This window comes from Phyllobates terribilis, unplaced genomic scaffold, assembly GCF_046119375.1.
Source record: "Phyllobates terribilis strain yellow unplaced genomic scaffold, ASM4611937v1 Scaffold_17__1_contigs__length_24005725, whole genome shotgun sequence".
NCBI classification, from domain to species: Eukaryota; Metazoa; Chordata; class Amphibia; order Anura; family Dendrobatidae; genus Phyllobates; species Phyllobates terribilis.
The window spans coordinates 18,287,404-18,359,492 of record NW_027362777.1 but is presented as its reverse complement, the minus strand read 5'-3'; the positions used below and the strand labels follow the sequence as shown (position 1 = coordinate 18,359,492).

The 72,089-nt window shown below is 44.7% G+C and overlaps 1 protein-coding gene across 1 annotated transcript; it reads right to left on the bottom strand.

Moving 5' to 3' along the window:
• Positions 1–44,889: 44,889 nt before the first annotated feature.
• On the bottom strand, positions 44,890–65,668 carry LOC141176125 (uncharacterized). Its single transcript, XM_073660119.1, has 7 exons — positions 65,608–65,668; positions 61,040–61,189; positions 60,731–60,910; positions 60,523–60,646; positions 60,342–60,439; positions 60,053–60,143; positions 44,890–49,297 (listed from the first exon to the last, which is right to left on the bottom strand). The coding sequence occupies exons 2-7, from the start codon at positions 61,115–61,117 to the stop codon at positions 47,745–47,747; spliced, it is 2,124 nt and encodes a 707-aa protein (XP_073516220.1). The 5' UTR covers positions 61,118–61,189; positions 65,608–65,668; the 3' UTR covers positions 44,890–47,744.
• Positions 65,669–72,089: the final 6,421 nt, after the last annotated feature.

Genomic DNA, 72,089 nt, shown 5'->3' with positions numbered 1-72,089 from the left:
TCTGCTCTGCTCCTCCTCAGACTGAACTCGACCAAAAAACCCTATTCTAAGATGGTGCCCACTCCCTCTATGTGTGAGCCCAGGTGACTAGCACCCAATGAGCTCCTAGCTTTACCCAGAGTACTCCCCCTATCTGCCCCTACACTACTGGGATGTTCCACCCCCCTCCCACTCCAGCCAGGGACAGACGCTGTCGTACCTGCACATTTACTTGGTGGGAGTACCGTAGTTCTGTCCCCCGGAAATGGGATGTATGTAGTGCATGCAGCCTACTGAGCTCAGTCCCACACTCCATCCTTACCCGGGAGTGAAATACCACACCTCTGGAGTGAGGTGCAATACCCCTGTAGCAGCCGAGCCCTCAGGGTGCTACACTACCGTACCACACAATGTGTCCACTATATGTGTTATCATTATGGTAAATGAAAAGCTCCTCCCACCTACACATCACTATGTTCGCTAGCGAAGGAGAAAATTTACTGCCCATGCTGACTCCTCTTTTCTGTAAAAAAAAAACTTTTATCAAAGCTAAAATAATTACGCTCTAAGAGGAACTGTACTGCTATGACCAGAAATTCTTTTATATCTATAGTGTACAAACTGTATGTGTCAAGGTGGTAGGTTAAACATGCTAAAGCAATATGGTGTGGAATTGAGGGGGTATAATGCCACCACATCACAGGACAATCATCCAAAGTTTTTTGGCCATTCAAATTTATCAAAAATGGTCACTATGAATTATGAATCCCTAATGTAACTCGGAGTTTCCTGAACCAGAGGCTGTAGGTAAAAATCCACCCAGGCACTTAATTTTTCACCATGGGAACCCATCCCCACCACTATGGGTCTTAACCCCTTTACAGCCCAGGGCGTACTAATACGTACAGTACAGACCAAAAGTTTGGACACACCTTCTCATTTAAAGATTTTTCTGTATTTTCATGACTATGAAAATTGTACATTCACACTGAAGGCATCAAAACTATGAATTAACACATGTGGAATTATATACTTAACAAAATAGTGTGAAACAACTGAAAATATGTCTTATAATCTAGGTTCTTCAAAGTAGCCACCTCTTGCTTTGATGACTGCTTTGCACACTCTTGGCATTCTCTTGATGAGCTTCGCTGTAATCGCACCGACCCAAAGAATAAAGTCGTCTAATCACTTATACTGCACAAGGAACGGTGTAAAAAATAAACTCTAGGGTTAGGGTTGTGCTAGGGTGGGGATTTTTTTCAAAAGCAAAAAAAAAAAAAAGATGACGATATGGCGACTAGTGTTGAGCACAAGTGCTCGCTACTTGAGTTTGCATCGGGTGCTCGGGTATGCATTGAGTATCGCGGGTGTTCGATTCGCTGCCCCATATGCTTCACAGTCAAAAAAAACGTGCGGGGATTGCCTGCCATGCACCAGCAATCCCTGCATGTTTGTTTTGGGTGTCTAATAACTGTGAAACATGTGGGCAGGACTCAAGCATGTCACTCGAGCACGTGCGATACATGGTGCATACCCGAGTACACGATGCAAACTCAAGTAGCGAGCACTTGTGCTCAAGACTAATGACAACTTATTCAATATGATGACCTAATGTTATCAAATTATGTGTCGTACCGGGTTCAAAATGTTCATTATACCCCATGATAAAATCCTTGAGGGGTGTAGTTTCCAAAATGGGGTCACTTGTGGGGGGTTTCAACTATTTAGGCACATCAGGGGCTCTTCAAACGTGACATGGCGTCCGCCATCAATTCCAGCCAATTTTGCGTTCAAAAAGTCACACAGTGCTCCTTCCCTTCTGAACTCTGCCATGCGCCCAAACACTGTATTTTCCCCACATATAGGGTATTGGCGTACTCAGGAGAAATTGCAAAAAGTTTTTGGGGTCCATTTTCTCCTCTTACCCTTGTGAAAATAAAAAAATTGGGGCTAGAACATAATTTTTGTGGAAAAAGTTTGATTATTTATTTTCATGGCTCCATGTTTAAACTTCTGTAAAGGTTCTCTGAGGGGTCTAGTTTCCAAAATGGTGTCACTTGTGGGGGGTTTCCACTGTTTAGGCACATCAGGGGCTTCCCAAACACAACATGGCGTCCGCTAATTATTCAAGCAAATTTTACTTTCAAAAAGTCAAATGGCGCTCCTTCCCTTCCGAACCCTGCCGTACGCCTAAACAGTGGTTTTTCCCCACATATGGGGTATCTGTGTGGTCAGGGGAAATTGAACAACAAATTTTGGGGTCCATTTTTTCCTGTTAACCCTGTGAAAATAAAAAAAATTGGGTCTAAAGTAACATTTTTGTGAAAAAAGTTAAATGTTAATTTTTTTCTTCCACATTCCAAAAATTTCTGTGAAGCACTTGAAGGGTTAATAATTTTTTTGAATGTGGTTTTGAGCACCTTGGGGGTGCAGATTTTAGAGTGGTCTTACTTTTGGGTATTTTCTGTCATAAAGACCCCTCAAAGTGACTTCAAATGTGATGTGGTCCCTAAAAAAATGGTTTTGTAAATTTTGTAGGAAAAATGGGAAATCTCTGGTCAACTTTTAACCCTTATAGCTCTCTAATAGAAAAAAAATTTGGTTCCAAAATTGTGCTGATGTAAAGTAGATATGTGGTAAATGTTATTTATTAACTATTTTGTGTGACATATCTCTCTGATTTAACCGGTTCAGGACCGCCCACTGTACATAAACGTCGGCGCTGCCTGGGCTCTGTGCAGCGCCGACGTTTAAAAACGGTGGGTGGTCCCGCAGCGCTCAGGACCCCCAGGGTCCTGCTAGCGCTGCGGTACCGGTTCAGAGCGATAGCTCTGACATGTGGCATCATGGGGACCTGATTGGATCAGGTCCCCATGATGTTAACCTGTTCCCATCTTCTAGATGCCGCGATCCATAGCGATCGCGGCATTTAAAAGATAGGGACAGCCGGTGGTCGGCGATCGGGACCCCCCACATACCTGTCAGCGGCGGGGATCCCGGTGCTGTGACGTCTGACATCATCGAGACCTGGTTGGCTCAGGTCTCGATGATGTTAGCGTCACACCAGCCAATCAGAGAGATCACCAGGGAAGTTTGTTTTAGCAACAAACTTTCCCGGGCGATCTGCCTGATAAATGCAGTTTCTCCTCCGATCTCAGTGAGAGAGCAGAGGAGAAACAGTGTGACAAGAGCTGTCAGCCTTGCCACTGTGAAAGTAAAAAAAAAATAAAATAAAAAAGAAAGTAAGAGTTAGGGTTAGTGAACTTTGGTTCATCTCCATTATCCTGCTGGGGCAGCACCCTAGTGCATACTAGCCCCCCATAGGACAGGAGTGTGTAGTGTTGAGTGATGAGGTGGGGTCCTGACAGGTACTCCATCCTTACCTGGGAGAGGAGATACAAAACCTCTTTCACAAGATGCAGTACCCCCCTGTGGCGACCGAACCTTCAGTGGCGCCACATTCCCCCCTGGTGAAACACTGCACGTCCGCGGGCTGCAAAGAGAGCAAAACATGGTACAGACTTTTTATATGCTTTTTCACAACAATCAACAATCTTCCCATTATGGGAGGCTCTGATTCTTAAACGTTGCAGATAAATAGTACAAAAGTATAAAAACATCAAAGAGACATTATGCATGTATACAGCTTGGTAGGAAAATAGAAAAAGAGGCAGTTCAGCAGCAAGAGGGACCTGTCCCAAACCTTCAACGTAGGCCCTGGGGTGGCTGCAGGGCATGGATATCCTGTGTTGGACCTCCAGGAGAGTCACTCCAAACATGTTTTGCTTCTGAGGTCTGAGGAAGAAATAGAAGTGGGTTTTGTATAAAACCAATAGGGAGTACCTAAATAGATGCATAACTATATACAATAGAGTCTGTCTACAGCCAGTCCACAGGGACAAATGTCTCTCTAAACCGGGAGGAAAACATGGTAATAAACATAAACAATCAACAAGTCAACTCAATGGTACAGCCTCCGGGGCCGCTTAGTCCAGGTACCTCCACCTGGTGAAAGGCTCGTTCTTGCTCACGGAGCCAGACCGGTCCCCTACTGGCAGGTGCGCAGGGGCCTCACCCTGGAATACTCTATGCACATCCAGAGCGTACCACCCACGCTCCCCATGGTGGCGGGTGTACGACACCAAGTCACCCAGGTAGAGATTCCGGCCAGGGTCATCCCTCCTCAGTTGTGGCTCGAAGTCTATGCGGTTCACAAATACGTCCTGAGCAAACTGGGGACTCCTGATGAAGCCCCACTCCGCCTCCTGGTGGAAGCGGATGATCAGCCCTTCCTCCCGGGGGCTTGGATGGGCTGCCTCCTCCTGGCAGGCCTTGGACTTGGCGGCCTTAGAGCACACCTCCAGGCGATCACAGCGTACCCGCCTCTCCCGCCGCTACTTGTCCAGCTGGAGGAGCTCCTTGCGGCAGAAGTCCTTACGCCTCCGCGCTTCCACCCGGGTCTCCTGGGGGAAGCCCATTAGGTTCCCCCCCTGGTTGTCCCAGACCATCTCCTCCGCCGCTGGGCAGGTAACCAGAGGCGCTGGTAGCGGCGACAGCAGGGGTTGCTGCAGGTCCTTCGGTGACGCGGACCAGTCCGGGTTGGGGCAGGTGGTGTCCCCACTAAGCACAGGCTCTTCTAGGCTGGGAGTCGGGAGGCATAGCAGGCCTCCGGCGGAGAACGACACGTGGGCCTCCAGCTCCGGAGCGAAGATCTGCTCCCAAACAACGGCGCTCAGGGACAGGGGTGCCGGCATTAGATCCAATAGGGCCTCCGTGCATCTCTCACCCGGGACAGGGGTTTGTATCTTACCCAGTCCTGGGCTGCACGCGGCCTCTCAGGTTTCTTCCTCCTGGGTTGCTGCTCCGCTTTCTTGGCTTGCAGCACCTTGGCGGCGGGACCGGATTTTCTGCAGCACCTCCTCTCTCCATGTCTCCATGCTGCGGACACCGCACGCTAGGCCTCTGCGACCCTCCGGGTCAGGTCCTGTGACTCCACTCGGAGGAACTCTCCTCCGGGGTCAGGTGAATCCCCCGTATTCCGAGCGAGGCAGCAGTTGGTGGGGCGGCATCGGAGCATCTCTCCTGCGCTGCTTCCATCCTCGCTGCTGGGTGTGGAGTCTCTAGGATTGTTGTGGCCACACCTTGTTGTTGCTTACTCCTCCTTCTCTTGGGGCAGCTCCAGGGCGGCTGGCTGACAGGCACTCCTTGGGACGTCCCATCCGTCTTGATGGACACTACCTCGCGGACAGTCTCTAATGCAAGGGGCGGTCCTAGCTGTTGGCGCCATGGGGGAAGCCAGACCCACGATGGGAGGTGCTGGGTGGTTGTCCTTTTTGCACACAATGGCGTACATTCTTCTTGGGCGGGCGCCATCTTGGGTGTTAAAGACAGTCTGTTGTAAAGGCGCGCAGTACCCGCTGGCAATGGGAATCACTTCTTCCGTTGCTGCGGGCACGCAATCCTGCCAACTACGCCAGTGATGTTTGACCCGCCACTAGCTGTTTCAGTAGCGGCTAGCCCTCCCTGGGAAAGGGGTGTACTCGGACGGCGGGCCCAGTTGGTAGAATGAGGATGCAGTCGCCGCCTCGTCCCGGTCCGTGCCCAGGGCGTACACATTAAAAATAGGGGCTAGTTGATGAGTGGCAATAATGAGTGGATAAACGACTACACCACCTGTGGTGTCTGGTGATGCGCTACCAGCGCTGCTGCAGTCCTCTGAGGCGGGATGTTGTGGCAGCCGACAGTAGTACTACTCCCCACAGGTGGAGCAGGGCCTCAGGGCAGAGGAAACAGAAGGATGAGGGGAGTTGTAGTAGGTGCAGTTGTGCGGTGTGGTGTACCGCTGCAATAATGGACCGGAGGCAATGGATGTAGTCTTCCAAGCTTTACTCACGTTGTTAGAGGTCAGCTGCAAGGCTTCTCCTTGCTCCTCACGTCGTGCTGCGGCCACCAGAGAAGGGGGTTCGGCACACCCCGGTAGTTCAGGTGCGTCTATCAGGACCCCCAGCACCAGCCTGTTATCTCCCCCTTGGGCCTCTCCTGTCCGTGTGCAGTGCGTGTTGCAAGGCTGGGTCTCCCTCTGGCTATACACAGAACAAGGGCACAGGTGGCGACTCTGCCCCGTCTGTTACCCGGTGGGAACCACTTAGCCTTCAGGCTTTTCCGACTGAGACGTGAGGTAACAAAGTGAGATATCGGGGGCCGGTACCCCTCTTGCAGCAGGAGTCCCTCTGACTAGGCCAGAATGGAGAGTACAGGTGGCGTATGCCGATCCGTCCGTATTCCCTGGGATCCTTTTGCCTGCGGAGCTCTCCTCCTCAGATCCCCTCCAGGCCTTCTTTAGCAGGGACCTTGACCGGGTGGAGACCTCCGTTAACTCTATCCTGCTCCTCGTCTCAAGGCCAGAGCACGAGGACCGTGCATCTCCAGCACGCTGCAGGCTCCTACACAAGGCCACTGCCAGCTGTGAAGACCACAATCAAACAACCTTGAACTTAAGAAGGCTGGCTATTAAATATGTATCTACAAGTGAAACCTAAAAGTGCGTCCTCCACGCTCACCCACTACATGGTTCCCCCTATCTTTGGTTCCCCCATCTCCATTATCCTGCTGGGCAGCACCCTAGTGCATACTAGCCCCCCATAGGACAGGAGTGTGTAGTGTTGAGTGATGAGGTGGGGTCCTGACAGGTGCTCCATCCTAACCTGGGAGAGGAGATACCACACCTCTTTCACAAGATGCAGTACCCCCCTGTGGCGACCGAACCCTCAGGAGCGTCACACCCTCTTCCTCCGTTTTTTGTAATCGTTCCACCAGCACTAGATAATTTATTTTTGACAAAATACAATTGTTGCATTTCTCCCATTGAACTCATAGATGAATCTGAGTAATCATCAGAGGTGGCAGCAAAAGAATTATCCGTAACATCATCATGGTCCTTAAAACTCCCTCTTCCAGATCTCTGAAAACGTTTGTGGGAGAGTTTTTTTTAAGATGGATGGTAATTGTTTATTCCAACTATAAATCTTGTTCTGCGCATAGTCCTCACTGTCCCTTTTGAACTTGGATCTTTTTATATCCATAATGGTGTTCTCCAACTTGGCCAAATTAGATTTCAGTTTGTCATTACAAATATTAAATTCTTTTAGTTGCACATATTTCCCCAAAGACGATTGCATATTTTTAATATCCAATTTAATTTAAGTCAGTTCCAGTTCCTCATGTTTGATTATGAGGTGCATAAGATTCAGTGAACATTGACTAAGAATCGCATTCTGATCTTCTTGAAAACCGTCATTGTATATAGTGGTGGCGACTTTTTTTTAAACGCAGACCTCTAGGGATCATTTCCTTTTTTATATATGTGTCCAAGGTTGTGAGATCCCACCAAACTTTAAGTTCTCTGGTCATTTTGTTTTCCATCTGGAACATGAGATCTTTAAATTCATCCGGTTCTGTTGTCACCACTGACGGTTTATTATCAGAAATAGATGCTAGTTTGTTCAGTCTAGCCGAACAATCCTCTGTGTCACTGAAATTCATTATGTCAAATTGAGGGGATGTGAAAATCCACAGGGACTCCCGGTTCAGAAGTGTGCACTTGCAGTCACACAAGCCAATAGCCTGGTAACAGGGGCCAAGCAGAGCCGGGTAAGTGGTAATACAAGTGGGCAGTGGAATGAGTCGAGGTTTTGGTAATCATGGTGTAACAGATCGGGCAGACTGACTGGGCAGGAGAGAATTTCATGTTTTCTTGATTATAGCATCATGCGGAGAATTCCTGCTCCTTAATATTAAAAGGGGTTGTCCGGGACTTTTTTTTTTTTTTATACCATGGACCTAAGAACTAACAGGCAAGTATTTGCTAACTATGTGCCTGTTGTGCCAGGCGCCGATATCTGCTGGTTCAGAGTGGTCACGGAGCGCTCCTGACAGTGATTTTTCAGCTCCCGCTCTGATCTGTTGATGGGGTGTGACTGCCGGTGTCATGCTGATTGACAGCTGGCTCCCTGCTGCCTAACTGCAGGGAGCCGTCTGTCAATCAGCATAAAGTTGGCAGTCACGCCTCTTTGACAGAGCAGTCGGGAAGAGGAAGAGCTGTTCTGTTGACGTGAAGTAGCAGAATCGCTGTTAGGAGCGGTCCAGGAGCAATCTGAGCCACCACAGGGTAGAACAAGCACGTAATAAGCAATTACCTGCCTGATAGTTCTTAGGCCCATTGCATTTTTCTATCTCACCCTGTAGGAGTCACCTTCTCCTCAACCAAAAAGAGAAGGTGCATATCCACCGACATTGTGATACGCCAGCTTCCAGATCCAATTGCAGATAAAATTATGATTTTATTGTTAATCCATTAAAAAGATATACACATTGCAAAAATAAAATAAATAAAGGTGGAGACCTCTGTGAAACCTACACGTTTCGAACGCCAAACGTTCTTCGTCCTGCTATAGAAATACATGTAGGGAGTTACAATTTACATGCTCGACCGCGCCATCATATGGGCGTGTTGATCGTTCCTCACGCCCAATTTTCTAAGTAAAGAAATGATAGGGTGTGGGAATAACAGAATAAAAACAAGTGATCTAATCTTGAAAAGTAGGCAGTGTGTATAAAAAATACACAAAGATGATACAAACAATATGATATATACATTAACATAAAATCAAACAGATAATAAAAGAAAAGTGCTAAACCTGTGTCAGAGAAATAGCTCAGAGCTTAGCGCAAGGAAGCACTCCTTAGAAGAACTCCTTAGGAAAACAGATACAACTACAGCAAGCTGTACCTTCCAGGACTGACCAATGACCAAAATCCAAGCTCTGATTTAATAAGATCACGGTTACACCCACATACCTTCTATTGGTGAGCTCATATGAGGACTTGTCATAGGTGTGCTAGATCTTTTAGAAGTTTATGAGATCCCCAACTTTCAGGATATCTTCGCCCATGGAGGTCTCGGGCGGGAAATATCATGGTCATGTTTTCTATCATGATTTTACCTTTCTATAGAGATGAAACATGGCATGGATAGCATTATCCATCTAAACGATATTAAGTTGGGGGTGTTCGGCTGGCCTTACAATGATGTGAGTGAATGCATTATGATCGCCCCTTTGCTACGATGTCGAAAATACATCTCCCATGAATATTGGATCGATGCAAACCCCAATATTCATCACTGACCACAGTCTTCAGAGTGTCTGAGACAAGTCCTTTGAAAAGAGGAAGCCCTAGCTTCGGAAATGTACTTATCCGCCTCTGAGTATGCAAATTCTAGACTTGTTGGCTGGTTCTCATCAGATTCTTTGTTGAATTTACCTGACCACGGCAGGAGGCCCTATGTCAATAGAGGTTGAAGTGTCAGCTCTTTCTCACTTTTCTAGTTATAATCCTATATGTTCAATGTGAGGGTGATATGTTCAATGTGAGGGTGATATGTCCCCTCTCCAGAGATGTCTTTTTGGATTTTACAATTTTTCTTTACGACAGGGTGCAAAATTACCCTCCCCACCCCCAACCAGGATCAAACTGGGGTGTCTGGGGCCCCAATAGGAATTGATTCTAGGGGCCCACACTACAGCTGTATATGAAAACCTGTTAGCCATTATCCTGATTATAGTGAAGCGTCGGCTGTAAAATACAGGAGGCTCCTGCACCTCTTACTGTGCGATACCATAACTGGGATGTACAATTACGGTAATTTGCAGTAAAGGACTTTGTTGGTGAAAACAAGTTATGACCATAGGATCCACAGGAGAGGTGATAACTCCATAGGATCCACAGGAGAGGTGGTATCTTATTGGTCAGTGATTGATTGGTCTGACCATTTGGGACTGTACCGATTGGAAGAATGGGGAATTTTTATCCCTGACAGGGCACTTTTATTCCTATTGTAAAATGGAGCAGCAGATCGGGTGTGTCATCTTCTTTGCCAGAAAAAGCCAAGTGCAGTGCTCATATAAAATACATATAATACAGACTGTCTTTGATGTGAGCTCAGGAGCAGATGATGGGAGTGTTACAGATTCCCCTTTAAAAAGGACCTTTTGCTGACAGCCGCTTCACATGGAAGCTCTGTGCTTTGCTCCTGCTCTGCATCCTTTCATTTCCACCTATTAGCAGTGAAATATTGATTCCTTCACACCAAAGGCTGGAGGAAAGTACACAGAGAAGCTTTAAAGTGCACTCAGACATGACCAGAAGCAAGCATCAGAAGGAGCAGAGTCCAGATAGTGGGCCTTCCAACATGGCGCCTCCTCCCCCACACCAGCCAGAGTGAGAGATGCTGAGGCTGCTGCAGCAAAGCTGGGGAGATTTGCCAGACTGACCTTAGATTCTGACCCTTCAGATGATTTACAACCTGATCAGGTATGCTCACAGAGGAAGAGAGATACAGAGACTGTGCAGGGGAGGCAATGTGGCACCACTCTCACAGCAACAGTTAAACAGAGAAGTGCAGGAAATGCAGAGCACTAACAACACCTATGGAGAAGTCAATGATTCTGGGCAAGAGCCTACACGACAAGATGTTTTCTCTGCTGGAAAATCCTGTAGCTTGTCATTAGAAATTCTCAACAAACACATGGGAGGGCTTAGAGAGGACATTAATCTCATCAGACAAAACATGAAGAAAATAAACAGCCGAGTCAATAAGTTGGAGGAAAGAGTGAGTTTTGTTGCGGACCAAATGCCTACTATACATAAATATCTCAGGAGAGGTCTTCAGAATATCAATGCCCTTCTCAAGAAGGTTGATGACCTAGAGAATCGGCGAAATAACATACGTTTAGTCGGGGTTCATGAAAAAGCGGAGGGTCGTAATTCAGTTGATTTTTTTTTAATCCTGGCTAACTACAATGTTCGGCAAAGACACTCTCTCTCAATTTTTTGCAATTGAAAGAGCTCACAGAGTTCCTACACGTTCTTTGCCACCGGGTGCTCCACCAAGACCTGTACTCATCAAATTACAAAATTTTAAAGAGAGAGACCTTATCCTACGAAAGGCCAGGGACCACTCTTCACTTACCCTTGATGGAAGGAAAATATCTATTTATCCTGACTTTTCAACAGAAGTTCAGAAGAAGAGGGTCAAGTTCTGGGATAGAAAAAGGAGGCTCTGTGAAAAGCAAATTTCCTATTCTATAATCTACCCTGCTCGGCTCAGGGTGGAGTTCATATGTTTGACTCCCTTCCAGATGCTTTATCATGAATGGATGCCAATAAGAGATCTCTGCGAAATGGAGCTGGATGAGAGACTTCTCATTGAGGCGGTTTTCTCCAAGCACTTTTCATATACCATTATGAAAAAATGCCTATCCCTGAATCTATTCCGTTATTCTATTATGAGCGGGAAATGTTGAGCTATGATGAGTTATGTACCTGCCTTATTGTACATACAAAGTATTCTTATTTTGTGAGTGGAGCATCTGTGGAGAAAATCTCTTTTGACAGAAAACTTCATCCACTATACATTTACTTTCAATTATTTGGGTATTTTTCTTGTTTTTGGTTTCTCTTCATCCAATATAAGTTCATGCTCAAAACTTATAATTCTGCTCTCCATCCGGCTAAACAAGTCTACTTTACCACTCTCATCACATCTCTAGCCAACAATCCTAAACGACTCTTTGAAACCTTCTACTCCCTCCTGAGCTCTAAAGTACAGACCCCCGTCACCAACCTAAGCGCTGACGATCTGGCCACTTATTTCCTACAAAAAATCAATCATATCTGTCAAGACATTTTTACACAATCCCCTCAGAGTCTGGATTCCCTTCCCTCCCGCACCTCAAGTTCACTTTCCATCTTCGAGCTGGTCACAGAAGAAGAAGTGACCAGACTCCTCACTTCTTCCCGCCCTATGTAATAGTGGGGAAGGATGTAGCCTTCCCTAGGCACTGAAGTAGTTAAAGAAAATGTTCCCTTGGTTAATCCTCTCTGAACTGTGGTAGGCCAAGCTAAGGGGTTAGCTTCAGTGGTCCAGTCAGTAGAGTAGAGGGGGAACTTAGTGCCCGGATCAAGCCTTGAGGGATATAGAGCTTGTTTCTGGTATAAATCCTTCTGGGCTGTAGTACCTGAAAACAGCCACAAGATGCCACTGTTCTGGGTGCAGATGTCAGGTTGAGTCTGCCAGCAGAGTTATAGACAGTGATGGGTTAAAGTTCTGTGATGACAGCTCACTGAGGGTGGGCATATTAGGAAAGTCTCTGTTTAGTGTCCAGAATCAGGAAGTGATTCTTCAGTACTAGTTGAGACCGCAAGTTGTTCAGACAGCCTGATTATAGTGGCTGCTAGAGTAGACGGGAGCTCCGTACCCTCAGACAGTGGGATCCCAGTGTGCAAGTCTCCCCACATAAGAGCACGAGTCCTGTCAGCCCGCCGGAGAAACTCATCAAAGCGTGGGACACGGGGCACTTCTAGTGTGCAGGAAGCAGAGGAAGCTAAATAGGACTCCAGGCTAAGACGTGGGGGAGAGATATCGGATCCAGGTCACTGTCAATACAGAGGAGTCTCTTGGGCCAGGGATTATAGCCACAGAGATGCTCCGCTTAAAGAGGGAACCAGGGCTGAAGCAGTTAACAGCGCCTGTGAGAGAGATGATTGCCTGTCGGGCCTTATCCATTATATCTGACTGTAAATATTGTATATATTCCTCTTCCCCAAGTAAAGTCCAAGTTCTGGTTAAGAACCTCGTGTCCTCTGAAATTATTGCTGCCCTGGTCCCAGAAGAAAATTGCCTGGAGACAGCCGCGATCGGATGGCTTGAAGTAAGTGAAGAGCACTACATACACAGCCACACTTCAGAGGGAGGACACGTATTGTCTGTAGGGTGCCATAGCGAGATGGGGCTACAGCTCGCCCACGACTACCTTGCTGGGGCACCTTACACCTACAACCTGCAACAGTGACCCTATTCCCTCACAGCTCATTCAGTTCCTTTCCCCAGCTGTCACTGTGGAGGTTTCACCAATTTAAGATACACTAGGTAACTGCTCTCCTCCTAATTAAAGATGTCCGAGTGAATGCAAATCAACCAAATTTGCTAATATGGTTGAAAAACTTCACTCAGAGACTAAACCACGCAAAATGACATACTTTATTATGTAGACATGGGGTTATATAGTATTCTACTTCTAGGTGGGATTAGTAAAATTCATTGCTCCTTCTGATAACTTGGCACACTGCAATTTGCTCATCCATGTATCTCCTGGCCTCAGTAACACCTTAGGAATTCTGATGGGAGGGGTGAAGTCGTCTCTCAGCGCCATCTTTGCCAACTCGACATTAATCTCTCTGTTATCAGCCATGCACATACATATGTCATTCCCAGGAAATCATTTAGTTGTTCATGTCTACAATAAGGCTGTGTGCCCACGATGCGTTTTTTAAGCGTTTCCGCAGCGGCAATTCCGCTGCAGAAGCGCTTAAAAAACGCTTGGTAGAAGGCCTGCCATGTTCCCCAATGATAATCCGCATGTGCTGTGCACATGCTGCGGAAATTTCCGCTGCGTCTTATCATTGCGGAAAAAAACGCAGCACGACCAATTATTTTGCGGAAGCGCTGCGTTTTCGCCGCCATTGACTTGCATTGGAACGCATGGAATCCGCATCACTGGATCTGTACATGCGCATTCCATGCGTTTCAATGTGCGGATGGTACCCGGGTCTGGAGAAGAGGAGACTCTCCTCCGGACCCAGGTACCATAGTACCTGTAAAAAAATAATAAAATAAAAAATAAATATTATACTTACCTTCTAATGGCCCCCGGTGTGCTTGTCTTGGCTTGCCGGCAGATCGCGGTGGACTCAAGGACCTGCGCTGACGTCATTTAGTCATGTGATGGCAGATCCTTCAGTGTACTGCGAGCTGCCGGCAAGCTGAGACGCATCGGATAAAGACACCGGGGGCCATCAGAAGGTAAGTATGACATTTATTTTTTATTTTTTAACATTCTTTCAGACACACTATATAAATCCATGCCGTTTGCATGGATTTATATAGTGTGACCAAGTTGTCAAGCACTTTCCAAGTGATGTTAAAATCGCTTGGAAAGCGCTTTTCAACTCGCATGCGGAAATGCATGTGAAGAAAGCTTCACATCCGCTTATCCCTGGCAGGAAAAACGCATGTAAAATCCGCATGTACAATCCACATGTAAAATCCGCATGTACAATCCGCATGTAAAATCCGCATGTACAATCCACATGTAAAATCCGCATGTACAATCCACATACATTTTTTCTGCCAGGGAGATGCAGAAATGCTCAGGAAAAATCCGGAGCATTTCTGCATCGTGGGCACATAGCCTGAGAACAGAAACTGTTATATATCATTAACTATTAACATAATCAATGTGCATATACACATTTGCATACATACATACACATAGATTATTCCATCATCTCTATATTAATTCACACTGATTAGGTAATCTATTAAAATAAACTAATTGATTTTCTATAATATATATATTTTACCTTGACATCACTACCCACCTAACTAAAATATTTGACCTCTCTCTTTCTTCAGGTATCTTTCCCTCCTCACTTAAACATGCCATCATAACCCTTTTACTGAAAAAGCCATCCCTGGACCAGAACTGCACTGCTAACTACAGACCGGTCTCTAATCTTCCCTTCATCTCTAAACTCCAGGAACGCCTGGTCCATTCCCGCCTAATCCGCTATCTCTCAGATAACTCTCTTCTCGACCCTTTACAATCCGGTTTCTGCTCCTCACACTCTACTGAAACTGCCCTCACTAAAGTCTCTAATGATCTACTAACAGCTAAATCTAATGGTCACTACTCCCTGCTGTTTTTCCTGGATCTCTCTTTTGACACTGTAGATCATCAGCTCCTCCTCACTATGCTCCGCTGTATAGGCCTCAAGGACACCGCTCCCTCCTGGTTCTTCTCCTACCTCTGACCACTCCTTCACGGTATCTTTTGCCGGCTCTTCTTCCTCTAATCTTCCTCTTACTATCGGGGTTCCACAAGGATCAGTCCTAGGTCCCCTCCTCTTCTCCTTGTACACTGCTCCTATTGGACAAACCATCAGCAGATTTGATTTCCAGTACCATCTCAATGCTGATGACACCCAACTATACACCTCTTCACCTGACATCACCCCCACTCTAATACAAAATACCAGTGATTGTCTGTCTGCTGTCTCTAACATCATGTCTTCCCTCTATCTGAAACTGAATCTCTCCAAAACTGAACTCCTTGTTTTTTCTCTCTCTACTAACCTACCTATACCTGACTTTTCAATTTTCTTGGGTTGCGCCACCATAACCCCCAAGCAGCAAGCTCGATGTCTTGGAGTCATATTTGACACAAAACTTTCCTTTATCCCCCATATACAATCATGTAATGCAGGTATGGGAATGCAACGCACAGAGACACAAGGCGAGAACAGTCTGAGATGAAAATAAACAATTTTATGCAACAGGTATTCTGAACAAGGGATTAGTAACAAGGGTAATGAACAGTAATTCAATATATCAACAAAAGGCAAAATCTCTCAAAATAAGACGCAGTCTCTCAAAGTAAGGTGAAGCCTCTCAAAGTAAGGTGAAGTCTCTTAAGTAAGGTGCAGTCTCATTAGTACAGTGAAGTCTCTTAAGTAAGGTGAAGTCTCTTAAGTAAGGCAAAGTCTCTTAAGTAGGGTGATGCCCTCACTCATGGGAGACACCACGTAAGTTCTTTAACTGTACATTTGGCCCTAGCGGGGGTCACCGGTTATTCCCGCTAGTCCGTGAGTCTCTTCCGCATAAATTCAATTAGATCACGTTGTGCTCCTTTAGTCCCAACCGTTCCCCTCCCAACCTTAGTATCTAAACCCAATTGTCCCCGGTACCGTGGGTGAACAGTGGAAATGACGGTCCTGTTCATGTATGCAGCTCCTCCGCTTCCGCTGGCGTGACTTTCCTGGGGCAACCGTCTCTCAACTCCTCTCTGCTTGGCTGTTGGAGGCAGTCTCTCGAGCCTTGGATAGGGGGGTCCAGGCCTCGTCTGTCGGTGGGCGACGTCGGGTTCCGCGAACTCACTCAGCACCGCAATCAAGTTCCTAGTCTCCTCAGCAGGCACAGCACTCAGGTAACATCCGCGAGATATCCGGAGCTCTTTTATCGGTGCCCGGATGTGGCACCTCACAGGCCTCTGGCTTAGGCCTGTCACGCGGGTTTTCTCAGGATGCAGGGAACACATCTGCTCCTTTCTGCTGCTTGGCGCCAAAGACCCCTCAGGTTTGGCGCGCTGGCCTCTTATTTTCCGGAACTCCTTCCTGGAAGTCACCTGATCAGGTCCAGCGTCTGAACTTACTCTCCCTGCAACTTCCCTTGCATATCTTGGTTCCGCTTGACTGCGTCTGGCCAGTAGATGGCAGTTTCTTTCCATCCTTGAAACATCATGTAGAAGTTCTTTTACAAGCTCTCTTGACTGGACTACAATCACTCACTCACTCATGTCACCTGCACCTTAAAAACATCTCCAGAACCCCACATTTTCTCACCTTTGATACTGCAAAAACTCTTACTGTCGCTCTTATTCACTCTCGTCTGGACTACTGCAACTCTCTTCTAATCGGTCTCCCTCTAAACAAACTCTCTCCTCTCCAATCCATTCTGAATGCAGCAGCCAGGGTCGTATTTCTATCAGGCCGCTCCACCAACACCTCTAACCAGTGCCAGTCATTGCACTGGTTACCCATTCACCACAGAATACAGTACAAACTCATCTCTCTCACCCATAAAGCCCTCCACAGTTCTGCACCACCCTATATCTCATCCCTCATTTCTGTCTATCACCCCTCCCGTGCCCTCCGTTCTGCAACTGATCTAAAACTAACATCCTCCTAAATCCCAACCTCGCAGGGGGAGGGGATTTTACCACCTACCTCCACCCTTTCTGGGATAAATTCCATACTGGAAATATTTTTCAAAATGCACAATATACATCTCTACATTATCTGCTAGAGGAGGTAGGCATAGTGGACCTATGGAGAATACGGCACCCTGATGTCAGACAATATTCCTGTTACTTCGCCTCCCATCATTCTTTGTCAAGAATAGACCAAGCTTTGAATCAATCATACCCTATATTAAATCGGTGAGGTATCTGCCAAGGAGTGTCTCTGACCACTCGCCTATACAGGTACAACTGCAGATGGGTGTTGTGAGGTCTCCGGGGGAATATACATGGCACATCAATCCTTTTTGGCTGCAACTAATTGGTCCTACTCTTAGCTCTAGAATCTTAGAATATTTTCGTTTTAATGATGGGTCGTCATCTACGAGATTTATATGGGATGCTATGAAAGCATATGTATGGGGAATATGCATAGGGGAGATCAATAAGATAAAATCCAAAATAAGGGAGTTAACCCAAAAATTGCAACAGAATGTTTGCGAAAAGGAGGCACAAGTAGAATGAAATGGGAAAATGCACAGAAAATATTGCCTGATCATTTGCTATCATTAGCTTCTCAGAAACAACTGTTTGTTAAGCAAAGATACTTTATAAAGCAAGGGTCTCAAACTCGGCTGGGCAAATGGTCCGCATTCTTTGCATGACAAAATGACATTTTTAGTGATATTATTTTTTTTTCTATACACCTTTTGAATTTGTCCTCATCTTGTATTAACCCCTTTACAGCCCATGACGTACTAATATGCGTCTGTGCCCTGGGCTTTAAGAGCCTGACCCATATTAGTACGTCATGGCGATCGTGCGCGCACACAGGCGGTGCGGGCGCGATCGCCGCCGGGTGTCAGCTGATTGTCACAGCTTACACCCGGTACTATGTGCAGGGAGCGGTCCCGCACCGCTCCCGGCACATTAACCCCCGCAATGCTGCGATCAAAGTCGATCGCAGCATTGCGGTGGCAAGGGGAGGTGATCGCAATACTCACCTCCTCTTCCGGCCTCCAGCGCTGTCTGCCGCGGCTTCCCGGGTGTTGCCATGATGACCCGATGTCGTCATGACAACATCTGAGTCACCAGACAGCAGGAAGATTGTTTGGTCATGCGCAGTGCATGACCGAACAATCTTCTCACTGTGCAACGCTGACTGCCTACATGGCTCAGGGATGGTGCTCCATCCCTATGCTATGCAGGCGATCAGATTAAAAAAGTGAAAGTCCCAGAGTGGGACAAAGTAAAAAAGTGTAAAACCTCTGAGAAAGTGAAAAAAATTTTGAAAAAAAATTGTAAAAATATTTAAAAAAATAAATAAATAAATAATCCACCAAAAATAAAAATATAATGTACCCATCAATAAATATTATTATGAAAAAAAAAAACAATAAAAGTACACATATTTGGTATCGCCGCGTCCGGAACGACCTTACCTATAAAACTGTCCCACTAGTTAACCCCTTCATTAAACACGGTAAAAAAAAAAAAAAAAAAACGACGCAAAAAACAATGCTTTATCATCATACCGCCAAACAAAAAATGGAATAACACGCGATCAAAAAATGAATATAAATAAAAATGGTACCGCTGAAAACGTAATCTTGTCCCGCAAAAAACAAGCTGCCATACAGCTCCATAATCCGAAAATTCAAAAAGTTATAGCTCTCAGAATAAAGCGATGCAAAAAAATAATTTTTTCTATAAAATGTCTTTTATTGTGTAAAAGCGCCAAAACATAGAAAAACTATGTAAATGTTATACCGCTGTAAACGTACTGACCCGAAGAATAAAGCTACCTTATCAATTTTACCACACGCGGAGTAGAATAAAAAAAAAAAAAAAAAAAAAAAACAATTCCTGAATTGTAGGTTTTTGTTTATTCTGCCTCCCAAAAGCTGGAATAGAAAGCGATCAAAATATGTCACGTGCCTGAAAATGGCACCAATAAAAACGTCAACTTGTCCCGCAAAAAAAAATCCATGACATGACTCTGTCGGCCAAAATATGGAAAAATTATAGCTCTCAAAATATGGCGATGCAAAAACTAGATTTTACAAAATATGTGTCTTTTAGTGTGTGACAGCTGTCAATCATAAAAACCCGATATCATTCTGGTATCTCTGTAGTCGCACCGACCCGAAGAATAAGGTCGTCTAATCACTTATACCGCACGAGGAACGGCGTAAAAAATAAACACTAGGGCTGGGGTTGGGGTTAGGGTTGTGCTAATGTTAGGGTTCGGGTCAGGGTTGGGCTAGGGTAGGGTTAGGGTTGGGGGTAAGGGTTGTTTTTTTTTATAAAAAAAAAAGATGACGATATGGCAACTAGTGTTGAACACAAGTGCTCGCTACTTGAGTTTGCATCGGGTACTCGGGTATGCATTGAGTATCGCGGGTGCTCGAGTCTCCGCCCCATATGCTTCGCGGCCAAAATAACCTCGCGGGGATTGCCTGCCATGCTCGAGCGATCCCCGCATGTTTTTTTGGGGGTGTCTAATAACCGTGAAACATGCGGGAGGGGACTCGAGCATTTCACTTGAGCACCTGTGATACATGGTGCATACCTGAGTACCCGATGCAAACTCAAGTAGCGAGCACTTGCGCTCAAGACTAATGACAACTTATTCAATATGATGACCTAATGTCATCAAATTTTGTGTCGTACCTCTGGGTTCAAAATGTTCACTATACCCCTTGATAAAATCCTTGAGGGGTGTAGTTTCCAAAATGGGGTCACTTGTGGGGGGTTTCAACTATTTAGGCACATCAGGGGCTCTTCAAACGCGACATGGCGTCCGCTATCGATTCCAGACAATTTTGCGTTCAAAAAGTCACACAGTGCTCCTTCCCTTCTGAACTCTGCCGTGCGCCCAAACACTGTATTTTCCCGACATATGGGGTATTGGCGTACTCAGGAGAAATTGCACAAAAGTTTTTGGGGTCCATTTTCTCCTCTTACCCTTGTGAAAATAAAAAATTGGGGCTAAAACATCATTGTTGTGGAAAAAGTTTGATTTTTTTATATTCACGGCTCCATGTTATAAACTTCTGTAAAGGACTTGGGGGTTCAAGGTGCTCACCACACATCTAGATAAGTTCCCTGAGGGGTCTAGTTTCCAAAATGGTGTCACTTGTGGGGGATTTCTACTGTTTAGGCACATCAGGGGCACATCCGCTAATTATTCAAGCAAATTTTACAATCAAAAAGTCAAATGGTGCTCCTTCCGTTCCGAACCCTGCCGCGCGCCCAAGCAGTGGTTTTCCCCCACATATGGGGTATATACTAACTCAGGAGAAATTGAACAACAAATTGCATGGTGCAATTTCTTCTGTTACCCTTATGAAAATGCAAAAGTGGGGGCTGAAAAACATTTTTGGGGGAAAAATGTGAAAATTTTATTTTTACGGCTCAATGTTATAAACTTCTGTGAAGCACCTGGGGGTTCAAGGTGCTCACCACACATCTATATAAGTTCCCTGAGGGGTATAGTTTCCAAAATGGGGTCACATGTGGGGGGTTTCCACTGTTTAGGCACATCAGGGGCTCCCCAAATGCAATATGGCGTCCGCTAATTATTCAAGCAAATTTTACATTTAAAAATTCAAATGGCGCTCCTTCCCTTCCGAACCCTGCTGTGCGCCCAAACAGTGGTTTTCCCCCACATATGGGGTATCTGCTTGCTCAGAAGAAATTGGGCAACAAACTGCATGGTGCAATTTCTCCTGTTACCCTTATAAAAATGCAAAAGTGGGGCTGAAAAACATTTTTGTGGGAAAAATGTGAAAATTTTATTTTTACGGCTCAATGTTATAAACTTCTGTGAAGCACCAGGGGGTTAAAGGTGCTCAGCACACATCTAGATAAGTTCCCTGAGGGGTCTAGTTTCCAAAATGGGGTCACTTGTGGGGGGTTTCCACTTTTTAGGCAGATCAGGGGCTCCCCAAATGCAATATGGCGTCCGCTAATTATTCAAGCAAATATTACATTTAAAAAGTCAAATGGTGCTCCTTCCCTTCCGTACCCTGCCGTGTGCCCAAACAGTGGTTTTCCCCCACATATGGGGTATCTGCTTACTCAGGAGAAATTGATCAACAAATTTTGGGGTCTATTTTTTCCTGTTACCCCTGCGAAAATAAAAAAAATTGGGTCTAAAATAACATTTTGTGAAAAAAGTTAAATGTTAATTTTTTTCTTCCATATTCCAAAAATTCCTGTGAAGCACCTGAAGGGTTAATAAAGTTCTTGAATATGGTTTTGAGCACCTTGAGTGGTGCAGTTTTTAGAATGGCATCACTTTTGGGTATTTTCTGTCATAAAGACCCCTCAAAGTGACTTTAAATATGATGTGGTCCCTAAAAAAATGGTTTTCTAAATTTTGTTGGAAAAATGAGAAATCGCTGGTCAACTTTTAACCCTTATAGCTCCCCAGTGAAAAAAAAAATTGGTTCCAAAATTGTGCTGATGTAAAGTAGACATGTGGGAAATGTTATTTATTAACTATATTGTGTGACATATCTCTCTGATTTAAGGGCATAAAAATTCAAATTTTGAAAATTGCAAAATTTTCAAAATTTTTGCCAAATTTCCATTTTTTTCACAAATAAACGCACGTGATATCGAAGAAATTTTACCACAATCATGAAGTACAATATGTCACGAAAAACAGTCTCAGAATCAGGGAGATCCGTTGAAGCGTTCCAGAGTAATTACCTCATAAAGTGACAGTGGTCAGAATTGTAAAAATTGGCCTGGTCATTAATGTGCAAACTGTTATGTTCTGCTACCAGAGCTAAGGAAAGAGAGGAGATCTGTCCCTACGACAGAACTCAGCTTAATCCCTACGATGTAACAGGGGACCTGATCCTGCGATCAGACCTGCTAAAGTCCTAAGCTAGTCTGTACGGAGACCTATAGATGTGGGGAAGGAATCCCTACAAGTACTAAGGACTGGGAGGAAAATGGGACACCTCCAAACAGAAATAGTAGCAGACAGACGAACAAACAAAATATATAGAACATAGAGGTCCGTAGACCAAGCAAACTAACAGAGTTAGATACAGGGCACAAGCTAGCTAGAAAGTAGTTAAACAATGAAGTCCAGCAAAGCCAGAAGGGCGGAGCAGGATTAAATAGGCCAACAAGGTCATGTGACCAGCAAAGGAAAAAACCTAAGAGCAAGGTTCTAACAGTACCCCCCCTTCTAAGAGGATCCTCCGGATCCCCTAGGACCAGGCTTATCAGGAAATCTCCTGTGAAACGCTCTGATAAGTCTGGACGCGGAAACATCATCTGACCTCACCCAAGAGTTATCCTCGGGTCCGAAACCTTTCCAGGCCACAAGATACTGCAAACTACCTCTATACCGTCTAGAGTTAAGGATGCGAGAAATTTCATATTCCCCGTCCTCCACCACCGGAGGAACAGAGGCAGAGGCGTCACCATCCGACACAACAGCTTTTTTTAACAGAGAGACATGAAATACCGGATTAATTCTCCAGGAGGTAGGAACCTCCAACCTAACAGCAGATTGGTTGACAACCTGAAGCACCTTAAAGGGCCCTACAAACTTGGGACCCAATTTCTTAGAAGGAATCCTCAACCGCAGATTCCTAGAGGACAACCAAACCATGTCACCAACAGCGAACAAAACCTCCTGTCGTTTCCTATCAAAGTAGTCTTTAGATTTTCTGTTGGCCTCCTGAAGATTACCACGCACATCCGTCCAAACTCTCTCCAAATCACCGGAAAAATTCTCCTCCTCAGGCACGGCAGATCCCAACTTGGAGAACGACCCAAACGACGGATGTCTCCCAGAACAACAAAAAAAAGGCGAACAACCAGCAGAAGAAGATGTATGATTGTTCAGAGCAAATTCAGCAAGTGGCAGAAACTCAGACCACCCCTCTTGATTGTCTGCCACAAAACAACGCAAGAACTGCTCAACATCCTGGTTTTTCCTTTCTGTCTGGCCATTAGATTCAGGATGATATCCGGACGAGAACGACAAATGAACTCCCAACCTGTCACAAAAGGCACGCCAAAAACGAGCCACGAACTGAGGACCCCTATCAGAAACAATGTCAGTAGGAACGCCATGAAGTCTGACAATTTCCTTGACAAAGGCCTTAGCGAGAGTTTTAGCGCAGGGCAGTTTGACGAAGGGAACCAAGTGACACATCTTGCTAAAACGGTCCACGACCACCCAGATAACAGTAAAACCCCTCAGAGGGGGGAAGGTCAGTTATAAAGTCCATAGCCAAATGTGTCCAAGGAGCACTGGGAACCTCCAAAGGACAAAGCAACCCCGCAGCAGGAGTATGTGAGGACTTAGATCTAGCACATATAGTACATTGACGCACCCACTTAATGACCTCCTTCTGCCATCCAGGCCACCAAAAACTGCGACCTACCAGTCTCTTGGTCTCAGAGATTCCAGGATGACCTGCCAACCGAGACTCGTGACACTCAACAAACAAATCTCTCCTAAAGGTCCCAGGCACAAACAACCTCCCATGAGGAGTGTTAGATGGGGCATTCTCCTGTGCTTTAAGAATCTCATCTTCCAAAACGGAGTCCAAAGCAGCTATCACAACACCTTCTTGTAAAATGTTCTCCTCTTTCTCAGCACCGACTATGGGAGAAAAACTGCGAGACAAGGCATCCGCCTTAACATTCTTAGTACCAGGGATGTAAGTAACGGAGAAATTAAACCGCGAGAAAAACAGTGCCCACCTAGCCTGACGGGCATTCAGGCGCTTGGCAGCATCAAGATATATCAGATTTTTATGATCCGTAAGAACCTGAACGGGAAATTCCGCACCTTCCAAGAAGTGGCGCCAGTGTTCAAATGCGAGTTTAATAGCCAGCAATTCCCGATTACCAATATCGTAATTCAGTTCAGTCTCCGAAAAATTTTTTGAAAAAAAGGCACAGGGATGTAATCCATCCCCGTTATCCTGAGACAATACTGCGCCAACCCCCACAGAGGAAGCATCAACCTCAACCAAAAACGGCTTAGTCACATCAGGCTGCATAAGGATGGGAGCAGAGGTGAACCTCTCCTTGAGATACACAAAAGCTTCAATGGCCTCAGAAGACCACTGAACCGCATCAGCACCTTTCCTGGTGAGATCGGTCAGAGGTTTGACAATACTAGAAAATTTTTTTATGAATTTTCTGTAATAATTGGCGAAACCTAAAAACCTCTGTATCGATTTCAAACCAATAGGCCTAGGCCATTCCTGTACAGCTTGAACTTTCACCGGGTCCATCTCAAAACCATCGCTGGAGATAATGTAACCCAAAAAACTAATTCTCTGTACAGCGAACTCACATTTCTCCAGCTTAGCAAAAAGCGAATTGTCCATTAATAACTGTAATACCTCACGTACGCTCCGCCAATGAGACTCCAGATCCGGCGAATAAATCAAAATGTCATCCAAATACACAACCACATTTTTGCCGATCAAAGGTCTAAGGATGTCATTAATAAGATTCTGAAAAAATGCAGGAGCATTAGTAAGACCAAAAGGCATAACCAGATTCTCAAAATGACCCACAGGAGTGTTAAAAGCAGTCTTCCATTCGTCACCCTCCTTCATGCGCAACAGATTGTATGCCCCCTTAAGGTCAATTTTAGAGAACCACTTGGCCCCCATTAACTGGTTAAACAGATCAGGAATCAATGGCAGTGGGTAAGGATTGCGTACAGTAATTTTGTTAATCTCACGAAAATCCAGACAAGGACGTAAACCGCCGTCCTTTTTTTTTACAAAAAAAAATCCAACCGCCACAGGAGACTTAGAAGGCCTAATGTGACCGGCGGCCAAACTTGTCTGTATGTATTCCTCCAAAGCCTTCCTCTCAGGAATAGTAAGGTTAAATAAACGACTTTTAGGAAGAGTCGCTGCAGGGACAAATTCAATAGAACAATCATAGTCTCTATGGGGAGGCAAAACCTGCGATTCCTTCTCAGAAAAAACTCTCCAAAAATCCTGAATAGGAACAGGCAATTCTCCCCTATCCAAAGCTGCAATACGCCCGTTACAACACTTGTCATAACATTTATGGCTCCAGGATTTAATTTCACTGGTAGACCAATCCAGTACAGGATTGTGAAATTTTAACCAGGGCAATCCCAATATTACTGGAGAAGGCAAGTTATTCAAAACTACCAAATCCAATTTCTCATGGTGAACACCATTAATAGTGAGAGGAAATTCACAGACCTTGAGAGTAATATTCTTCAAAGGGGAACCATCCACAGAAACCACAGCAATGGGGGATGATAAAGGTTCGGGTTTTAAATTGAGTCTTTCCAAGAATCCCCCATCAATTACATTCAGAGTAGACCCGCAATCAACAAACACCCGAAATGCCATTAATTTTTCCTGAGCAATCGTGGAAGCAGCTAAAAATACACCCTTGGAATTTAAACAGGCAATACGGGCATGACTGACCATTTTTTTTTCTTTCTTCATACGAAGCTCACAGCCTTTAATCAAATGACCAGATTTTCCGCAATAGAAACACAAGCCTTCAAAAAATCTACGGTCTTTTTCTTGAGAGCGAGGTGCCACCGATCCAATCTCCATCGGTTCACCACTGTTAGTACACACATTCTCATAACCAGAAACTGACATAGCAGAGGATTTGCTCTCATTAACCCTTGCACGCAGTCTCCTATCCACCCGTATAGCTAATTGCATAGCCTGTTGCAAATCTTCAGGTGTAGGATAAGCAATTAGTAGGTCTTTAACCCTTTCATTGAGCCCAGCAAGAAATAGACTTTTCAGAGCAGAATCGTTCCACCCTGTTTGAGTAGACCAACGACGGAAATGAGTACAATATTTTTCCACATTACCTGATCCCTATTTCAAACGTCTCAACTCAGTCTCAGCTGATGCGACACGGTCAGGATCATCATATAATAGTCCCAAAGCAGAAAAAAACTATCCACTGATCTGAAGCATGTATCACTAGGTTGCAAAGAAAAGGCCCACTCCTGAGGCTCTTTGCGCAAAAGTGACATTATGAACCCTATGCGCTGGGATTCATCCCTAGAGGACTTGGGTCTCAAACGAAAATACAATAAGCAAGCATTTTTAAATGAAAAAAATAGATGTGGGGAAGGAATCCCTACAAGTACTAAGGACTGGGAGGAAAATGGGACACCTCCTAACAGAAATAGTAGCAGACAGACGAACAAACAAAATATATAGAACATAGAGGTCCGTAGACCAAGCAAACTAACAGAGTTAGATACAGGGCACAGGCTAGCTAGAGAGTAGTTATACAATGAAGTCCAGCAAAGCCAGAAGGGCGGAGCAGGATTAAATAGGCCAACAAGGTCATGTGACCAGCAAAGGAAAAAACCTAACCTAAGAGCAAGGTTCTAACACAAACCACCTTGGGTTGTAAAGGGGTTAATGACTCATCCTGGTCCTCATCTTGTAGTAATGCCTCATCTAATGCCTCATCCTGGTCTCCTGGTCCTCATCTTGTAGTAATGTCTCATTCTGGTCCTCATCTTTTAGTAATGACCCATCCTGGTCCTCATCTTGTAGTAATGCACCATCCTGGTCCTCATCTTGTAGTAATGCCCCATCCTGGTCCTCAACTTGTAGTAATGCACCATCCTGGTCCTCATCTTGTAGTAATGCCCCATCCAGGTCCCCATCTTGTCGTAATGTCCCAAATTCAGGTCCCCAACTTGTCGTAATGTCCCCCATCCAGGTCCCCATCTTGTCGTAATGTCCCCCATCTAGGTCCTCATCTTGTTATAATGTCCCCATCTTGTAGGAATGTCCCCCATCCAGGTCCTCACATTGTAGAAATTTTCCTATCCAGGTCCCCACACTGTAGGAATGTTCCTATCCAGGTCCCCACATTGTAGATATGTCCCAATCCAGTTCCCCATATTGTAGATATGTCCCCATCCAGGTCCCCACATTGTAGGAATGTCCCTATCCAGGTCCCCACATTGTAGATATGTCCCCATCCAGGTCCCCATATTGCAGGAATGTCCCCATTCAGGTGCCACATTGTAGGAATGTCCCCATCCAGGTCCCACATTGTAGGAATGTTCCTATCCAGGTCCCCATATTGTAGGAATGTCCCCATTCAGGTCCCACATTGTAGGAATGTCCCCATCCAGGTCCCACATTGTAGGAATGTTCCTATTCTGGTCCCCATATTGTAGGAATGTCCCCATTCAGGTCCCACATAGTAGGAATGTCCCCATCCAGGTCCCACATTGTAGGAATGTTCCTATCCAGGTCCCCATATTGTAGGAATGTCTCCATTCAGGTCCCACATAGTAGGAATGTCCCCATCCAGGTCCCACATTGTAGGAATGTTCTTATCCAGGTTCCCATATTGTAGGAATGTCCCCATTCAGGTCCCTATATTGTAGGAATGTCCGCTGTTCCATTCTTCACATACATATATAAGAAAAAAAAAAGTCTCTTCTCACCTGTCCTCCGTTCCCTCGGTGTCCTTTCTGCATATGCGGGCGCAGGCACCATAGACCCCTTGACGATCGCGGCCTGGTCCCGGAGCTTCCGGCAGCTGCGCTTTAGTGCAGTGTATTGCTGCGCAGAGACCAATGCCTGCCACCGGCCTATCAGAGGCCAGCAGCTGACATCTGCCCATGTTAGTGATGTCATGCACCGCTGCGCTGGGACGCGGATGTCCGCTGCTGGCCTCTGATAAGCCGGTGGCTGGCATTGGTATTGTATCATGCAGAGAGCCGGTCTCTGCACAGCAATACTCTGAACTAAAGTGCAGCTGTCGGCAGCTCCTGGACCGGGCCGCGATCGGGGTCTATGGTGCCTACAGGCCGCATGAACCAGTCTGAAGGGCCACATGCGACCCGCGTGTTTGAGACCCCTGGTTTAGGATGAGTCTGTCTCTCATACTCTGCTGACCTCACCCCTCCTTGGATAAACCCCCTTCCCATTGCCCCCTTTACTTTTTCCCTGCCCCTCTTCAGGGACGCCTGGAGCTGGTGCTCACACACTATCATACAGGTCACCACTCAATAAAGGTAATATGAAGCAATTAAAGTAGTGAAAGAGGTTAAAACTAGTGTTGAGCGAGCACTAAAATGCTCGGGTGCTCGAAGCTCGGGCCGAGCTCGCCGTGATACTCGGGTGCTCGACCCGAGCAACGAGCCCAATGTTAGTCTATGGGAGACTCGAGCATTTTTGCGGCGGCTCCCCCGGCAGTCTTTTAAAAGCCTAACAAGTGCCCAAAACGATAGTGACAGTGCTCAAATGACATGGGGACAGCATGGGGATCGCCCCAGGAAGCATTTCTGACCCCCAGGCACTGCTGTCAACAACGTGGTCAGAGGTATTAATACACTTTTACAGGCTCAAAATAAAACGTTCAAAAACGAAAGTGAAAGTGCTTTCCTGTGAAATATGTTAAGGATAGTGTTGAGCGATACCTTCCGATATCAGGAAATATCGTATCGGATTGGATCGGACCGATACCCAAAAAGTATCGGATATCGCCGATTCCGATACAGGAAACCAATGCAAGTCAATGGGACACAAATATCGGAATGAAAATAAACCCTTTCTTTCCTTGTAGGTTAATTCTACATGAAGTAAAACAACTAAGAATAATGTAGAATGTATTACGCGAAAAGCCGGCAATTCATCAGCGGCATACACCGGTACCCGACAATTTACAGCAGAAAGAATAGAGCTTCACACATAGATTAGATAGATAGAAACATGTCAGTCACATATATATGAAGTACAGTGACAGTGTTGCTTACTGTACTTGTCATTTAGTGTAAAGGATTTATTTAAAAAAATAATTGTGTTTTCATGCACTGTCTCTTTAAAAAAGCGGGCCGGCAATTCAGCTGCGGTACCCGACAATTTATAACAGACAGAATAGAGCTTCACACATAGATTAGATAGATAGAAACATGTCAGTCACATATATATGAAGTACAGTGACAGTGTTGATTACTGTGTCATTTAGTGTTAAAATAAAGGATTTATTTAAAAAAAAATTGGCGTGGGGTTCCCCTTAATTTTAGTCTCTAGCAGAGGTTAAGCAGACGGCTGGGGCAGATGTTTGAAGCCTGGGAAGGGGGTAATACCCACGGAGCTTCCCAGGCTACTAATATCAGCCCCCAGCTGAATACCTAGCCTTTACTAGCTATTAAAATGGGGGACCCCTCAAAAAAATGACATGGGGTCCCCCCTAATTTAATAGCTAGCAAAGGCTAGGCAGACAGCTGGGGGCTGATATTAATAGCCCAGGAAGGGTGCCAAGAATATTGGCCCCCTCCCAGGCTAGAAACACCAGCCGTCAGCTGCCCCAGAAATGGCGCATCCATAGGATGCGCCAATTCTGGCACTTAGCCTCGCTCTTCCCACTGCCCTGTAGCGGTGGCAGTGGGGTAATAGGGTTGGGGTTGATGTCAGCTTATAATGCCAGCTGACATCAAGCCCAGGTTAGTAATGGAGAGGCGTCTATAAGACACCCCCATTACTAACCCCATAGTCAAAGTTAAAAAAAAAACACAAACACCCAGAATAAAGTCCTTTAATTGAAATAAACACACAATTCTTTATTGTTCTAAATTAAACTATACTTACCATCATGCCCATTCCAGCTGAAGCCAACGATCTCCTGCAATAAAAGAAAAATAATAAAGCAACCTCATCCTTACCTTTCCATGGTTCCCAGGACAGCTCCAGCTCTGCTACATCGAGATGACAGGCTGGACCGCAGCAGAACGCTGCCATCCAGCCTGTCATCCCGCAGACACTGAGAAGCGCAGGCTTGCTTGCGCTCCTCAGTGTCTCTCTGTGACGGCATCCAGATGAGCCGAGTTCATGTCCAATGAACTCGGCTCACCTCATGCACGTCACTGACAGCGTGGGAAAATTCTCCTGCACTCAGCGCTTCAGCGTGAGAATTTTCCCACGCTGTCAGTGACATGCATGAGGTGAGCTGAGTTCATTGGACATGACCTCACCTCATTCACGTCACTGACAGCGTGGGAAAATTCTCACGCTGAAGCGCTGAGTGCAGGAGAATTTTCCCACGCTGTCAGTGACGTGCATGAGGTGAGCCGAGTTCATTGGACATGACCTCGGTTCATCTTTATGCCGTCACAGAGAGACACTGAGGAGCGCAAGCATGCCTGCGCTTCTCAGTGTCTGCGGGATGACAGGCTGGATGGCAGCATTCTGCTGCGGTCCAGCCTGTCATCTCGATGTAGCAGAGCTGAAGCTGTCGTGGGAACCATGGAAAGGTAAGGATGAGGTTGCTTTATTATTTTTCTTTTATTGCAGGAGATCATTGGCTTCAGCTGGAATGGGCGTGATGGTAAGTATAGTTTAATTTAGAACAATAAAGAATTGTGTATTTCAATTAAAGGACTTTTTTCTGGGTGTTGTGTTTTTTTAAATACTTTACTAGAAATTCATGGTGGTCATGTCTAATATTGGCATGACCCCATGAATTTCGGGCTTAGGGCCAGCTGATAATGCCAAGCTGGCCTTAACCCCTTTATTACCCAGTGAGCCACCGCACCAGGGCCCTGGATGAGTTGGGTACAGAGCCAGAAGATGGCGCTTCTATGAACGCGCCATTTTCCGGGGTGGCAGCGGACTGCAATTTGCAGCGGGTGGGGCCCAGAAAGCTTGGGCCTCCCTGCGCTGCGGATTCCAGCCCCCAGCTGCCTAGTTGTACCTGGCTGGACACAAAAATAGGGCGAAGCCCCACGTATTTTTTTTTTTTATTATTTCATGAAATTCATGAAATAATTAAGAAAAAAAGGCCTTCCCTATATTGTTGTGTCCGGCCAGGTACAAATAGGCAGCTGGTGGTTGGGGGCAGCCCGTTCCTGCCTGCTGTACCTGGCTGGACACAAATATAGTGCGAAGCCCCACGTCAATTTTTTTTTAATTATTTCATGAAATAATTTTTTAAAAAAAGGCCTTCCCTATATTGTTGTGTCCGGCCAGGTACAAATAGGCAGCTGGTGGTTGGGCGCAGCCCGTTCCTGCCTGCTGTACCTGCCTGGACACAAATATAGGGCGAAGCCCCACATCAATTTTTTTTTAATTATTTCATGAATTTCCTGAAATAATTTAAAAAAAATTGACTTGGGGCTTCGCACTATATTTGTGTCCAGCCAGGTACAGCAGGCAGGAACGGGCTGCCCCCAACCACCAGCTGCCTATTTGTACCTGGTTGGACACAACAATATAGGGAAGCCCTTTTTTTCTTTATTATTTCATGAATTTCATGAAATAATTAAAAAAAAAAATACGTGGGGCTTCTCCCTATTTGTGTGTCCAGCCAGGTACAACTAGGCAGCTGGGGGATGGAATCTGCAGCGCAGCGAGGCCCAAGCTTTCTGCCCCCCCCCCCCCCGGTGCAAATTGCAGTCCGCAGCCACCCCGGAAAATGGCATGTTCATAGAAGCTGGATGCTGTACCTGGCTGGCATACAAAAATATGGCAAAGCCCACGTCAAGATGTTTGGGAAAAATTAATTAAAAAATAAATAATAATTTAGGGACTGCATCTTTATTAACTCCTCAAATGTCATTTAGTGTTAAAATAAAGGATTTATTTAAAAAAAAATTGGCGTGGGATCCCCCATAATTTTAGGCTCTAGCGGAGGTTAAGCAGACGGCTGGGGAAGATGTTTGAAGCCTGGGAAGTGGGTAATACCCACGGAGCTTCCCAGTCTACTAATATCAGCCCGCAGCTGAATACCTAGCCTTTACTAGCTATTAAAATGGGGGACCCCCCCAAAAAAATGACGTGGGGTACCCCCTATTTAATAGCTAGCAAAGGCTAGGCAGACAGCTGGGGGCTGATATTAATAGCCCAGGAACGGTGCCATGAATATTGGCCCCCTCCCAGGCTAGAAACACCAGCCGTCAGCCGCCCCAGAAATGGCGCATCCATAGGATGCGCCAACTCTCGCACTTAGCCTCGCTCTTCCACGCTGCCCTGGTGCGGTGGCAGTGGGGTAATAGGGTTGGGGTTCATGTCAGCGCCAGCTGCCATGAAGCTCAGGTTAGTAATGATGGGCGTCTATAAGACACCCCCATTACTAACCTACAAAGTGTTAAAAAGAAAAAACACACTACACCCAGAAAAAAATAATTTATTTGAAATAAAACACACAATTTTATTTAATTCTTAGTTTACTAAAAAAAAATAGTTACCTTTCCACGTTCCTGCGCTGATCTCCCATGCACAGCTGTCACATCTGGAGATGGTGACAGCTGTGCATGGCTGCTGTAAGCTCACACTGCCGGGAGCCACTGACTGAGGTCACCGGAGTGCATTCAGGCAGCGCAGCTCCGGAGACCTCCTTTACGGCACTGCTGTACCGTGGGAATTTCTCACGATACAGCAGGGCCGTAAAGGAGCTAACCGGAGCAGCGCTGCCTGAACTCCAGCGAACCCGCTTATGCAATGACGGGGCTGCTTTACGGCCCCATAATTCTAGCGGCGGCAGCGGTTCAGAGCGGTCACATTCTATGTGGCTGCTCTAAACTGGAGATCATCGTGGGACACTCGTGGACTACTACGGAGGGGTAAGGATAAGGTTGTGGTTTATTATTTTAGATTTTATTACAGGAGATCGATGGCTTCGGGGAATTAGGTGTCTAGGTGAGTATAGGTGTAGTTTTTTATTTTTTACTTTATTTTAGGTGGCGATCGGCGGGGACAGGTAATGTATAAACTAATTTATTGTAGGCAACCACTGGCCACCAATGACATGTATTTAAAATTTATTGGGGACACAGTAGGGCAATTTAAATAGCAGGATCAGGCTGATGGGAACTACTGCTCCCATCGAGCTGATCCTGCTGGCACGAGTGGACGGGGGACAGACATAGGCCGATGGGAGTAGTAGTGTCACATCGGCCTATGTCTGCCTGCACGCACACATCGCACAGACACCGCACACACTCGCAGACATCGCACAGACACCGCACACACCCGTAGACATCGCACAGACACCGCACACACTCGCAGACATCGCACAGACACCGCACACAATTGCAGACATCGCACAGACACCGCAGACATCGCAGACACTGCGCACACCCGCAGACATCGCACACACCCGCAGACATCGCACAGACACCGCACACACTCGCAGACACACGCACAGACACCCCGCACACACTCGCAGACACACGCACAGACACCCACACACACCAATCATGACGGGCTGATCGTCTGGGAGGTGACGCTGTGCGGCCAGCCAATCACTGTAATGCCCACAAACAACATGGCTGCGGCATTACAGTGACTGGCTGGCAATCCCTGCATGTTCATTGGCTCTGTAAAGAGCGCCAAACATGCAGGGCGGAGACCCGAGCTCCGGCCCGAGTAACCCGGAAATGCTCGGTGCTCGCCGAACATCCCGAGTAGCGTGATGCTCGGGCGAGTACCGAGCAGTGTCGAGCATGTTCGCTCAACACTAGCGATAAGACATCTTGAAAGCATTGTGGAACAGTTTAGAAAAGAGTTTATGTAATTTTTATAGAAAATACCCTTAGAGGGGGCTTTCAAGTCAGGAGTCTTGCAGAATGTTGTAGAGATTTTGTTGACCAGTGATCTCCTTATCCTGCTGTGAATGATCCTAGGCAAAATCAGCAGTATAGGGGTCTTCAAATGGTTAACCCTGTCTCTCAGGAGCTTTCTGCTCCTGCTTTCTCTCCAGAAGCCCCCATCTGTCCAGCACAGAGATCAATGATATTCAGGGAGGAGCCATCCCTCCTCATCTCCATGCTTCTTTAATGAAGGAGCTGCGGGATCATGAGGACTGGTTTCTTACTGAACATTTTTTTGGGGCGGAAGTGGGAGCTGAAGGATGGAAACTTTCTCAGATGGGGATGATGGATTTTTTGGGCTTCGCACCGCAGGTAAGACCAAATGATAATGTGCTTCCCCTGTTCCCCTTGCCTTCGTTGTCCCTTTTTCCCTGGGCAAGGATGGAAGACCTTATGTCAAAGGGATAATAGAGGGACTGCCATGGGAAGACATCCTCATCGATACAGGAGCCTCAGTTTCAGTAACCGGACACAAATTGCAGTCACCCCCTGGACTGCCTGAGACTACCACTTTGGTAGGATTTGAAGGCTCTTGTATTCAAGCAGTAAAAAGTCGTCCAGTGAACCTGAAATTTCAGGTTGCAGGGGGATCGAAGAAAAGGGGTCTTCTATGCACTTTTCGGGTAAATCCACAATTATGGTCCACTATTCTGGGTACCAATGTTTTGGGAGCAATGGGAATTGTTGTTGATTTATGTAACAAAGTTCTATGGTAGAGCAAAGAAGCAAATATTGTAACTGTGTCTGTGGAGGAGTTGGAGAGTCACAAATTACCCATTGCCAGTCTAAGTTCATGTACTGATGAAAATGATGAAAATGTTGATAATGATGTTCTTAAAAATGAATTGAAACAAAGGTTCCCTGAATTATGGATCTCAAAGAAAACTGATTATGTGTTAATGCAAACTCAAGTTAAAATTGATAATGAAGAGCTACCAACTGTCCGGCATCAGCACCAAATTCCTGAGGATGCAATGCCTTACATAAGAGTTGCGTTCAGTGAATTAGAAAAACAAGGTTTTGTTGTAAAAGGTAATTCACCATGTAACAGTATAATTTTACTTGTAAAAAAGGAAGACGGTAGCTTTTGCATGGTTGTAGACTTGAGACTTGTAAATAAGTACACTCCCTTAGCTGCTCAACTAGTTGCATCTGTCCCTGAAGTTATGTCACAGCTGAGGAGTGATTGTAAAGTGTTTTCTTGTTTGGACATTGCAAATGACTTTTTCTCAGTACCCCTAACCACTGAATCTGTCCTCCGCTTTGCATTCAGCTTTAAGAATATGCAGTACTTGTTCATGCGGTTGCAAATGGGATTTCACAGTTCCCCTGTGTATTTCCATCAGGCATTAGCTCAGGTTTTAGAACCCCTTGGATACGGAGACAAAGTCTTACAATATGTTGATAATTTGTTAATTCAAACTGCTGATGAATATGAACACAAAGAGACCCTTGAAACTTGACACAGGACTCAAAATGAGTCTGACAAAGTACAATTGATGAAGTCAGAGGTTAAATTTCTGGGTGTGTCAATTCCAGCAGAAAAGAAAAAAAAATGCATGATAGGGTTAATGCTATCGAAGCTGTTTCCATACCAACTAATATTATTGAGCTTACAAAATTTTGAGTCTTGTAAATTTTTCCAGAGAATTTGACTTTGTTCATCTGGCTAAACTATTGTATGATTTGTTAAAAGAAGTTGATAATGATCACGCCCCTGTCATTGTAGAGGGAGAAGCCTTGTAGGCTTTTGAAGGTATGAAGTAAGCCCTTACGGCAGCCACTGCGTTAATCAGCCCTGACCCTTCCCAGCCCTTTTACATTCAAGCCCACACCGGTGATAAATCTATTTCCTCGGTGCTTTCACAAAAATGGCCCAAAGATAGTCCTGAAGTGTCCAGTCAGTTGTATGCCCTTGGTTACTACTCAAGGTTGCTCATCCCGTGGAGAAAGGTTTTACTCCGTGCATGAAGCACTTACTGGCCGTGCACTGGACGATGAATCAAGTAAGACACATAGTGGGATTTGCTCTGTTAATTCTACAAACCCACATGTTACTCTAAAAACCCTATTGAAAGGAAAAGTCTTGGGGGTAAATTCACAGAGAATGGCTCAATGGATCGTTGACTTTGAGACCAGAGATTTACAAGTTGAAGTGGGTGAAAAATATAATTTAGCTCAGATGATGCAGTACGCAGGAAAGTGGCACGATTGTCAAGTTGAACAGGCTAATGTCACTCCCTCCCCCTTGTGAGCAGACTTTCAGGAGGGTGTCCCTTGTGCCTATATTGACCTAGCTCGATACTGGTATAATGGATGCTATGCCACAGGTTATGCTGTATGGTTTCCCGATAAACAGTTGTTGCTGTAGTACCAACTCCCAGGTCACTTCTCTACCCAAAGAGCTGAATTAGAAGCAGCTCTACAAGTTATTCCAGGGTTCAGCGAACCTATCAATATTTTCAGTGACATTGCCTATGTTGTTTCCTCCCTCACTTTGTACATAAATGTTACGGCCCTGAGGAGGATGGTTAATTCACAGAACAAGCCCTTACAACATGCTGAGATTCTCAGACAAATTGTGCAGCGGGGTAAAGAATTCCAAAATTTATGGTCCTTTTGTAAAATCAAAGGTCACCAAAAACTAACTCCTGACCCCCACACCCTTGGCAATGCATATGTAGAACAAGCAGCAAAGGAAGCCACCCTTACAGGGGAGGAAAAATACCTTCATTAAGTGCTGATGTTACTGTTATAGCAGAAGATGGAGTCCCTTAAGTTTAAGGGCCCCATCTATGCTATGTAAGTCTGACAGTTATTTTAGGTCAAAACAAGAGCAAGCTGAAATGTTCCTTCTTGTAGCAATAGCGTGTCCTTGCTAAGAAGATAACATGTACTCCTTGGCCAGATGTTTCTTCTTGTAGCAATAATGTGTTCTTGCAAGAAGATAAAATGGCCTTGCTAACCAGATACGTCTAATTAAATATTTTAAAGCATACAGAAACTAGTTTTTTTCGCTTGTTCAGCTAAACTGTATAATCGAACCATATATGGCAAATCCGTTTCCTGCCTTCAGGGTGTATATTAGCCCTGTGTTTTGTAATAAAGTTTAGAGTATGTTTAGACACAAACATCCTGTCCTGTGTCTTCATTCTCTCCGATATCGTAATCCAAAGGATAGAAGACCAAGAATGCAGTGACGACAGCTGGCGCCTCGAACAGGGACCTTGAGTTAATCTACCCAGGGGTGCTCGACCGGTCCGAGACGTGGGACGAGTGAAGCTCTCTGTTGGTGATATATACAGCGCTGAGGTAAGAATAACTGTTATATTCTACCTAATTATATCACTGCACAGAAGAGACTCCCTCACCCCCGAGCGGTCGACTCCCCAGGTAATTCAACAGATTGTTGTCTGGCTCTGGTTCCTTTGAACCAGTAGAATCCCCTCAGATCAGTCCTGCCTTCTATCCTTTGGAGAATTTAAGAATGAAAGTATGGATCCGATGATTGTGTTGTGGATGTGTCCCGGGATTAATGTTTTTGGTCTGTTTTTCTGGTTGGCGTATAAGTCCTAGAGAGGCTAGTAGTGGAATGGTTCAGAAACCTTTGTGGCCCATTGTCTAAGTGACCATTGTCTAAGTGACTGAGGAGTCTCTTCTAGGTGAGGAGAACAGAAAAAAATGGGGAACCAAAATGCCAAGGAAGGCATTATAGCCAAAGACTTAGTGGTACGCAGAGAAGGGAAACAGGCACTGATTGGAATTGACAAAATATTGTGTAAAGCGGGAATGAATGAGAATGGAGAGATGAATGGAGAGAAATGGAAATCCTTCTTTAACTCCTATCATGGATGGCTGAAAGATAAGGGTCTGTTAGGGACAGTAGATGTATGGATAAATGCATGCGCTTATTTTGAAGGAAAGATTGAAAAATTAGGAGACGGACGTTACAGACTGACAAAAACCGGAATGACAGATTTTCCTCCCTGTCCGCTCCCGACGTCACCCCCACCCCAGTAGCAGAATTCCCAGGAACCTAAATGTTGGGTTTGCCCCAGATGTGGACAGCAGAATCCCTTGACAGTAGACATCTGTGTGGCATGTGGAGGACCGAGACCCCACCCAGCTAGTCTATTCCCAATGACGACGGTAGTTGTGCCAGGAGCACCGGGAGCAGCAGCAGCAGCGGGGGGGACGCAGTGGTTCCAGGTCAGGAAGCTCGTACAATGTTAATGTATAGACCATGGAGTCCTTCAGAGCAGTTGGCGTTGATCTCCCAGCTGCCAGATCCGTCCCAGTCCCCTATGGGTTTTGCCAGAATGATAAGAACCATACAGGATACGTACAATGCAACTAGAATAGATCTGCAAGGGGTAATTAAGGGAAAATTGGCAGATGAAGCCCGCTATGATAGGTTGATAGATGAGACAAAAAAACAGTATGCCAATAGGATCGGACCCGTAGATGCAGAATCTAATGATGCAGCAGCTGGAGTCCTATTCGCAGCAGCGTTGGTAAAAGCATGTCAAGACAGGCAAGCAGAAAAGCAAGTTACACTAGAAGATAGAGTGCAAGGGAAGGAGGAAGATCCTAAGGATTATTTCTATGCACTAAGGAGAACTTGGTCAGAAATGGGATTTATTCCTGAAAATAAGACTAGGGAGAGGGTATTAGCAAGTGCTTTCATGAATGGACTAAAGAAAGAGATTGCAGTGAAGGTAAAAGCAAGTAGACCAGACTGGAGATCAGTGAAAGCAGAAGATTTAGCTAGAATAACTCAGGGGGCACAGCATGACATAGCGCAGGCAAAGAGAGCTGCCAGAGTACACATAGTAGAGACGACCCCCAGAAACAACAGAGGCAGAGGACGGACTGAAGGAGGAGGACAGAAACTGTGTTACGGATGTAAAAAGCCAGGACATTTTAGAAAGAACTGTAGGACCAACCCGTATCCAAATGCTCAGAGTACGGGTCCTCCAGCCGACCAAACAACGCCCCCATAGGATGAGGGTAGCTTGCACATGAACCCCCTCATCTCCTTACCCCCAACTCCCAGTTGTATAGTGCAGGTGAACCTACCAGGGGGACATGAAATCGATTTCCAAGTAGATACGGGGGCCGACAATTCAGTAATTACGCAAGGTGATTGGCCATATACGGACACTGATTTTTCACATCATGTCATTGCCACCCCCTTCAATTCCCCGTCTGTCCTGCTCCCTGTCACTAAGAGAATTCCCCTGCAAATTCAAGGAGCTACTGTACATAGCCAGCTCATGGTATCGCCACAAGGCCAAGGTAACCTTTTGAGAAATGATGTGTTGTCCCAATTACAAGCACATATTGAGTATCATCCCGATGGCACTGTCACCATGACCCCAGGTTTAAAACCAAGTACCCTTTGCAAAATTATGTCACTAGATATTGCCAGCATAGAAGAGACAAATGAGTTTCCCCCGATATTAGAGCAGGCTGTGCCACATGATTTTTGGGCCTCAGACAAAACAGATGTTGGTAGGTTAAGAGTTCAACCAGTAATAGTAAAATTAAAACCAGGAGCAATCTTACCTCAACAGAGGCAGTATCCCCTTAGCTCGGCTCAGGAGAATGCCATAGCCCAGCAAGTCCAAAAATTACTACACAGGGGAGTCCTAGTCAAAACCCAGTCCCCTTGCGACCCTCCCCTGTACCCAGTAAAGAAAAAGAGCGTGCCAGGTCAACCAGCCGCATATAGAATGGTCCATGACCTCCGGTTGGTTAACAAAGCCACAGAACTTCTAACACCAGTTGTGCCCAACCCGCATACTCTCCTGTCACAGATACCTTCTAACTCTCTTTGTTTTTCAGTGGTCGATTTGGCAAATGCATTTTTCAGTGTACCATTACATCCTGACTGCCAGTACTTGTTTGCTTTCACATTCCAGGGCAGTCAATATACATGGACAGTGTTGCCACAGGGTGCCCAGAATTCACCCACAATGTACACTGCAAGTCTGCAGGAAATACTGGAGGGATGGTCTGAACCACATATCGTTGTTTTGCAATATGTCGATGACCTGCTCATTTGTGCCCCCTCCAGGAAACAATGTCATAGTGCAACTATATCGCTTATGTTGTTTCTCTATCACGCTGGCTGCAAGGCATCGAAAGATAAGCTTCAGTTTTGTAAATCTTCAGTCACCTTTTTGGGACATTGCATTACACCAGGAGCTCGTCATTTAACAAATGCACGCAAACAAGCAGTACAGGCATTCACCGTCCCTAACAATGTTGCAGCCCTCAGAACTTTTCTTGGACTGGTCTCCTATTGCAGACAGTGGATTCATGCCGTCTCTATTTTGATGCAGCCCCTCTATGACTGTCTTACTCCAACACCTTTTGTACTAACACCAGAGGCAATAGACTGTTTTTATTCTCTCAAAAACCGTATTTTGGCCGCTCCAGCTTTGGGCACCCCTAATTATGAGCTCCCATTTACTCTGTACCTTCATGAACAAGCTGGACATGCAGCAGGAGTTTTAACTCAAACACACTGTGATAATCCAGAGACCTGTTGCCTACTTTAGTGGCTGATTAGATGCGGTAGCCAGAGGTGCACCATCCTGCGTACGTGCTCTGCATGCTGTTAGATTGTTACTCCATAAATCCGCAGACATTGTTCTTGACCACCCGCTCACCGTTCTAACACCTCATGATGTCTACACTATATTGAATCAAGTGCAACCCGCTCACCTCTCAGCAGCACGTCATCTTAGGTTACAATGTGCACTGTTAATGCCTCCCAATGTTTCTTTACAGAGGTGTACTACCCTGAATCCAGCAACTTTGTTACCTCTCTCGGATCTAAAGGAGGGGTTAGGTACTGTGCTTTTTAAGGAAGATCCAAGAGAGGAAGTTCCTCATGACTGTGTACAAATGATGGCACAAGAAACGGCAGGTTTACCTACTGTATTTTAACATGAATTAGAAAATGCAGATTTTGAATTTTCTGTAGATGGATCCTGTCATCAGGACGATTCAGGTACTTTCCATACTGGATATGCAGTTGTCTCCCTCAATGCAGTAATCAAGGCAGAACCAATGCTCCCACACCAATCGGCTCAAGAGGCCGATCTTAGGGCCCTAACCGAGGCCTGTAAACTAGCAGAAGGTAGTATTGTTAACATTTACACGGATTCTAGGTACGCATTCGGTATAGCGCATGATTTTGGTCCCATATGGAAGTCAAGAGGTTTCCTGACGGCAGCAGGACACCCCATTAAGAATGCTGATGCAGTCCAGCAGTTAATTGATGCACTACAACTACCCAAAAAAGTAGCCGTCATAAAGGTAAGAGCACATACCAGACGCACCGACCAGGTAAGCAGAGGTAACGCGATGGCAGATGCAGTGGCAAAAACAGCAGCCTGTAAGCCGCAACAAGGGCCAACAGTACGTCAGTTAAGTGCCCCTAAAAACCCATTTGTGTCGGAGGACATCTTATCCCAAATGCAGGCTCAGGCTCAAAAGGAGGAGGTTGATAAGTGGTTAAAGGAAGGTGCATGCCTGAATGAAGCAAATGGGGTATGGGGGAAAGGGACACGACGATGCCTTCCAAGGGCACTGTACCCAGCGGCTGCCCAGATACTACATGGGCCGACACACCAATCTAAAACGGCTGTGATGAGTGTGATGCAGAAACATTGGGTGGCACCAGGGTTCTCCACCTGTATAGAAAGCCTGATACAAGGGTGCATGATATGTGCTACACATAATCAGGGTAGAGTAGTTAAAACACCACCCAAACACACACCCCGGCCCCTCTATCCATTCCAGAGACTGCAAATTGATTATATTCAGCTTCCAAAGTCAGGATCATGGGAATATGTGTTGGTCTGTATTGATTTGTTCTCAGGATGGCCAGAGGCTTTCCCGATTGCCAAAGCCACGGCTGCGGCAACCGCAAAGAAACTGCTTGCGGAGGTGGTTTGCAGGTATGGGGTACCAGAGGTAATTGAGAGTGACAGAGGTGCACACTTCACAGGTGAAATAATGAATGAAGTCATGTCAGCTCTAGGAATTCAACAAGCATTCCACACCCCATATCACCCGAAAAGTAGTGGTAAAGTGGAAAGACTGAATGGGACATTGAAATTAAAAATTCAGAAAGCCATGGCTGAAACAGGAAAACCATGGCCGGACTGTTTACCGCTTGCTCTGTTTTCAGTAAGATACACGCCTAATAAAAAGACTGGACTCTCTCCATATGAGATATTGTTTGGCAATGTACCCAGCCTAGGGTGTTTCTATCCGCAAGCATTAGAAATGAACAACCATGTGCTAAGTTCCTACGTGAGGGCTTTACACAAAAAGATTAAGCAAGTACATGATAATGTCTTCAGTTCTCTTCCAGATCCAGATCAAGACTCTAGCAGCCATACGCTGCAACCTGGAGACTGGGTGGTTATAAAAAGACACGTGAGGAAAAGCCTAGATCCACGGTTTGACGGACCCTTTCAAGTTCTGCTGACCACAAGCACAGCCGTTAAGCTAGAGGGAAAAGAGACCTGGATCCACGCGTCCCATTGCAAAAAGATACTAGGAGAACCAGCGGACAAAGAATGATGACATTGTTTATACTTACCTGCATACTTACAACCACAGGTGCATGGACTACGTTAGGCACCACAGATGGAGGCGACAATAGATTCATTAAACACCATCTTGCTCTAATCGATGGACTAAAGGAGCAAAACCAGACTATTGCTAATTGCTGGATATGTACACATGCCCCTGTGACGTCCACTAGCATACCCTTTCTCGCTGTCCCAGTCTCATGGGAAGAGAAACTTTTGGGTGAACTGTTCAGATACTTGGGCCAATAATGCCACACAGACTGTGGAATACCACTGTTGGGATTCCCGTAGTAGGATGGACAAAATTTTCCGTGGTGGCAAGGGAACCTGACGGGTCAAATAATTCCCAGGTTGTATTTAGCATTTAAAGGAGGGGAGTGGGTACCTCGTAACAAAACAAAAATTACTGATTTAGGGAAAATACCTGAACAAGGATTAAAAATAAGTTTTAATGCCACTTCAGGAAGCAGTGATGCCTTTAAACCTTCCCTGTTGGAAAGATATCTACACACTTCTAATTGGGTGAATAATGTCTATTTTAAAAACGGGACAAATGATACCTGTGCCAACGTACCTGGCAATCTACAGTGTAATGAAAGCTAAAGTTATCAGAAAGGTGCACCTACGTGTGGCAATCCTGATGCTGGCTATTGTTCCCCTATAGGTCAAGGGCCTGGGTGGTGTATGATGTCAAATGTTTCTAAGTTTGTTGATTTAGTTCAAAGTCTAATACTGCAACATTCAGCATTATGGAATCTCCCTTCATCCATGTATTGGGTATGTGGAGACAAGGCTTTCAAGTGGCTCCCAGTAGGAGTAACAGGAACTTGTACTTTAGCCAGATTGACACCCGCAACTTATATTGTTACTAGATCCTTTGTCTATTCCAAAACATACACTGCATAAGCGATCAGCAGACAATAAAGAAAGACCAAGTGGAAGACCCCATATAGTTCAAATGGGAGGGGTAAACAAATTTTTCTGTGCATTATTTATATACCCTATGTTGACACAAATGTGGGATAAATTAGTAGAAGCTACGGACTATCTTGATGACCAGATTTGGGATATTTTAGAAGTAGTTAACGGATCTCTTGCAGTACAGAATCAATTGATTATTGTCACGAACCAATATACCCTTGTACTAGATTATTTAACAGCAGCACAAGGAGGGATGTGCCAGATAATAGGGCCCGCATGCTGCCATTACATAGACAATTCTAGTGTACTGACGCTGAAGCACAAGTCAGAAGACGTTGTAAAATTAAGGAAGCTTTATGATGAGGCCAACCTCAAGAATCAGGATTCCTGGTGGGCAAACACCTTTTCCTTTCTAAATCCCGCAAATTGGTTTAAAGGTATCGGTGGGTGGTTGGCTGGTATAGTGCAAGCTATTTTTCAGGTTTTGCTAATGTGCCTTGTGGTTTGTTTGGTTTCTAAGCTTTTTCTAATGTGTATTCAGCGTTGTACTAAAAGAAAATATAGAGAATCATATTGATAAATGAAGGAACAAAACGATGGAATGTTATAGCAGAAGATGAGGCCCCTCAAGTTCAAAGACCCCATCTATGCTATAGAAGCCTGACAGTTACTTTAGGTCAAAATAACAGCAGCTGAATGTTCCTTCCTTGTATCGATGTGTCCTTGCTAGAAGATAACGTGGCCTTGCTAGCCAGATATGTCTAATTAAATGTTTCAAAGCATACAGAAACTAGTTTTTTGCTTGCGCAGCTAAATTGTATAATCGAACCATATATGGTAAATCCGTTTCCTGCCTTCAGGGTGTATATTAACCCTGTATTTGTAATAAAGTTTAGAGCTTGTTGACACATACATCCTGTCCTGTGTCTCACTCTCTCCGATATCGTAATCCAAGGATAGAAGACCCAGAATGCAGTGACGACAGGATCATGAGCCGTTTCAAGCCTTCTCCAAACTTTATTCTTCCCATCTTTTTTATACAGGTTGATATTAGTTTCATCTGTCCAAAGAATGCTTTGCACCTTGTGGTGAACCCTCTGTATTTGCTCTTATGAAGTCTGCTCTTTTATGGTGGACCTAAACACTGAAACACCTTTTTCCTGGAAAGTTTTCTTCACGTAGGTTCATATTGTGAAGGGGCTTTTCTTCACCATTGAAAGGATTCTGCAATCATCCACCACGGTTTCCTTCAGTGGGCGTGCACACCTTTTTGAGTCCCCAAGCTCAGAAGTGAACTTTTTTTTTTTTTTTGCAAAATATACCATGCTGTTAATTTAGCAACTCCTAATATTTCTGATCATTTGTAGCTTTGATCTTTTCTCTTCCATTGAGAGCTCATTTCTGTGTTAGGAGTTCACAGCAACAGCTTCCAAATACGAAGCCACACCTGGAATCAGCACAAGACCTTTTACCATCTTAATTGATGATGGATTAATGGGGGAAGAGCCCATACAGCCAGTGAGCTTTTGAAATAATTGTCCAAATTCCTTTGGTCCCTTGAAAAAGATGCAGCCCCATATTAAAGAGCTGTAATTCCTAAACCCTACATCCAATTATGATGTGAACACCCTCAAATTAAAGCGGAGAGTTGGAATTTTAAGGCCAGACTGATTATATAATTGTATCCTAAATATGTTTTGGTAAACAGATAAAATGCCCAAACTTGTATCACTGTCCAAATATTTTCTGGACCCAACTATTTAAAGAAATCAAACCAAAGATGGCCAAAAATTAAGCTATTTGTAATAATGAGAAATGACACAGGGAATAAGTATTTAACTCACTTACTTAAGTTTATTTAATACTTCACATAAAAGCCTTTGCTGGAGAGGACAGCTTCAAGATGCCTCCTGTATGGAGAAACTAGTCACATGCATTGCCCAGGTGTGATTTTAGCCCATTATTCCACACTAACACTCTTAAAATCCTGAAGGTCCCATGGGGAATCTTCATCATCCTGGTAGTTGGCAGCAGATTGGCCCTAAATGCCCCAAAGTCGCTGCGGTTCTAATCCCCAGCGAGCCAATGGGATTGTAATATATGATGTTAACTGTTGTTGACCCAATAAAGTCTTATCTGAGTGTGGTCCCCTATCCTGCATTGTCTGAGAAGTGTTATACCAACGGAAAGGAGTACGGCAATCAATAGGATGAACCCTGGCCCATGTGGTCTTTCTAACACTGCTGCATGGACAGTGCATGCACACTCAGCTCTGCTACACACGCACATTTACATACACACAGCGGTGTTCAAAAGTCCTGCATAGGCATAGAATAAATTGATTTTTCAAGTTTTAAACGTTTTCTGTCGAATATCTTCGATGCTAATATGACATTATATATGGTTTTGTTCAGAATACAATTTTGCATTCTCTCCCTGTAATATTTTTAGCTTTTGAAGCAGTTTTGCCTGAAATTATTGCAACAATATGGGAATTGAAAGCACAACTAAATATTGTACAGCTTCAGATCCAAAATTAGCCAATCACAGATGAGGTTCTTGTGACCAATGATAACCTGGATATGGCAGCCAATCACATTCCATTACATTGCATCACATCTGCTGCTTTGTTTGTTTTATCTGTTGGTCTATCTAGTGAATCATACTGTAGAGCTTTATGATGGGAGCCTTCAGATTTTTGTCAGCGGAGGATCGTGTGCGAGTTTGTGGTGCTACATGAAGAGGGTTATACTGACCCCCAGATCGCAAGGAAGGTCGGCTGTAATCAGAGAACAGTCGTAAGAATTTTGTAGAAACATAAGCAGCTTGGAATTATCCAGGACAGGCCCAGATCTAGTCAGCCCAGAAAGTCAACTAAAAGGGAGGATAGAGTACTGATAAGAACATCCCTTGAAAATCGAAAGCTCACCTCTCCTCAGCTTCTGCGAGAATGGCAAGAAAAGAGCAATATTGAGGTATCAACATCAACTGTTAGGAAGAGATGTTTGGAAGCAGGATTGAGAGGGTACAAGGCCCGAAAGAAGCCATTGATGACAGCCATACAAAGACAAAGGCGAAAACTGTGGGCATTGAAATATTCAAAATGGAGGAAGGAGGAGTGGGGAAAAGTGCTATTTAGTGATGAAAGCACTTTTTGCATTTTAGGAAATGATGGCAAGTCTTATGTGAGAAGGTTTCCACATGAAGAGTACAAGCCAGTGTTTGAGCTTCTCTGTGAAACATCCGATGAAAGTAATGGTCTGGGGCTGTATGGCAGCCAATGGTGTTGGAAGGCTTCATATTGTGGAGGGTATGGTAATGCAGAAAAATACATAGACATCCTTAATAAGAAAATGCTGCCTTCTGCTCAACACCTGTTTTCAGGGGATTATATCTTCCAGGATGATAATGAACAAGGTGACTACTATTGACTGGCCAGCCCAGTCCTCGGACCTCAATCCAATTGAAAATTTGTGGCACAAGGTATCAATAGAGATATCTAAAAAACAGCCAAGGACCAAGAGAGAGTTGATTGAGTCTCTGATACAGGCCTGAAACCACATCATCACTCGTGAACATCTGCAGAAGCTTGTTCACTCAATGCCACAGAGATGCAAGTTGGTGCTCAAGAGCAAAGGCTGGCCAATAAAGTATTAGAAGCTAAAGATGCACTCAAAAGGCCATTTTCAGGACTCTGAATTAAATAAAAAATAATAAATCTTAAAAAGTAAAATTTAAGTCTGTGTGAACTTGCATTGGAAGTTAATGAACTTGGAAACCTGTTCACCATTCTACACACTGTACTGGTGTAGGTATGGTTATGCTGTAAAAAAAATTATCAAAAATGCGCATACCATAGCAATTTATACACTTGGGACATTCAAAAATGAGTATGGCATACAATGAGGGATTACAAAAACATATATGTTCCACCAGTTTCACTGTAGAGATGCAGAAGTATGAAATATATAGTTTTCTTCACGCCTATGCAGAACTTTTGAACACCACTTGTATGCATATTTATATACACAGAGCTCTGATTCACATTTACATACACACAATACGCATGTACAATTTGTCAATAACATATATAGTTTCTATCCGTCTGAGTTATTTTTTGATGGTCAACAAAATACGATTTTCCAGTAATTCATTTCTCACACTCTAGGTATGATAATGTCTTCTCTGTGTGTGGGATTTTTGATCTTTAAAAGGGGCTGTCCACGACTTAGACAACTCCTTCTCATTCCTCATGTTTGGTCCTGTTAAAATAAAAAGTCATACAAACCTCCCATGCCTGCGGCGTTCTAGCAGTGTCAGCACTTGCGTTTCCAGGGATTATATTACGTTGTTACGTCATATAAGCCCTGTGCCCAATCAGCCCTGGCATCACTGTCCCCACCTTTGGACACATCGAACAATAACAGAAAGTCAGAAAGCAGCTGTAGCCGTGGCTTCCTGTTGATGTCTGAAAGCGGGGACAGTGAAGCTGGCGCTGATTGGGCGCAGGGCTTGGGTGATGTAGCAACCTCACAATAGCCCCAGGTACATGAGTGCACACACGGCTGGAACAGCGATGACACAGAGCGTGAGTATGAGTGTTTTTATTTTAATGAGGCCAAACATGAGGAATAACAAGTGGTTGCCCTAGTAGTGGACAACCCCTTTATGAAGATACAATTTTCAGTTAAATCTTTTCAAACATTCTGAACATGAAAAATGCTTAGCTCCTGTGTGAATTCTTTGGGGCTTAATCAAACCTGATTTCTGGTTAAAACATTTCCCACATTCTAAACAGGAAAAAGGCCTCTCTTCTGTGTGGGTTCTCAGGTGCTTAATCAAATGTGATTTCTGGTTAAAACATTTCCCACATTCTGAACATGAAAAAGGCCTCTCTTCTGTGTGGGTTCTCAGGTGCTTAATCAAATCTGATTTCTGGTTAAAACATTTCCCACATTCTGAACATGAAAAAGGCTTCTCCCCTGTGTGGGTTCTCTGGTGGTTATCAAGATTCTGTTTCAGGTTAAAACATTTCCCACATTCTGAACATGAAAAAGGCTTCTCCCCTGTGTGGGTTCTCTGGTGGTTATCAAGGTTCTGTTTCAGGTTAAAACATTTCCCACATTCTGAACATGAAAAAGGCTTCTCCCCTGTGTGGGTTCTCAGGTGGTTATCAAGATTCTGTTTCCGGTTAAAACATTTCCCACATTCTGAACATGAAAAAGGTTTCTCCCCTGTGTGGGTTCTCTGGTGGCTACGAAGATGCGATTTCCAGCTAAAACATTTCCCACATTCTGAGCATGAAAAAGGCTTCTCCCCTGTGTGGGTTCTTTTGTGCATAACAACATCTGATTTCCATTTAAAACATTTCCCACATTCTGAACATGAAAAAGGCTTCTCTCCTGTGTGAGTTCTCTGGTGGTTATCAAGATTCTGTTTCCGGTTAAAACATTTCCCACATTCTGAGCATGAAAAAGGCTTCTCCCCTGTGTGAGTTCTCTGGTGGTTATCAAGATGCTGTTTCCATCTGAAACATTTCCCACATTCTGAACATGAAAAAGGCTTCTCCCCTGTGTGGGTTCTCTGATGGCTATCAAGATACGCTTTTCGGTTAAAACATTTCCCACATTCTGAACATGAAAAAGACTTCTTCCCTGTGTGCGTTAGTTGGTGCAAAACAAGACTACATTTATGTCTAAAATATTTTCCACATTCTGAGCAGGAAAAAGGCTTCTCCCCTGTGTGAGTTCTCTGATGACTAAGAAGAGATGATTTCTTCATAAAACATTTCCCACATTCTGAACATGAAAATGAATTCTCCCCTGTGTGAGTTCTCTGGTGTCGAACAAGTTTTGATTTCTGGTTAAAACATTTCCCACACTTGGAACAATAAAATATATTCTCTGCTGTGTGAATGTCTTGATTCTTAAGAAAAAACTTTTGGAGAGGAAAACTATTTCCATATTCTGAACATGAAAATGGATTATTTGCTTTAGGAGCAGTTTGCTTTTTAATGCTTATTTCGTGACTTTGATTTTCCTTAGTGTTTGGTAATGAATCAGAAGACAGGATCTGTTTCAAAGGATCAGATGACAGATCTTTGCTGTGAAGGGATGATGATGATGGTATATCTGGTGTAATGGCATTCACTTCAATTGTATCTTGTGGCATCTCAAGATCATCGGATTTAAAAATTGAAGATGTCAGCTGTTCCTCTGATCTCCTGGTACATTCATCTGCCAAGAATAAAAACAGTTATAATTTTTGAATAAAATATCCTTGAATGTAATATTTGTGAACATTTCTACTTAAACTGTCGGTAACAATTGAAAGTTACGTAGAAAAATTATTATTACTTACCAAGACAATGACAGTTCACAGTCTAATAGAAAACCTCATAGGATGAACCAGTGGAGCGTGGTGTTCAACTGTTTGTTCATTCTGCCTCCCAAATATAGAAAAAAAGCCACCAAAAAATGTTATGTAGGCGAAAATAATACCAATAAAAACTTCTACTCATCCTGCAAAAAAAAAAAAAGTCCCCACTCAAGTCCATTATCTGTCAGTGGAAAAACAGGCTTCCACATTATTAGTGGCTCAAAAGGCTCTTAAAAAGAAACATGGCTTCCATAAACCAATCCAGCAATATCCGCACTCCCAAAAACAAATTGCCCCCCTTGCTTCTGACCCTTGCAGTGTGCCAAACCACATTTAGCATCCATGAATTTGGCATTACTATAGTGAGAAGAACCCAGTTAATTTATGGTGTGTGCCTCCTGGAGCACAATATGGGCACTATGTGTTGGGTAATAAAATGGCCAATGTGCAATTTTCACTCTCCAAAATCCACTGCGTGCTAATTTCCGGAAAGTGTCTGTGGAGTCAAAATAGTCACTAGTCCTATAGATTAATTCATTGAGGGTTATAATTTATAAAATTGAGTCACTTTATGGGGATTTCTAATGTTCTGGTTTTCTGCCATTTTGTCATATTAGGGCTTCTGCAAATGGTGTATCCCATCTCCTCTGGGATCTTCTCCTGCGATGTCTGTTTCTGTCACCAGGAGCCGCCTTATTCATTCTGCGGGTGGCGTTGGTGATGGAGATGTCGGAACCAGAAGCTCTGGGCACACAGGCCCTGTCCAGCCATTAAGATTAGGGTGCTTGGGACCTGTAGTACCATCCAGTCTGGCAGTATGAGTGTGTGCAATCCAGCTGAAGTCACACTACTAAAGCTCAGAGTATATTGCCAGAAGCTGCCAGATACAGCCTTGTTCTCCTCTGGTTCAGTCCTCTGTACTCAGCACCTGGCTTGTGTGTTTGGTTCCTGATATGGCTTTGGCCCATTTACTGACTATTAGTGATGAGCGAGCATGCTTGTCACTACTCGTTACTTACCCGAGCATCACAGTGCTCGAAATGCTCAGTACTCAGCGAGTATTTTTTTTTCTTAAAATTTCGGGAGCGAGCTCGAGTGCCAGCCTCACATGTTTGGCGCTTTTTAGGCAGCCAATTAACATGTAGGGATCGCCTGCCAGTCACTGTAATGCCGTAGCCAAGTTGGTAGTGACATTACAGTGAATGGCTGGCCGCATAGCATCATCAGGTCTATATAAGACCAGGGACCCTGCCCTCGTCACAGTCTACCCCAGAAATAGGCAGAGTAGGGAGAGCTGCGGCTGAGCGATGCAGAGAATTCTAGCTTCTTTTAGGCAGGGATTCCACACTAGTTGTATTTATTTCATCTGAACCAACAGCCCTTGTAAGGGCTCATTCTGATGTATATTAATACTGCTGTTAGCAGGTTAGGCAGAGTTTGTGGCGAGATAGTGCACTACAGGTTAGGCTTCATTGCATGTTCTTTCTGCTGCTGTAACTCATATCAATAGCCCTAGTTCTCAGGGATAATAATATTCCTTTTTGCTCTTAATCCTGCTAATTTTTGTGAAAAGCAATATACTACACTATTTTTACTGCTCCGTTTGTTAACAGTATACAGCCACACTTAGTTGATTTGACTAGCATTGCTATGTAGTGCAAGCATTGAAAAAGTCCATCTGTGGTGGTCAGATTTTACTGCGTAATGATCCTGAAATTTTTTGGAATCTGCAAAATATTATACTCCATTTAAAATGTGACAGTTGTGTGTTGAAAACATACATCCTGACTTGGCCGCTAACCAATAGCATATTGCTATTGCAGTAAAACGTGCTCATCTGAAGTGGTCAGATCTTTACTGCATTAATAATCGTGAAATTTTGTTGAAGCTGCCAAATACACTGTGTTCCAAATTGTTATGCAAATAATATTTTCTCAGATTTTCCCAAATTACCTATATGAATTGCAGTCATTGTAATTTTCCAGTCAAATAACTATTAGAGTACAATTGAAAGGTTTTTGTACAAACTGCCTATGATAACAGTATATTTTTTAAAAAATAAAACACTCAAACTGCACTCAAAATGCATGTTCCAAATTATTATACACAGCAGAGTTTTCAACCTTTTCATTTTAATAAAGAACAAAAAAATGGTCATTTTTGAAATTATAAGCATTAGCAGGTTATTACAAACTGAAATCAAACAGTTTTCAACTCAAAACTTTATTCTAGGTGATGTTACATTTGCACATAGGACCCCTTGTTCGAAAGGAGCTTCTGAACTCTCTCGTCCATTGAATTTGTCAGGTTTTGGATGGTTTCTGCTTTAATTGTTTTGCATGAGGACAGAATACCCTCCCAGAGCTGTTGCTTAGATGTGAACTGCCTCCCGCCATCATAGACACTCCTTTTGATGAAGCTCCAGAGGTTCTCAATGGGGTTGAGGTCAGGGGAGCATGGGTGCCACACCATAAGTTTGTCCCCTTTTACGCCCATAGCAGCCAGAGATGCAGATGTGTTATGTGCAGCATGAGACGGGGCATTATCATGCATGATATGATCTCGATGGTCCAGATGGATGGAGTGGAGGATGGCTGGTTGATGGACACCCCATGCAAACACGGCTACGGCGCCAACAAGGAGGAGGTGGAGTAATGTTTTGGGTTTGAATCATGGGGAGAGAGATTGTCGGCCCTTTTAGGATCCCTGAAGGGGTAAAGATGAACTCCATAATGTATGCTGAGTTTCTCAAACAGCACTTCCTGCCATGGTTCAAGAAAAAGAACCGTGTATTCCGCAGCAAGATCATTTTCATGCATGATAATGCACCGTCTCATGCTGCACATAACACATCCGCATCTCTGACTGATATGGGCATAAAAGGGGACAAACTTATGGTGTGGCCCCCATGCTCCCCTGACCTCAACCCCATTGAGAACCTCTGGAGCATCATCAAAAGGAGTGTCTATGATGGCGGGAGGCAGTTCACATCTAAGCAACAGCTCTGGGAGGGTATTCTGTCCTCATGCAAAACAATTGAAGCAGAAACCATCCAAAACCTGACAAATTCAATGGACGAGAGAGTTCAGAAGCTCCTTTCGAACAAGGGGTCCTAGGTGCAAATGTAACATCACCTAGAATAAAGTTTTGAGTTGAAAACTGTTTGATTTCAGTTTGTAATAACCTGCTAATGCTTATAATTTCAAAAATGACCATTTTTTTGTTCTTTATTAAAATGAAAAGGTTGAAAACTCTGCTGTGCATAATAATTTGGAACATGCATTTTGAGTGCAGTTTGAGGGTTTTATTTTTTTAAAAATATACTGTTATCATAGGCAGTTTGTACAAAAACTTTTCAATTGTACTCTTAGTTATTTGACTGGAAAATTACAATGACTGCAATTCATATAGGTAATTTGGGAAAATCTGAGAAAATATTATTTGCATAATAATTTGGAACACAGTGTATTATACTGCATTTAAAATGAGCAAGGCACGTAGTAAGGGACGGGGAAGTGGATGTGATGCTGATGGTGCACACAGAAGCTAAGGCTGTGGGCAAGGGGAAACTGTGCCTGCTGAAGTAGCACAACAAACACCCACATCATGTCGATCTAGCGTCCTGTCCCACTTTGTAGGGGGTTGTGGAACAACACTCTTGAAGCCAGACCAGTGTGAAAAGGTTGTTGGGTTGATAGCAGACAATGCTTCCAGTCAGTTTTCAGCACCACCCTGTCTTCCACACGGTCCAGTCTCAGTAGTCTTGAGTCTGGACCACATAATCCTCACCCTGATCCTCCTTCCTCTCACCATGCCGAGCGCCTGGAGACAAGTGATCTCACACTTAGACACTCCGAAGGGCTGGTTATATTTCCATTTATAATTTCTGTCCTCTTGCCCTGTTCGCTTCAAGCAGGATATGAGGAGATCACACTTAGCGATACCCAAATATTTGTAAGTCAGTAGGAAGACAAGGGTGTGGACGGGGAAGACGAGATGGTGGACAACGAGGTTACTTACCCAATCTGGGAAGGTGACAAGCAGAGCAAAGACAGCAGCGCAGAGAAGGTGTGATCCATAGTACCGCAACAGGCAGGAAGAGGTAGTGACGTGACCATAGAGACAAGGCGGGCAACTGTTCCCCAGAACACCAGCACGAGGGAAGTTGCCAGTCCAAGGGTTAGGTCTTCTGAGTCTGGCGCTTTTTTAAAAACTGTCCAGTTAACCCAAAAAAAGGCTATTTGCAACATATACTGTGCCAGCATCAGCAGGGGCAGCACAGCTACCAGCCTGACCACCACCAGCATGCTCAGGCACACGATAGCAAAGCACTCAACTAGTTGGGCCAAACGCCAGGACCAGAAACAGTGTCTGTGGGTGACACCACTGCCTCTTCACCTGTTGTATGTGCTTGCCAATCCCCTGTCCATGATGCAGGCGAAGATGCCTCCCACTCTCCACCTGTCGTAGCAACGACATTCACGTCCTTGTCCCAGCGCAGCGTTCAGTTGTCCCTTGGAACACAAGCGGAAATACGCAGCCACCTGCACACCCACAGGCCACAATACTAAACGGCCACATTTCCAGACTGCTTGCACTGGAAATATTGCATTTTAGGCTTGTGGAGAAGGAAGCTTTCTGCAACCTCATGGCCGCAGCTGTACCTAGGTACTCAGTCCCCAGCAGCCACTATTTCTCCCGATGTACCATCCCTGCCTTACACAAACACTTGTCCCTTAACATTACCCGTGCCCTCACAATGCAGTTACTAGGAAGGTCCACCTAACCACAGACATGTGGACAAGTGCTTGTGGCCAGGGATGCAACATTTCCCTGACGGCACACTGGGTGAATATTGTGGAAGCCGGGACCCAGTCGGATCTTGGGACGGAACATGTGCTACCGATGCCGAGGATAGCGGGCCCTGGTTCAATCAGGGTTGCCCCCACCTTGTACAGCAGTTCCTGCACCTCCTTCGCCTCTTCATCCTCCATATCTCTGAAACGTCAATAATATGAAGCTAGAAACTTCGGCACTGCCTTGGCCAAGCAGCAACAGGCTCTGCAGAAGCTAATCTGCTTAGGTGACAAACTGCACACCCCTGCAGAGTTGTTGAAAGCTGTAACAGAGCAGAAAGATCTGTGGCTCTCACCGCTGAACCTACAACCAAGCATGGTCGTGTGTAACAATGGCGGGAACCTGCAAGTGGCTCTGAAGCTTGTCAACCGTGCACATGTACCATGCCTGACCCACGTGCTCAACTTAGTGGTTCAGCGGTTTCTCAAAACCTACCATGATCAGCCTGAGCTGCTTGTGAAAGTACACTGCGTGTGCCCATTTCCGCAAGTCAGCTACAGCTTCCGCCACCCTGGCTGTGCTTCAGCAGCCTTTGCAACTTCCAGCTCACTGATTGTTGTACAATGTTACCATGCGTTGGAGCTCAACGTTGCATATGTTAACAAGGCTTTGTGAGCAGCAGTGGCCAGTTGTTGAGTACCAGCTCCAACACGCCCGTCAATATTCTGGTCAGTCTCCGCACATAAGAGCTGATGAGTGGACATGGATGTCTGACATCTGTGCAGTTCTCCAAACCTTTGAGGACTCCACCAAGATAGTGAGTGGTGGTGATGCCATAATCAACGTCACCCTCCCGCTTCTCTGCCTACTGAAACGCTCGCTGCTCACAATCAAAGAGGAGGTTTTGCAGGCGCAGCAAGTTGAGATGGGCAAGAAACTATACAAGGTGATGCTACACAGCCCAGCCTTGTATCATCTTTTCAACGTGGATTGGGTGCTAATGAGGAACACAGGCAGGTTTCCTGCGCTACAGACGGTACAACCTGCACCACCTTCATCCCGTCTGTTCACCGTGGCTGAAGAGGAGGAGGACAAAAGAGGAGTATGAGGAGGAGATGATGGACAATCATCCATCTTGGTGGGGACAGGGAAGTCTTGGCTCTTCGCAGTCTGGCACATATGGCTGAGTTTATGTTCCGCTGCCTTTCCCGTGACCCTTGCGTTGTACACATTTTGGGCAACAGTAATTACTGGTTGGTCACCCTTCTAGATCCATGCTACATGGAGAACTTTCTATCTCTCCTTCAAGTGGCAGAGAGGTCTAATAAAATATTGCAGTACCAGAAGGCCCTAGTTGAAGAATATAAAAAATTCCCATCTGACAACTTAGATGGTAGAGGTCACAGTTCATTGGACAACCAATGAGTACAGGGAGACAGACACACAAAGCCATATGCAGTAGAAGCAGGGGAACACTCTCAAAGGTCTGGGACAGTTTTCTCAGACCCTCCCAGTGCCCAGACCCTGATACACGGGGTAGTCTGACAAGGAGGGAAAAGTTTTAGAAGATACTGAAGGAGTATCTTGCTGACTGTACCACCGTCCTTCGTGATTCCTCTGTGCCTTACAACTATCAGGTATCCAAGTTAGACACGTGGCATGAACTGTCTCACTACGGCTTGGAGGTCCTGGCCTGCCCTGCCTCTAGCGTTTTGTCAGAGCGGGTTTTTAGTGCGCCGGGGGTATTATAACTGATAGGTGCGCCCACTTGTCAACTAAAAATGCTGACAGGCTGACTAATATCAAAATAAACAAGGCCTGGATTGGCCCAGACTTCTCAACACCACCGGATGACAGCAACAGAACACAAACTCAAATCCATTTTTTTTCTGGTCTATTCCCATGCAAATCTTCACACCCAGATAGGTGTTAAGATTTCTTCTTTTTATGTTGTCCTATTCCTTCTTCTCATCCTACACCACCATATCAACAGGGTGATCATCATGCAACACCCCCATTAATTATTTTAAAGGTATTTAGGACGCCCGCATGAATAATTTTTAGAGACCTACTTCTAACATTCTTTACAATATACATGTATACTCCTGCTGGAAATGAGTGTTCATTGTCGTTGCATACACTGTCTATAACTTGATTGCATTCTTCAAAAAACTCATTGATAGATGTGTTTTTTAATGTAATCCACACTCAGAAATTCAACAAAGCAGGCAGGGTTGCTTGCGTTCCTTCACAGTTTGGTGCTGCCATATCCCAAAAAAATACTCTTTGGGGGCGGGTTAAAATCTATTTTATATTCTGCAATATTACCTCTCTTATCTGCAATTTGTGTACGAGTGAGCTATAGCACTAGGGATAGCGTATTACAGGTTATCTAGTTAGGGATTATAGCCTTATACTCCGTGCTGCTGCAAGCAAAAAAGAAAAAAAAAATCTATGCTATTCCTTATTAATACCACAGTTAGCTACATTTAGTATAGGGATAGGTGCTAGGTGGTAGCATCTGCTGGAAATGACTGTTCATTCTGGTCACACACATCTTTCCACAGTTCATAACTTAATTGATTTCTTCCATTCACTCATTGACCAATTCAAAATTTTTACGGTGATCTGTACTCAGAAATTCATCAAAGTTCACAGAAATTTATCATATGTCCTGCTGAAAGACGCATGACCTAGGATGCCAATCCAACTTTCTGACACTGGGCACTACATTGCTACCCAAAATCCTTTGGGAATATTCAGATTTCATGATGCCTTACACACAGTCAAGGCATTCAGTGCCAGAGGAAGCAAAACAACCCCTAAATATCTTTGACCCTCCACTATAATTGACTGTAAGTTCTGTGTTCTTTTATTTTTAGGCCTCATTCCATTTACAGTAAACAGCTGAATGATGTGTTTTACCAAAAAGCTCTATCTTGGTCTCATCTGTCCACAAGATGCCTACTGGCCCTGTAAAAATAGTGGAGGCCACTTGCTGGCGACCTGGAATTCAGAGATGATTCCAGGGGTCTTCCCCATGCTGTTCCCATGCCATTTCAGCACTGTTTCCATAGATCTGAACAATTTTTAGACTCCCTCCAGCCCTACGGAGGATATGGGGGGGGGGGTTGGGGAAGGAACCGCCGGAAAATTGCTCGAGTAACAAGTAACCAAGCATCACTACTGACTACTTTTTTGTCTTCCGATTTTGTATTTTCTCTGCCCTCCTGGTTCTGACCCAGCCAAATGACTATTTTTCATCTCTCACTCCACAGAACAACAGGTCACACCAAGGCCCAAGCCTAGGTGTCTCTGTGTAAGTCCAGATTCATGTAGATGGGTTAAAGAAGTTAAAGGCTGATGGGAAAAACTGTGACTATAGACAATAACACATCACATTTTCTACTGAAAAGATTAGGCTGAACAGTCTTGGGCTGTGTGCCCACGATGCGTTTTTTAAGCATTTCCGCAGCGGCAAAACAGCTGCAGAAACGCTTAAAAAACGCATGGTAGAAGGCCTGCCATGTTCCCCAATGATAATCCGCATGTGCTGTACACATGCTGCAGAAATTTCCGCTGCGGGTTATCATTGCGGAAAAAAACGCAGCACTACCAATTATTTTGTGGAAGCACTGCATCTGTACATGCGGAATCCAAGCGTTTCAATGTGCGGATGGTACCCGGGTGTGGAGGAGAGGAGACTCTCATCCAGACCCGGGTACCATAGAACCTGTGAAAAAAAGAAAAAAAGAAAAAATAAATATTATACTTACCTTCTGACGGCTCCCGGTCTCCTTGTCTTCGCTTGCCGCCAGATCGCGGTGGACTGAAGGACCTGCGCTGGCATCATTTAGTCATGTGACGGCAGGTCCTTCAGTGTAGTGTACCGCAAGCAGCCGGCAAGCCAGGACAGAACGAAGCAAGACTCCAGGGGCCATCAGAAGGTAAGTATAGATTTATTTTTTTATTTTTTGACATTCTTTGGGGTTATTTGCATGGATTTATATAGTGTGACCAAGTTGTCAAGCACTTTCCAAGTGATGCTAAAATCGGTTGGAAAGCGCTTGTCAACCCGCATGCAGAAATGCATGTGAATAACGCTTCACATCCGCATGTCCCTGGCAGGAAAAACGCATGTACAATCCGCATGTACAATCCGCATGCGTTTTTTCTGCCAGGGAGATGCAGAAATGCTCAGGAAAAAATCCGGAGCATTTCTGCATCGTGGGCACATAGCCTTAATCAGTAAAAAAAAAATGAGAAGAGTAACTAGTGGAGAAACCTCCCTGGAGTAAATAGATTACCAGCAGCCACAAACTCTAAATTATCGTAAAATCCAATATTTTCTGTCAGATGAGTTTCAAGAAGAAATATTACACATTCAAAGAAAACTTTTTATAATAGTGCAGAGCTGAGGTGTCTTAAATTTGATTATCTGGCATTTGGAAGAGGAAATGGAGACCTTTTTTTAAAGAGACCAAGGAGTTACTGAGTAACATAAGTGAGGCCGGCCGATCCCACCACAAATCATACGAAATGAAAATCTGTAAACAAATAGACATAGAATAAAAAAATGTTACATCCCCAACAACAACATATGTATGAGGGGGGGAGCTCCAACACTAAAATGGAGTTGCACTCATTTAGTTTGGACCACTGGAGCTACTATGAGTCCTGACCAGGAGAGTAGAGAAAGTATTAGAGCTCCCATTTCAGGAGAGATTGTGCAGTAATCTGAATTTCTTAGGATTGAGAACATAATGGAATTTATGACGTTGAGCGAATCCATGAAACCAGGGCTCGAGCCAACACATCTCCTGCAGGCGGGAATAAATGTATATTACAGCCATCAGCCACGCACAGCTTAGAGATATATCATGGCACAGGTGTAATGTTTTCTGTATAGTTTATCGCGATCCTGTTTGAAGTTAGTTGGTTTTAAAACAAATTGAAAAGTCAGGATAAAGGGAAACTCTGCTGTTATTGTACAGAAATTCACACTTGGCCTCACTGCACATTTAATGTTGTCAATAATAAAAGGGAGGTTTGGTCATAAAGACTGGACCTGGTCTTGTAGGGACCATATGAGCACATTCAGCAGCACAGAAGGGAGAGAAGGTAGATTCATCCAATAAGATATCATGGTTCTAGGAAGCCAAAAGCATCATTACCCTCCGCTTTCTTTTACAGGCTCATCATAATATTTTTCTTCAAGTGATTTTCTAACTTCTCAGCACATTCTACATAATGTGACAAAGTCACTGGTAAAGTACTGGAGGAGAGATGTGTAGCACTGAGATTGTTAGCTCCAGTAATTAAACATAGGAAAAAGGTTCCAGCACACGAGGGGGTAAATCAGCCATCTTTAGTGCTAGAATGATTGAACAACTGTAGAGAGGGAGGAGGTCATAGGATAAAATTCACAGCCTTTAGAGTATTTGTGGGGTGGGCCTGGAGGTAACAGTCGCACTTTAAATAGAAACTGTTCCTCTGTCTGCCTCTTTAAGAAGCTGAGTGAGTCGATCACAATACGCTGACATTTGGCTTTGTAGTTTACAGATCTGGGCAGGTAAGGGTCAAAGTCTCCTAATCACAGTGGGTAGGTGGATCCTCCAGGTTGTAAGTTCTATAGAAAAGGGCTTTTAATGCCCAAAGTCATTTGGACAGTTTTGGGTGTTAAAATATGTTGTGGTCTAGAGGGAAATGGTGATCACACGATTGTGATATGTCCGGACTACATCACCCATAAAGCAGCCACAGCCGGTGACTGAGAAGAATCTGTGACTTCTCAGCATTTAGTGGTTACTACTCACCTGGGTAGTCATATGTAGGTATCTCCTCTTTACACCGCTCATCACCCATCACATATGTCTCTGTAGTATTAATATGGGTCAGATCTTCAACCTGAAACAAATATTGTAAAAGTCACAGACAGATGGAGAAGTCACATCTATGATCAGCTCTAATCCTGTCATCTCCACCGTTCTCATTACACAAGTATAAAACATATAATACTGGTGGATAAAACAAGACTGAACACAAGATCTTCACAGCCGTCTACACATCATAGAGGAGATCTCATGACACCTTCTCTTCATCTACCTGATGATCCTGAGGAACATTGGGATCTTCTTGTTTACAGTCCTGTGGAAGAAGAGGACGGGGACATCTCTCAGGTGTTGTCTTCTTACTGGATAGATCTGGAAGAAACACATACAGGGACTGAATTCATTCTTTACATACAGATAATTATAGGCCGCGTGTATTTAGTCCTGTCTATTACCTGGTGATGTGAGGGACTGGGGAACCTCCATCATGACGTTCTTGTACAAATCTTTGTGTCCTTCTAAATACTCCCACTCCTCCATAGAGAAATAGACGGCGACATCCTGACACCTCATAGGAACCTGACACATACAATGATACCATCATTCCCCCCAATCCCTTCATAGCGTTACTGTATAATGTCCCAGCATTCCCAGCAGTGTCACCTCTCCAGTCAGCAGCTCAATCACGTTGTAGGTGAGTTCTAGGATCTTCTGGTCATTGATGTCCTCATGTATCAGGGGGTGAGATGAAGGCCCTGTGATTGGGCTCAGGGGTCTTCCCCATCCCTCAGACACAGGGTCCTGACAGCGCTCACTAGAGGTCTTCTTCACTACTGTGTAATCCTGGTTATGGAGAGACACATTAATAAATCTCCCTCCAGACATTTCCAGAGTCCTCACCTCTCCAGTTCTGTCCATCTGTTATTCCCATAGACAAGAATGATGTAATGTGACGTCATCAGAATCTCTCACCTCTCCAGTAAGCCGGAAGAGGATCTCGAGGGTGAGGTGTAATATCCTCTCTGCCATCTTGTCTCTGTCCATATCCATATTTGATGGGTAAATAAGGAAAATTCTCTTATATACGAGATCTTCACTGAGAGGATCTGATATTGTAGACACCTGAATGAGAAGAAGATGAGCAGATGTAACATTATAAAAATCCTATGTAATAATACAATTACTGGAGACAATAAGGGGAAATATAGCAGGTGATAGAAGGTGTAGATGTTGTATTCTCTAGTCTTATATGGACTGGAACATAAGTTGAATGGCTGACTAAGACATCTCCTCCATGCTCCCAATCACTGGCTGTGTTACTCACTGCGTCAGCAGCAGCTTGGCTGTATGAATCACAAGTTCGTTGGGGCTGACCAAGAAATACAGAGATTGGCGGGGACCCTAACAGCAATGATATTTTTATTATTTTACAACATTCAGTTATTTTCATTGACTTCTACTAATAAAACCTATATATTTTAGGCCACAGCCAACAAGCAGTTTCTTCCTTGGAGTCGGCAGCTGAATACCTTTCTCATAGACTCATCTTCCACAACGCTAATTCTCATCTCATTTACACTGGAATTATATTATACTGTGTGTGGGGGGGTGGCGGTACTGTGGGAACATTACACTGTGTGGGGGCATCATATATACTGCATAAGGGCAAACAAAAAAACGAAGAAAGATGATCTAGAGGCCGTATTGTAAAACTGCAATAATCTTTATTAGTATCAATAATCAATCACAGGGCATGGAAGTGAACAGAGCACAGTGCAAATGGTTATGCATAAAGACGCGCAGCAGGGAAGATACATAGTAAGAGCAATAAGTTAAAGAGTATAATTTATATATATGTGTACACCCCCTACATATCCAGGAATCAATAAATATAAGAATGAACAAGTATAAATCTGTCTTGGTATGATATGTCACTCTTAAGGGTAGTGTGGAACCACTTCAGTATGTGCAAGGCTATATGTACCCACATACAGTCCAATCATTATAGGGTAAATTGATTGTAAGGCAAATTGATACTGCAATTTACCCTATAATGATTGGCCAGTATGTGTTTTGTTAGAAATTTGCTTGCTCATCAGTTCAACCTCAGGTATCTATTCCATTCAATGACTATATCTCTGAGACCTTGGGCCATTGTTCTCTCCGTCACCACAGGTAGTCTCACATGCAAACCCAGGGGATGGGTTCCACCTGAGAAAATATCTCCACTAAGGCTGCGTTCACACATTGCGTATTTTCGCGCGCTTTTTCAAAATACGCAATGTGCCTTGTGTCTTCCAGCAAAGTGAATGGGAAATTCACTTTGATGTTCAGACACTGTGATTTTACGCAGCGCGAAAGCGCAGCTGCGTAAAGAATTGACATGTCAATTCTTTACGCAGCAGCGTCCCGCGCTTTCTCCTATTGTGCCCATTATAAGAGATGGAATTATGCAGCGGTGTTCACACACTGCGTAATTCCAGCACTTTTTTATGGAGGCGCAGGAGAAACTATGGATACACAAAAAGAAAAAGTGGGCACTGCTGGGGAATAATAATCACAAATAGAAAGGGGTGCTACAGTAACCTGATGTAAAGACACAAAATTATTCGGAAGAAAAAGACTCAGGATATATAAAAATGCACACCCAATGTTGGAAAAGTGAAAAAAATCTTTATTACATGATTACATTTAGACAACAAAAGAAAAATTTTTTAAAAGCATTTAAAACAGGCAAAAACATGTGCAATCTTCATATGGGGGAATTCATGATAATATGCATAAAAATAGCAATAAACCCCACTATGTTATGTGCCACAGGTATATTTTACATCACTTATATAACATTCGATTAATGTAGACCTACTAAGCAACCCTGGCTATACATAGCACAGCACAACCAGTCAAAATATGTGTTTATGACAAAGCAAACCCCCCTAAATAATATAAGTGAATCAAGGAATGAGTAGGAGAGATGGTCTATTGGCAATGGGGGCCCATATTTTAGAGGTATTGGCCAGATTGTGTCACCAAAGTCATATATGACATGGCACAGTTGATCCACATATAAATAACAAGCCAGGCATTCCTGAGTGGTCAAATCAAGAAAATAAGTAAATAAAAAATATATGGAAGAATAATGACCTGCTGGCACCCGAGACCCTACGCGTTACGCTGCTCAGACGCAGCTTCGTCAGGGGTATGAAACTATGGATACTCACCTATCCGATGGATGGGAGAGGCGTCCAGTCCGGTCCCGCGCTTCCAGCATCGGCCGGTGAAGCGATCAGCTGTTAGCTAACCAGCTTCTGGTCAGTTGATTTACAAGCCGGTCACGTGGCAGCTGATCGCTTCACGGCAGATGCTGGAAACCGCGGGACCGGACCGGACGCCTCTCCCATCCATCGGATAGGTGAGTATCCATAGTTTTTTCTTTTAAAGCAGTGTATGTACTGCAGCCAGAAGCTGTCTGTACATACACTGCTAGGGGGACACTCACACACACGACACATAGACGCACAGGACACACACGACACACAGACACAGACAGTACACACACGACACACAGACACAGACAGTACACACACGACACACAGACACATACAGTACACACACGACACACAGACACATACATTACACATGACACACAGACACATACATTACACATGACACACAGACACATACATTACACATGACACACAGACACATACATTACACATGACACACAGACACATACATTACACATGACACACTTCATTTCACACTGCGTTTTTTGCTGCGCTTTTTTACGCAGTGTGTGAATGGAGGTGCTTTTTTTACCTGCGTAAAAAAACGCAGGTAAAAAAAGCAGGAAAATACGCAGCGTAAAAAAACGCAGGGAAATACGCAATGTGTGAACGCAGCCTAAGGCACAATTAGCTGGGGGAGGGAGGGGTGAGGTCTTCTGCGGATTCAGGGGGCTGAACCCTGTGCAGGAGAAAGGGGAGATTCATTGCAAGTCGGACTGAGAGCGGGGTGGTATCACGGGCTGCAGTCGTGATATCCATCATCCGAAGGAGGATATGCTGTGACTGCCAATATACCGGCGGGAGATACAAAAAGCTGTGGGCCAACCAAAAGTTGGGGGACAGTGGGTATCACCTGGTACAGGGCAGTGGAACTACTGATCCCAGGTTGGAAACTCGAGGACTAAGAGAATTGCCTGTTGGACATTTTCCTGGAATTGCTGTTCACCGTGGCCGGAAGGAATAAAGCTAATTGCATCGATAACCTGTCTAGGTGATTATTAAAATCCACAACCGCACATCTTTACAGATACTAATAAAGAATATTGTAGTTTTACAATACGGCCTCTAGATCGTCTTTCTTCGGTTTTTTGTTTGTTATGTTTATGGCGACTGGCCATGATATTTAGTCCTAATAAATGGTAGGAGTCTATTATTGTGATTGATATATGATATATATTGCTCTCCCTACTAGTGTTCCTATGAATTTCATCTATTATACTGCATAAGGGGCATAATGGGGGCATTACACTGTGTGGTGGAATCATACATCCTGCATAAGGGGCATAATGGGGGCATTACACTGTGTGGGGGCATCATACATCCTGCATTAGGGGCATAATGGGGGCATTACACTGTGTGGGGGCATCATACATCCTGCATAAGGGGCATAATGGGGGCATTACACTGTGTGGGGGCATCATACATCCTGCATAAGGGGTATAATGGGGGCATTACACTGTGGGGGCATCATACATCCTGCATAAGGGGCATAATGGGGACATTACACTGTGGGGGGCATCATACATCCGGCATAAGGGGTATAATGGGGGCATTACACTGTGTGGGAGCATCATACATACGGCATAAGGGGCATAATGGGGGCATCATACATCCTGCATAAGGGAGCATAATGGGGGCATTACACTGTGTGGGGGCATCATACATCCTGCATAAGGGGCATAATGGGAGCATTACACTGCGGGGGGCATCATACATCCTGCATAAGGGGCATAATGGGGGCATTACACTGTGTGGGGGCATCATACATCCTGCATAAGGGGCATAATGGGGGCATTACACTGTGTGGGGGCATCATACATACTGCATAAGGGGCATAATGGGGGCATTACACTGTGTGGGGGCATCATACATCCTGCATAAGGGGCGCATTACACGGTGTGGGGGGCATCATACATCCTGCATAAGGGGCATAATGGGGGCATTACACTGTGGGGGCATCATATATCCTGCATAAGGGGCATAATGGGGGCATTACACTGTGGGGGGCATCATACATACTGCATAAGGGGCATAATGGGGGCATTACACTGTGGGGCCAGTAAAGGGGTCCTGTACTATGAGAACAATACGTTTCCTCCCTTCCTGTCTCCATAGTTGGGTCGTATGTATCTATTACAGGAAACAGAACAAAAACCTTATGATTCTTATAAAGGGGCAACACAAGACCCCAAAAGAGTCTCCGTGCTGAAGGGGTTAATGCCCCCTGCGCCCAGTAATGGGGTCTCCACATACCTCCACCTGCAGAGCAGCCACCACATATATGGCTGCTCTGTGCGCACAGGAGCTGTGATGAGGTCACAGGAGGGGAGGAGTCAGGGGTCACATGATCAGGGGCCTCAGTGGATGCAGGACTCTGCTGTGCTGGTTGTCATGGTGCTGGATGAGCTGAAGTTTATGTGTGGGGTCAGGAGGGGTTTACAGTGTGGATGTAGCAGAGCCGCGTGTGTACGAGGTGTACGGAGCAGAGCCGCGTGTGTACGAGGTGTACGGAGCAGAGCCGCGTGTGTACGAGGTGTACAGAGAGGAGCCGCGCGTGTACGAGGTGTACGGAGCAGAGCCGTGTGTGTACGAGGTGTACGGAGCGGAGCCGTGTGTGTACGAGGTGTACGGAGCAGAGCCGGGTGTGTACGACGTGTACGGAGCAGAGCCGGGTGTGTACGAGGTGTACGGAGCAGAGCCGCGTGTGTACGAGGTGTACGGAGCAGAGCCGTGTGTGTACGAGGTGTACGGAGCAGAGCCGTGTGTGTACGAGGTGTACGGAGAGGAGCCGCGCGTGTACGAGGTGTACGGAGCAGAGCCGCGCGTGTACGAGGCGTACGGAGCAGAGCCGCGTGTGTACGAGGTGTACGGAGCGGAGCCGTGTGTGTACGAGGTGTACGCAGCAGAGCCGGGTGTGTGCGAGGTGTACGGAGCAGAGCCGTGTGTACGAGGTGTACGGAGCAGAGCCGCGTGTGTACGAGGCGTACGGAGCGGAGCCGCGTGTGTACGAGGTGTACGGAGCCGAGCCGTGTGTGTACGAGGTGTACAGAGAGGAGCCGCGCGTGTACGAGGTGTACGGAGCAGAGCCGCGCGTGTACGAGGTGTACGGAGCAGAGCCGCGCGTGTACGAGGCGTACGGAGCGGAGCCGCGCGTGTACGAGGCGTACGGAGCGGAGCTGTGTGTGTACGAGGTGTACGGAGCGGAGCCGCGTGTGGACGAGGTGTACGGAGCGGAGCCGCGCGTGGACGAGGTGTACGGAGCGGAGCAGCGCGTGTACGAGGTGTACGGAGCGGAGCCGCGTGTGTACGAGGTGTACGGAGCGGAACCGCGCGTGTACGAGGTGTACGGAGCGGAGCCGCGCGTGTACGAGGTGTACGGAGCGGAGCCGCGCGTGTACGAGGCGTACGGAGCAGAGCCGCGTGTGTACGAGGTGTACGGAGCGGAGCCGCGCGTGTATGAGGCGTACGGAGCTGAGCCGTGTGTGTACGAGGCGTGCGGAGCCGCGTGTCACTATGTCACTTATCTTTATAAATAAACATACAGTACAGAATCTATACATACTGACCCTATACACATACAGTACAGACGATATACATACTGACCCTATACACATACAGTACAGAATATATACATACTGACCCTATACACATACAGTACAGAATCTATACATACTGACCCTATACATATACAGTACACAATATATACATACTGACCCTATATACATACTGTACAGAATACATACATACTGACCCTATACACATACAGTACAGAATATATACAGTACATACTGATCCTATATATACAGTACAGAATATATACATAGTGACCCTATATACATACAGTACAGAATATATACATACTGACCCTATATACATACAGTACAGAATATATACATACTGACCCTATACACATACAGTACAGAATATATACATACTGACCCTATACACATACAGTACAGAATATATACATACTGACCCTATATACATACAGTACAGAATACATACATACTGACCCTATATACATACAGTACAGAATATATACATACTGACCCTATACACATACAGTACAGAATATATACATACTGACCCTATACACATACAGTACAGAATATATACAGTACATACTGATCCTATATATATATATATAGTACAGAATATATACATAGTGACCCTATATACATACAGTACAGAATATATACATACTGACCCTATACACATACAGTACAGAATCTATACATACTGACCCTATACATATACACAATATATACATACTGACCCTATATACATACAGTACACAATATATACATACTGACCCTATATACATACAGTACAGAATACATACATACTGACCCTATATACATACAGTACAGAATATATACATACTGACCCTATACACATACAGTACAGAATATATACAGTACATACTGATCCTATATATATACAGTACAGAATATATACATAGTGACCCTATATACATACAGTACAGAATATATACATACTGACCCTATACACATACAGTACAGAATATATACATAGTGACCCTATACACATACAGTACAGAATATATACAGTACATACTGATCCTATATATATAGTACAGAATATATACATAGTGACCCTATATACATACAGTACAGAATATATACATACTGACCCTATACACATACAGTACAGAATATATACATACTGACCCTGTACACATACAGTACAGAATATATACATAGTGACCCTATATACATACAGTACAGAATATATACATACTGACCCTATACACATACAGTGCAGACTATATACATACTGACCCTATATACATACAGTGCAGAATATATACATACTGACCCTATACACATACAGTACAGAATATATACATACTGACCCTTTACACCGCGTGCAGAATTATTAGGCAAATGCGTATTTTGATCACATGATACTTTTTATACATGTTGTCCTACTCCAAGCTACGTAGGCTTGAGAGCCAACTACCAATTAAGTAAATCTGGTGATGTGCATCTCTGTAATGAGGAGGGGTGTTGACTAATGACATCAACACCCTATATAAGGTGTGCTTAATTATTAGGCAACTTCCTTTCCTTTGGCAAAATGGGTCAGAAGAGAGATTTGACGGGCTCTGAAAAGTCCAAAATTGTGAGATGTCTTGCAGAGGGATGCAGCAGTCTTGAAATTTCCAAACTTTTGAAGCGTGATCACCGAACAATCAAGCGTTTCATGACAAATAGACAACAGGGTCGCAAGACGCGTGTTGGCCAAGAAAGGCGCAAAATAACTGCCCATGAATTGAAGAAAATCAAGCGTGAAGCTGCCAAGATGCCATTCGCCACCAGTTTTGTCATATTTCAGAGCTGCAAGGTTACTGGAGTATCAAAAAGCACAAGGTGTGCGATACTCAGGGACATGGCCAAGTTGTATTTTAGAGGATTATTTTTATTATTGATCAACAACTATGTTCTCAATCAACCCAAAAGACTCAAATATCCAAGATTAATATTTTTGGAAGTTGGAGTGGGCTTTTTTTTCGATTTGGCTATCTTAGGAGGATATATGTTTGTGCAGGTAACTATTACTGTGCAGAATTATTAGGCAATTTAATAAAAACCAAATATAATCCCATCTCCCTTGCTTATTTTCATCAGGTAAACCAATATCAGTGCACAAAATTTAGAAATAAACATTTCTGACATGCAAAAACAAAAACAAAAAAAATTACTGATGAATATAGCCACCTTTCTTTATGATGACACTCAACAGCCTTCCATCCATAGATTCTGTCAGTTGCTTGATCTGTTTTCAATCAACATTGCGTGCAGCAGCCACCACATCCTCCCAGACACTGTTCCGAGAGGTGTACTGTTTTCCCTCCCTGTAGATCTCACATTTTATGATGGGCCACAGGTTCTCTATGGGGTTCAGATCAGGTTTTTCTTCTTTTAGACCTTCACTGGTCAGCCACGCTGTGGAGTAGTTGGATGCATGTGATGGAGCATTGTCCTGCATGGAAATCATGTTTTTCTTGAACGATACCGACTTCTTCCTCTACCACTGCTTGAAGAAGTTGTCTTCCAGAAACTAGCAGTAGTTCTGGGAGTTGAGCTTCACTTCATCCTCAACCCGAAAAGGTCCCACAAGTTCATCTTTGATGATACCAGCCCATACCAGTACCCCACCTCCACCTTGCTGGCATCTGAGTCGGAGTGGAGCTCTCTGCCCTTTACTGATTCAGCCTCTGGCCCATCCATCTGGCCCATCAAGAGTCACTTTCATTTCATCAGTCCATAAAGCCTTTGAAAAATCAGTCTTAAGATATTTCTTGTCCCATTCTTGATATTTTATCTTATGTTTCTTGTTCATAGGTGGTCGTTTTTCAGCCTTCCTTACCTTGACCATGTCCCTGAGTATCGCACACCTTGTGCTTTTTGATACTCCAGTAACCTTGCAGCTCTGAAATATGGCAAAACTGGTGGCGAATGGCATCTTGGCAGCTTCACGCTTGATTTTCCTCAATTCATGGGCAGTTATTTTGCGCCTTTTTTGGCCAACGCGCTTCTTGCGACCCTGTTGTCTATTTGCCTTGAAGCGCTTGATTGTTCAGTGATCACGCTTCAAAAGCTTGGAAATTTCAAGACTGCTGCATCCCTCTGCAAGACATCTCACAATTTTGGACTTTTCAGAGCCCGTGAAATCTCTCTTCTGACCCATTTTGCCAACGGAAAGGAAGTTGCCTAATAATTAAGCACACCTTATATAGGGTGTTGATGTCATTAGTCAACGCTCCTCCTCATTACAGAGATGCACATCACCAGATTTACTTAATTGGGAGTTGGCTCTCAAGCCTATACAGCTTGGAGTAGGACAACATGTATAAAAAGTATCATGTGATCAAAATACACATTTGCCTAATAATTCTGCACGTGGTGTATAGGGTCAGTATGTATATATTCTGTACTGCATGTATATAGGGTCAGTATGTATATATTCTGTACTGTATGTATATTTATAAAGAAAAGTGACATAGTGACACACGGCTCCGCTCCGTACACCTCGCACACGCGGCTCTGCTCCGTACGCAAAGTACACATGCGGCTCCGCTCCGTACAGCTCGTACACGCGTGCTCTGCTCCGTACACCTCGCACATGCGCGGCTCTGCTCCGTACGCCTCACACACGCGCGGCTCCGCTCGGTACGCCTCGCACATGCGCGGCTCCGCTCCGTACGCCTCGCACACGCTCGGCTCCGCTCCATACGCCTCGTACACACGGCTCTGCTCCGTACGCCTCGTACGCGCGTGGCTCCGCTCCGTACGCCTCGTACACGCGCGGCTCCGCTCCGTACACCTCATACACATGCCGCTCCGCTCCATACGCCTCGTACACACACGGCTCTGCTCCGTACACCTCGTACACACGGCTCTGCTCTGTACGCCTCGTACACGTGCGGCTCCACTCCGTACGCCTCGTACACACGCGGCTCCGCTCCGTACACCTCGTACACACATGGCTCTGCTCCGTACACCTCGTACACACGCGGCTCCGCTCCGTACACCTCATACACGCGTGGCTCTGCTCCGTACACCTCGTACACACGCGGCTCTGCTCCGTACACCTCGTACACACGCGGCTCTGCTCCGTACACCTCGTACACACGCGGCTCCGCTCCGTACACCTTGTACACACACGGCTCTGCTCCGTACACCTCGTACACACGCGGCTCTGCTACATCCACACTGTAAACCCCTCCTGACCCCACACATAAACTTCAGCTCATCCAGCACCATGACAACCAGCACAGCAGAGTCCTGCATCCACTGAGGTCCCTGATCATGTGACCCCTGACTCCTCCCCTCCTGTGACCTCATCACAGCTCCTGTGCGCACAGAGCAGCCATATATGTGGTGGCGGCTCTGCAGGTGGAGGTATGTGGAGATTCCCCGTTATTCTCTATTATTTCTTCCTCTCCCTTCTATGTCGCCTCCATACTCCGCAGCGCTGTACACACATTATTATCACCGTCCCCATCGGGCTTCACTCTCTCCTTAGTCTTTCTTCACACGTGTTCACATTTGCCGCCTTCTCCATCTGTGTAATGATGTTTTTCATCCATTTTTAGGAATATTTAACCCCTTGGCATCGGGTGATTTAAAGTTTTTGTGCTTTAGAACTAAATTCACTTTAAAATGCACTGAAAAAAGAGAAAACCCATATTTGAAATGTCCGGTGTGAATGAGCGGCAATGTGATCCTCCCGGTCGGTGCAATACCAAAATTAAGAAGAATTTATTATTATTTATTGGTTAAAATAAAATTCTGAAGTGAAGGCAAAAGGGCCAACAAGTGCTAAGCATCTCTGGGAACTCCTTCAAGATTGTTGGAAGACCATTTCCGGTGACTACCTCTTGAAGCTCATCAAGAGAATGCCAAGAGTGTGCAAAGCAGTCATCAAAGCAAAAGGTGGCTACTTTGAAGAACCTAGAATATAAGACATATTTTCAGTTGTTTCACACTTTTTTGTTAAGTATATAATTCCACATGTGTTAATTCATAGTTTTGATGCCTTCGGTGTGAATGTACAATTTTCAGTCATGAAAATGCAGAAAAATCTAAATGAAAAGGTGTGTCCAAACTTTTGGTCTGTACTGTATATACAGATTTCTTAATTGGTAACATAAATATTATCCCCTTAAAAAGGGCCTGTGTGGTTCAAGCCTCTGTTGCACTTTCTCC

Bases quoted from the DNA above. Each gene is read 5' to 3' on its own strand.
- LOC141176125 (XM_073660119.1), bottom strand. From the start codon at position 61,117: ATGGATATGGACAGAGACAAGATGGCAGAGAGGATATTACACCTCACC. The intron at 60,647-60,730 runs GTGACACTGCTG...TGTATGTGTCAG, and splicing joins TTGAGCTGCTGACTGGAGAG to GTTCCTATGAGGTGTCAGGA. The intron at 60,144-60,341 runs GTAGATGAAGAG...TATTTGTTTCAG, and splicing joins ATGTTCCTCAGGATCATCAG to GTTGAAGATCTGACCCATAT.